Source organism: Cyclopterus lumpus, chromosome 17, assembly GCF_009769545.1.
Source record: "Cyclopterus lumpus isolate fCycLum1 chromosome 17, fCycLum1.pri, whole genome shotgun sequence".
NCBI classification, from domain to species: Eukaryota; Metazoa; Chordata; class Actinopteri; order Perciformes; family Cyclopteridae; genus Cyclopterus; species Cyclopterus lumpus.
Genome location: NC_046982.1, coordinates 11,721,495 through 11,793,583, shown reverse-complemented (window position 1 = coordinate 11,793,583; position 72,089 = coordinate 11,721,495). Strand labels below are relative to the sequence as shown.

Here is a 72,089-nt window from a genome sequence, read left to right as displayed (position 1 = left end):
TTTCTTTCTTGTGTTTGCGTTTCTTGTTGTGGATTCACATTCATTACTTAGTATGTCAACACGGCCTAAAAATCTTGCATACATGCAAATGTAGTTTGTCCATGCATTTATGTGAGTATTGGTATTTGTGCTCCACCCCACCTCCTGTCCCGGGCTCGGGCTGAGCTCCAGTACGACTTGGTGGAGGAAGAGCAGGAGGAAGAGGAGGAGGAGGGAGGGGTGTGAAGGCATTCGCCAGCCTGTTCCTTCATTACCAGGCTCCCTGAGACTCGCTCTGTGTGATTTAATCACATGGCCACTGGTGGATACTGTTGCTCTGATGTACCTGGACCTGCTAATAAGTTTGCCTTTCCTTCATCAAAAGGAAAACAGTCACACCTGTGAAGAGGATGTGCTCAACTGCACATTACGTATTAAAATATATGCACAAATGCAAATGAGGCGGCACCTAAACATTGTTTTTATTGGTGTATATTGGTGTATATTGGTTATTATCCTCCTATCTTACACTCAGACAGATGGAGGGATGAGCGTTAAAAAAGTAGGTGTGCAACTAAAGCTTAGGCTACTTGTATTACTGATTGATTAACCCTTTCTCAATTAATCAACAATGGCTCATAATGTTGAGTTCAAACTGAATATATTAATTTCACTGGCATAAAAAACAAATAAAAGCAGCAAAACCTGGTGCTAGAAAATATTTGGCAATTGTGCTTGAAAAAATAATTAATAAAAAAATAGCTGCCAAATATAAATAGCAAATATATACTGTAAATAAAATCTGATTCTGTCACAGCAAGGCTACAGTACGAATGCCTTTTGAGAATCCATCCCCTAACCTAACCAGAACGGACAGCATGTTCTTGCCACTTAACTGCACGCGGCCACATCACGCAGCATGTAAAGAAGACATTGCATATCAAGCTGTTTAATAAAAATGAAACCCCGTCTATCCACTGGTAAGAGCACAGAGCTCTATTTAAAGTGACTGATCGAGAGCCCAGAATCAAAGGGCCCTGTGGCACGAGCTGCTAGTGTGTCTGGGAATTGGCCCAAGTCTTAAAGAGCCAAGCTTCCCTCATCTTGACTGGGGGCAGACCCCCAAATAGGAAGAAGCTATTTCTGTTGGCAGCCAAGTGGTTCCTCTCTGGAAGCCTGACAGGTGAGGAGCCGTGGCTGCCAACTGTACCCCCCCTCAGGTGGGCACAAGGGGCAGGGCAGACCCTCATCATGGCTCCAGCATTGTGACACAGAGCAGATGATGCAAGTTGCAGAGGCCATTGAGCTCCCTGATGTCTGTAGGCAAAGATCTGCAGTCAAAGTGGGAATCACTTTCCACAGCAGTGATGCATGATAGACAGAAATACTTCATCTGCAAAATTGTGATGAGTTCATGTATAACAAAAAAAGCATTACATCATTAACTTTCAATGGTGGGTGCAAACTATTTGTCTCGTAATGCACTGCAGTATAGTTGTATATGTTACATTATACCTCAACTCTATTCAATACTTTACTTGAAAGCCACAAAAGGAGCCACAAAAGGCTTTATTCAATATTTTCTACATTTGCAGCAGGAAATACAATCACTGGAGTTCCCCTTCAAGTGACAAGGCAAATACATGTTGCTGACAAAACCTGTGTGCTTTGACTTCAGTAAGATTTTTAATTCAGGACTTTAACTTGTAATGGAGTATGTTTACATGTTTGTGTTACTGTTTGCCAAACCAGAGGATCTGAATACCTTTGGTTAAGTTCACCATAATGACAAGAAATCAATAGAACATTCAACTCATTGGTTGCTGAAGAGCTACTAACAACATCCAAATGAAGCCTTAAACAGATTTATCATTGATAATATTTGTATTACTGTATTTTGAGCTGTCCTTCATCATGCAGCATGTTCCCTTTAAATCAGACTCAAACCAATGTAACACTGCATCACCGTGTTGCTCCTTCTTGCTAAAACTGCTTAAACACAGATGGCGTGGTGTCATGTTGAGATATTTCCAGCAACATTACAATGGAGTTTAATAGAGTGGAGAAGTAGGTGAATGAAGAACTGAAGGTAAAGCATTGAAATAGGGGTCTGAAGCGATGACGGGAATAAGAACTGTCTGATATGGATTAACCGTTAAGTACAATCATGAAAGGTGTTAGGAATTTGATGAATTAACTTGTGACCTAACCTTGTGGGTTTACATGTAGATCAGACTGAAACAGGAAAACCCCACTTGCTGCGAAATCAGCATCGACAATTATGTAGAACAATTAATTTTGCCCTGTGTATGATGTGCGATCAATAATGCCCAAATGTGTCATAATATACGATAATTTGACCATTTTGTGGTGCTCACAATCAGCAGTTGGTTTCAACACATTCTCACTCCCAACTTGTCGACTACAGACAGACTCAGGGTCAGTGGCACAAACTATGACGATCCTTCTAGCTTCAGTGTTTTAAAAAAATAAACTTCATCTTCAAAGTAATGGCTGTTGACGTTAATTTGATTCACTAACAGCTTTCGTGACTATCCAGTGACTAACGAGTCACATGACTAGCGATTCAAATGAGTAAAACTTATTGTAAGTCCATCCATCCATTATCACCCGCTTATCCGGGGTCGGGTCGCGGTGGCAGCAGGTTCAGCAGGCCGACCCAGGCTTCCCTCTCACCCGCAGCACTTTCCAGCTCATTCTGGGGGATCCCGAGGCGTTCCAAGGCCAGCCGGGAGATATAATCCCTCCAGCGTGTCCTCGGTCTTCCCCGGGGCCTCCTACCAGTTGGACGTGCCCGGAAAACCTCTAATGGGAGGCGTCCAGGAGGCATCCTAACTAGATGCCCGAACCACCTCAGCTGACTCCTTTCGACACGAAGGAGCAGCGACTCGACTCCAAGCTCCCCCCTGATGTCCGAGCTCCTTACCCTATCTCTAAGGCTGAGCCCGGCCACCCTACGGAGGAAGCTCATTTCGGCCGCTTGTATCCGAGATCTCGTTCTTTCGGTCACGACCCAGAGTTCGTGACCATAGGTGAGGGTTGGAACGTAGATCGACCAGTAAATGGAGAGCTTTGCCTTCCGGCTCAGCTCCCTCTTCACTAAGACGGACCGGTACAGTGCCTGTTTTACTGCTGCAGCCGCACCGATCCGCCAATCGATCTCCCGCTCCACCTTACCCTCACTCGTGAACAAGACCCCGAGATACTTGAACTCCTTCGCTTGGGGTAGGCAGTTTGCCCCCACCTGGAGGGAGCAATCCGCCGGTTTCCGGCAGAGCACCATGGCCTCAGATTTGGAGGTGCTAACTCTCATCCCTGCCGCTTCGCACTCGGCTGCAAAACGCCCCAGTGAATGCTGGAGGTCACGGTCCGAGGAGGCAAACAGGACCACATCATCCGCAAACAGCAGAGAGGCGATCCCGAGACTCCTGAACCGGATCCTCTCCGCCCCCTGGCTGCGCCTAGATATCCTGTCCATGAAGGTCACGAACAGGACCGGTGATAAAGGGCAGCCCTGGCGGAGGCCAACACCCACCGGGAACGTGTCTGACTTACTACCGAGGAGACGAACACAGCTCCTACTGCAGGCGTACAGAGACCGGATGGCCCGTGCCAACGGGTCCGGCACCCTATACTCCCGCAGCACCCCCCACAAAAACCCCCGAGGGACCCGGTCGAAAGCCTTCTCCAGGTCCACAAAGCACATGTAAACTGGTTGGGCAAACTCCCAGGACCCCTCCAGTAATCTTGCGAGGGTAAAGAGCTGGTCCACTGTTCCACAACCGGGACGGAATCCGCACTGTTCGTCCTGAATCTGACGTTCGACAAGCGGTCGGAGCCTCCTCTCCAGCACCCTGGCATAAGCTTTTCCCGGGAGGCTGAGCAGTGTGATACCACGATAGTTCGAGCACACTCTCCGGTCCCCCTTCTTGAAGATGGGAACCACCACCCCGGTCTGCCAGTCCATGGGCACTGTTCACGACCCCCATGCGACACTGAAAAGGCGTGTCAACCAAGACAGCCCAACAATGTCCAGCGCTTTTAGCATCTCAGGGCGGATCTCATCCACCCCTGGCGCCTTGCCACCAAGGAGCTTTTTGACTACCTTAACGACCTCTGCCAGGGATATGGGTGAATCGACCCCAAAGTCTTCCGGTGCTGCCTCCTCTCCGGGGGACATGTTGGCCGGGTTTAGGAGTTCCTCAAAGTGCTCTTTCCACCGCCCGACGATGTCCCCAGTCCGGGTCAGCAGTTCCCCCCCCCCTGCTGAGAACAGCCTGGGGTAGACCCTGCTTTCCCTTCCTGAGCCGTCGGATGGTTTGCCAGAACTTCCTTGAGGCCAACCGAAAGTCCTTCTCCATGGCCTCCCCGAACTCCTCCCATGCCCGAGTTTTAGCCTTTGCGACCATCGTCGCTGCGGCCCTTTTGGCCCGCCGGTACCCGTCAGCTGCTTCAGGAGACCCCTGGGCCAGCCAGGCCCGAAAGGCCTCCTTCTTCAGTTTGACGGCTACCCTCACCCCCGGTGTCCACCACCGGGTTCTAGGGTTGCCGCCACGACAGGCACCGATGACCTTCCGGCCACAGCCCCGAGCAGCCGCGTCCACAATAGAGGCTTTGAACAAGGTCCACTCGGATTCCATGTCCCCAGCCTCCCTCGGGATTTGTGAGAAGTTCTTCCGGAGGTGGGAGTTGAAGACCTCCCGGACAGGATCCTCTGCCAGACGTTCCCAGTTCACCCTCACTACACGTTTGGGCTTGCCAGGTCTCTCTAGCCGAGTCCCCCGCCATCTGATCCAACTCACCACCAGGTGGTGATCAGTTGACAGCTCTGCTCCTCTCTTCACCCGAGTGTCCAAGACATACGGCCGCAGATCAGATGATACGATTACAAAGTCGATCATTGATCTCTGGCCTAAGGTGTTCTGGTACCAGGTACACTTATGAGCCACCTTATGTTCGAACATGGTGTTTGTTATGGACAAACTGTGGCTAGCACAGAAGTCCAACAACAAAACACCATTCGGGTTCAGATCGGGCAAGCCGTTCCTCCCAATCACGCCCCGCCAGGTTTCTCTGTCATTGCCCACGTGAGCGTTGAAGTCTCCCAGGAGAACTATGGAGTCGGAGTCAAACAACAGCACAAACAACAGTCAAACAACAGTTATTGTAAGTCACTTTGGATAAAACCGTCAGCTAAATGACATGTAATGTAATGTAATGTAATTAACAACCCCATTGAGTCATGTGACAAAATAACCTTGGCTTGTAGTTTCGCTCAGGACACAGTGGCCTCATGGAAGAAAGTCCAGTGTTTGTTTGACCCGTGAACGTCCCATTCCACCTACGTCAGGTGCTCCGACCATCCAAAGATGGCGTGGGTGGGTTTATGTTGGAGTTAGTTGAAAGCACAGTGCGTTGGTATCCAAAGTGTCGAGGGTATCAATATGACGAGTTGGGAGTGAGACCAGGGTTGAAACCCCCTCGACCAATCATAACTATGTCAGCTTGCTTAAAAAATAAAAATAAAAATAATCTGTGTAGATTTGCAGGTGTGCGGAACATTGTTTAAATAAGTGTTTTGTAAAATTACGCATTCAAACCTATTTGTTCTTGCAGTTATTACTGGCGAACGATCATTTTCCTCAAAATACAATTATTGTATGCGCCTGGTACGATAGTTTAATATTTCCCATCTGTGCTAACTAGCAGCACGTTCTGGTAAAGTCACTGTGGTCATTGTTCTGTCCTGGTTGCTCTTCATGACTCGTAGACACAACATGAAGCACTCAACTTCTTATTCCCCTTCAAATATGACTTTATAGACATTTACATACAAGTTTAACACTACAGCAAAAGTTTGAAAATATGGAAAAATACAACGCACAACATGTTAATTGATAAGTTTTAGAGGGGCCGCTAGATTGAGCCAATTGAACTGTTTCCCTCTGAATACTAGAGTCTTCATATTAAGCTAGCTAACCGTCTCCTGGGAGTAGCTTCCTAGTTATTGAGGAGCTATGAGAGTGGTATTGAGGCACTTCTGTATTTCATATAAAAGGGAAAGAGCATTCCAAACAATGCTGATATTTTAATTGTTCACTCTATCCCTGCCCCATGTACCACAACAATCAGCAAAGATTCAATGCAAAAATTCAATTCCAATTGAATTTGCAGTGCACACTAAAAACTTTCTTTCTGTGCACCACTGTGTTAGGAAAGAGAAGTGGTTTTAAACGCTGCGAGTTGACGGGGAGTTGAGGACAGTTGATGGGGGAAGAGGGAGAAAGACATCATATTAACACATGGAGTGTCGATTAGGTGAGAAAACGACTTTACGAACACGTCAATCTTCTTGGCTTCAAGCTTGGAAAAAAAAGCTACAAAAAAAAAAGGTTGGCAAGTCCATGGAATCACATGCATTACAAAAAACCTTTTAAAACTTAATTTCATACTAATGAGTACTTCAATCTCCCTCATGTCAGTGAATATGAATAATGTGTTTATGTTTATTCACATGATGACAGTTGCTGTAGGTCAGGCGCCACCTCCTCCGAGTTTATCATACATTTTATACAATACTTATATAAAACTAAAGATGTGACTTTTACTTAAATATGATGTCTGACACATTTTATTTATCTCATCACTTTCTGGGTATGGAAGTGTGGCTACCACAACAGATTGTAACCGCCACTTTGAACGTGTGCGAACAGATTGAGCTTTGAAAAAGAAACGAGAGCCTCCAGCAACATTTCACGTCTGCGTCCCATCTCTGTCTAAAAACGGGACTAACATCTTTACATTATACATCTTCAAAAACATATCCATTATTCATATCCCCATATTTTAATACTATTAGCACTTCTGTGCCACCCACCTAAATACCTATGTGTGTTTCTTATCAAAGGAGCAGTGACAATCAGAGTAACTTTGTTTGGTTGTAAAGAAAAGGGTCGGGATTCAGAAAGTATTGTGGACCATCACAGAAAAATGAAATGGGCTCTGTGAGGTCATTATATTATTGTACCCTATGAAATATGGGATCCAAATACAAATGGGCGCAGGAGAAACTTTGCTTTTACCTTCACACTGGAGTGTTTGTGTTGTTTGTGTAGACAACAAAGGCAAACGCACACAGAAACACACAGTGCTCCCACCTGTGTGGGTGGGAGGTGTGGCCACTCAGCAGCTGAGTGGGCCAGCATATGGAGTTTCTAATTGGGTAGAACAGCACAGCTGGAGGACACCAGTCCAGGACCTGGCCTCTGGTAATCAGTCCCACAATCCTCAGCTCTCCCCTGCACATCCACCCTGCTGCTGGTGGGTGGTTGTGGGTTGTTGAATGTGTTTCACGGCTGAAACCAAGATGAAGCTTGTCCAACAAGAGTGTGTTTTCCATTTTTCAACCAAGGTCGGATTTAAATTGTGACTGTGGCCAAAGACAGCCTGGACTTCCAATTCCAATACTTGATGACATTTAGGTCTTGTTTATTTTGAGTTTGAATGCACTAATTGCAAGTTGCTTTTGGACAAAATCATCTGCCAAATGACTGTGATGTAATGCCCACTGAATTTCCCTTTCTTCATAATTATACTGACTGATTTAGACCAAACATTGTCACTATGTACGACTCATTGATTATCACTAAACACACCTTAAAAATGTCTTTCTCCCAAACACTGATTTCTCGCTCATTGTGGAGCAAGCGATCACATGTTGGGGTAAAGTCATGTTTCCCTCATTAAAGTATGTGTACAGATATACTAATAGTGATGTACACATGTAATGTTCCCTGAGTTACTTGTGAAACAATGTGGTACTTGAAATTATCAAACGTCATTAAACTCCAATGAAGTCAAGTGTTTGGGATCAAATAAAGCCCCTTTAGTACATGGTTTATGCTTTTTTATGCAGTGTGTTTGTGGTAATTTTGTAGACTGTTAAAGTGAGCATGTCTGCTTGAAACTACAATATATATCCTACTAGTTTGCAACAGAAAGTATGTTCTGAGGGAATATTGTGCCACCCTAATTATGTTTTTTACAACTATGTCTTCCAGAAATGGTATGTGCTACAGCATATACATTTTCTATAAACATATAGGAGAAATGTTGTTTATAATGAATACTTCTTTGCTTCTCTTGTGTCATATAATAAATCACTCATAAAAATGATGCCTCAACATAATTCAGTGAGCAATTATGTCTGTATCAACAATGTTATCGGGTAAACATTGTTGTACCATAGACAGGGTTGATCAACAAAAGGAAATGTTTTTTAACCAACTCATCCGCCAAATTCCACAATGTTCTTATTGACCATATGGACAAAACATTCGCTGACTTTGCATTTTATTGGTTTTACAATATTTGCTCAAAGCAACCCAGTTTTTCATATCCACAATCCACAGACCACCTGGGACTCCCGTACAGTACAACAACCAAAGTCTTGCACTTGGTTCGGTCTCATGTGCTCGACTCTGAATTGTTTTGGTTTCGGGCTCAAGACAGACTGGTCAAGTTGTTTTTGGCTACTGATTCGGGATCAGTGGTACAGAACGTTGTCTGATTAACACAATGCATGACAGAAAAAGAAACCTCCACCTCTTCCTCATTGGATCTGTCGAAACCTGTAACTGTTCTCAGACTTAAATTCTTTGCAATGATTCATTTGAAATTATAAGATGGATCACTGTTGTTTAAAAATTATATTTCTGTACATCCTAACTCCTTGATCACTATATTAACATTGGAAAGACACTATTACCTATTATGGTCTCGAACAGGACTCGCTTTGCTCTGGACTCGGTCTTGAGTCGGACTCGACTGAACCTTGTCTTCGACTTGTCTTGGACTCAATAATATATTGATCTTAACTAAGGCCCTAACAACAACAATTACAAACTGGAACATAATCAAGGCAGCAGTCATGTTTTCTGGTATCATTGTCTGCTTTTTTGTGGTAACAACTTTGTTTTCTTTGTGTCTTCCTTGCCAGATCTCTCTTGAAAAAAGACTTGATACGCTTGAGGTAATTTGGGGGCATTCTATAACAAACCAAAACAATAAAACATCGGGGCAACATCAGATTTACAGTGAATCTGAAATGACTTAACAGCAGCAACCGAGGTATTCTTCTTGTTTATTAGCTGTCAACAAGTAACTGACGCACTTGTATTTAAGCACTTCCTTATTTAGCTGTAGTAATTTGTACATGCACCTCAATGCCAAATAAATAGTGAGAGTTGTTAGATCGTTGAGCAATGGAAAATTAACAAATAAAAGGCTCATTACAGAGTCAGTGTCAGGATTAAAAAAATACATGCTTTGCCTTCGGGGCTCATTTTCGAGCGTTCTTCTGCCTCACGGGGTTTCACTAAATAAATGATCTATAAATAGTAATGCAGTCAATTAGATTTTGGTCGGATTTACGTTGTATCACCACACCATTACTACATCCTCCTTCACCACTTCACCGGCTCGCACTCATCTACCAGGCACAAACTCTTTTTAACTGCTGACATCAATTGAAAAACGCTTGCGACTCAGCGTGCGATCAGTAGCGCCTTCATTTGCAGCTCTACACCACGCACCGCGCCTATAAAAGCTGATAATGTGATAATTAAAAGAGCTGACAGGCAAGAACTGTCAACGAGACACACTGATTTACCAACCTCTGCTATTTGCTTTACCTCTCAAATTACAATGCTTCCAACCTTGAAGTAAGACACGTATAACATCAATTGAAATAATTAACTAGGTTATGATTGTTGTGAGAAAAAAAGAAAAAGTGAAGGAGTCTCAGTACACGGCAGTTTTTAATAAAAACCATCCTAAAAATATCACAAGATCAGATTCAGACCTGAAACAAGGATTTCTAGCAGACAAAAGATCACTGCCATGTCTCTCTCTTTCCCTCTCAACCACACCATGATTTATTACCTGAAAAGACAAGAGAACTAATTAGTGGAGTAATTAATTAATATAAATTTGCATATTTGCATTTGCAATTAGTGCAGTCAACTGATTAGTCTGAGATGGGGAGTTTGACTCATCAGATGCTGGCGTGTGTGTTTCTGTGTGTGTGTGTGTGTATGTGTGTGTGTGTGTGTGTGTGTGTGTGTGTGTGTGTGTGTGTGTGTGTGTGTGTGTGTGCGTGCGCGCGCTGGACCAGAACGATCAGCAGACCAGCTGAGGCATTTTGGGGGGAAGGCTGTTATAAAGGGACTGTTTTTTTGTGTTTTTTGTTTTTTTAGGGTGTGCTCGTGTACAGTAGGTGTTTGTCCACGTGCACGCTCACACACACACTTCCCTGTATATCTGTGTGAACACATGTTTGGTGCTCTGTCTCACACACATTAGGGTTAAGTGAATGCACAGTCACCAGTGTGTGTACATGCTTTTGTTGTCACCCGCTACCTTCGTGTGGTCTCTCGTGCTCTGAACTCACACCAAGGTGTCGTCAACGCTGCGGCACTCTGCTGCCGGGCTCGTGCTGCTGGTCTGTATCTTATAATGTCCAATGCACGGAGACTGATAAGTCGCTCTAATTGATTCTCCTTGCAACAAGGTCATTCACAGGCATACACTTGTGTGTGTGTGTGTGTGTGTGTGTGTGTGTGTGTGTGTGTGTGTGTGTGTGTGTGTTACACATAACTGAGGAGTGCATATATCCATATCGAGTGCCAGCTGTGCCCCAGTGTGGATTTGGCAGTGTGCCACTGGGCCTTTTCCACGGGGTGTACTTAATGTCTACGGTCCTGAGGTACCAACACTGTGCACGCCCCCCTGGTATCACACCGTCCTCTGCATGTGAGGAGCCTGCTGGAATTTCTATGTAGAGAGCTTTAGGGATTAGTTGATTAGACGATCGATTAGAAATTGAAAATCAACTATTTTGCTGATGATTTTGTCAAGTGAAAATGGAAAACATTATATAAATAATATATTGTTTGCGGTAAGTCTAAAATAAAGATGTACCGTTTTTCTCTCTTCGTACTGTCGGTTGTACAAAACAAAACATTTGATGATGATGAACAAAGACTGTGGCGGGCATTTTTCATTATTTTTTAATTGTTTTAGATCAAACCATTAATTGAGAAAATGGTCTGCAGATGAATAAATAATTAAAAAGACATGTTATGTACTACCACATACAGTCAACTGTATTGTATGTATCCCAAATACAATTTAGCTGAGATTGGCTTTACTTCCTAATTGTTTGGGGTCCCACAACCCCAGCAGCTGTATAATACTAATAATTAATAAATAAATAAAGAATTCTCCTCTTAACACTTTTGTTCTATTGAACTAATTTAAACCCATCACAAATATGTTTTTGTTACTGCCTCTTGAACATCACAAAGAAGAGTTTTTTGATCTGAAGCATTTATCGCAGCAACATCATCAATTGTCTGTGCCTTAAAAAACAGTTACAAAATATCCCAGCTTTATGATGTGAAGGCGAGGTTGAAGGTGTGGTTATAGGTTTAAGCAAGAACACGACTTGGTTCGGGTGAAGATCCTGGTTTGGATTAGAACAAGTAAAGGTTAGAAAAACATTAGACAGCTGCAGGGCTTTGTCATTTAAACTTATGCAAATGCTGTTCATGGACATTTGCTGAAATTAGGATAATATGGTCTAATATGTAGAAACGCATTGAAGTGTAGACCCCTCCCTTTGCCACAAACTGGGCTGATGACAACCTATACGGGCAATGCTGCTGTGAAAGAACAAATGCATCCAATCATTTTGTTTGCAAATAAAAGTCATCAGTGGGCAGAGAAATGTGCAAAATGCTATCACGTATACAATATTGACTTTACTTGTGTGCGGGTCAGTTAAATCCAGGAGAGGTCTAACTTCCTGTTTGACCTCTTATGAATAAACTGTTACATATTTGCGATTTGGGAATAGTAGGTGCTGCATATAAAGTACGACAAGTCCATCCTTATTTTATAGATGTGATTTGAGACCCCAGAAGGAACTTGTATAAAATCATTTTATGAGCAAGAGGATCCCAAACAAAAGATTTGAGTTAACAGTCTATATCATTTAAATCATTTGATCTATCTATCTATCTATCTGTCTATCTGTCTATCTATCTATCTATCTATCTATCTATCTGTCTATATATCTATCTATATATCTGTCTATCTGTCTGTCTGTCTGTCTGTCTGTCTGTCTGTCTGTCTGTCTGTCTGTCTGTCTGTCTGTCTGTCTGTCTGTCTGTCTGTCTTTCTATCTATCTATCTCTCACCTGTTGAGGTGCCTGCAACATCGTACATCCCTCGTCTTTTTTCCCAGACAAAAATACATTAATTCATCTTTCTTACAAGGGGAAATGCAGATATTACTTGTTATCCCTCTCCGGTTTGTGTTTTTGACGGTAAACGCGGGCCTCCCGGTGCCCATTACCGGAGCTGCCAGATGATCGGTACGGAATGGAGGTCCCGTGGGACACTGAGCACGTGGTCTCGGCTGCCACAAGACGTCAGCGGCAGATGGCATGGGTACCCGCTGTTGGCATGAGTGTCATTCCTCAAAGAGAGAGGGAAGGGGAAGAGAGGGAGAGAGAGTGAGAGAGAGTGAGAGAAGAGGAACAGCTCAACACAGCAAGTCAGAGGAAGCAGACTGCGCAGGTTTCAGCTTTTTCCTTCAATTTGTGGTTTGCAACAGAAGAAGCTGCATCACAGATTCAGAGGAGATATTTGGGAACATGCAAGGTGCCCGCTGACCTGAGGTTAGTAGTTTGTCGTCTTTATTATTAGGCAATTGTACTTATTAATGTGTTGACTTTGAGAGTTTGTGTTGATTGATTGAAATGTGTGTTTTGTGCAACGCTTTTACGAAGAAAAAAACAAATAGGCTTGTATCACGTATCATCACCAAACATCATGTGATTAGGCTTAAAGCAAGGTGGCTTTTTCATACATGAAGTCCAAAGACAATGAAGTTGAGAGTCTTTGAAAAGGTAGCAAGCTGTGACATTGGCCTTGCTTGCCAATTTGCCCCTCTTCCTCTTGGGAGGACCCGTTCACAAGGTAATTAACTGACAACCTTCAAACGACGTCGCTGTAGTTCTCTGTCTTCATAGTTTATGTTTTGGCTTTGATTTGACAGGAAATATGTTGACACTGCCATTCGAGGAACCTCATTTGATGTGTGAGCCGCGGTTCGGTGCCAATTATCCCCGTGAAGGCGTACCTGAGAGTCTGGAGAAGGAGCAAAACCACGCCGCAGACAGTTCCAACTCAGACATGAGGGATGCCGAGGACGACATCTCCGACAGAGAGGAGGACGAACGGGAGGGCGACCAGGATGACGACATGCTTCCGAAAAAGCGGGGTCCGCGAAAAAAGAGGTCCGGAAAGCCGGAGTCGGACAGGTCCAAAGTGCGGCGCCATGAAGCGAACACCCGAGAGCGCAGCCGGATGCACGGCTTGAACGACGCGTTGGAGAGCCTGCGCAAAGTTGTGCCGTGCTACTCAAAAACTCAAAAACTGTCCAAGATTGAGACCCTTAGACTGGCTAAAAATTACATCTGGGCCCTGTCAGAGACTCTGAGCGCAGGGAAGAGACCGGACCTGCTCGCCTTCGTCCAGACTTTGTGTAAAGGATTATCTCAGCCCACCACCAACTTGGTGGCGGGTTGTTTGCAGCTCAACGCGAGGAATTTCCTCACAGACCACAACGGGGAGGTCATGTTCTCTGGCAGATCGCCCTACGATGCCATGTACTCGTACCCCGGCTCAGACGTGAACACGCCCCCCGGCCACAGCGGGAGCACTTTGGACAGCAGCGCCAAGCCGTTCAGACACTACAGCTACAACAGCGCGTACGAGCCCTACTACGAGAACCCGTCCCCAGAGGCCGGGAGTCCGCATTTCGACGGCCAGCTGAGCCCCCCGATGAACTTTAAAGGGATTTTCTCCCTAAAACACGACGATCCGCCAGACTACGGCAAAGGCAGCCACTATGGCATGCGCTACTGCAGTGCGCCAGGGCGCGCGGCTCTTGCGCACAACTCCATGTACCGAGTCTCCCCAGAGGGCCGTTTCCCTTACGATCTGCACGTCCGCAGCCAGTCCTTCCAGGCACAAGGGGAAGTTAATGGCTCTTTCCATAATTAATCAATCAGCTGGACAAAGTTCAAGTTTTAGAAGCGATGCAATTTCCCCCCGCAGATGTCGAGAGTGGAACGAAATGGACTCGAGACACACTGATGCACTGCAAAGAATGCCCGTTTTAACTCGTCATTTTGTGTTGAATGTTCAGTCTGGATTTAGTTTGAAACATGTTTAAAGTCTATAAACTACTTATGATGTTTTCACTTGTTCTCAGATCTGTGGAGGCAAAAAAGAAAAACACACAAGAACGCCTTTGTTTTGTGAAACAAATGCAATGATTTAAATCTGAATGATCTAAAGAGAAGATTAATGGTTTCACTGATAATGTTTCTAGTGGAAAACCACATATGAAAAGTACTTACATGTGCAGGTTTTGAATTGTTTACAGTTACAGTGTATTTGTTTGTTAATGGCTGCGCTGCAGATGTCGGTCATGACTTGGGTTATTTAAAAGTGATACAGTGACTAATAAATTACATTGTTCTGCTTATTTAATCAGGATCACAGCAGTCAGAGAAATTATTTTAGTGCAGAAATAAAATCAGCTACGGGGAAGAACAATCTAAAGACGTTTCGCCTCATCAGGGAAGTTTGCTGAGACATGATTGGAGTCCAGATATTCAGTCTGTTAGCAATAAAGGTCAATTGAGCTATGCAAGGCAGCCAAATGCAATCTTTGCTTATAAAAATGAAATATGTCTATTTCCACTCACAAGGCGTTTCTCATAATCTAATATCTAATTAAAATAATCACAATGACACTAAATTCATTATTTTTAAAAAGCCAGTTTGGAGACGTGCACGAGCTTAGGAGACCTGATGATGATGATGATGTCATCTGAACTGGTCATATAAATACAGAAAGTTGTGGGGGAAAAAAAAAAATACTAAACGCATTTGTATTTGGAGTAAATAGTGTGGTAACGAGGTGAATGTAAATTATTGTATTTATTTATTTAAGCTTATTTATTATAAGTCCGTCAATTTGAATGTGGATAATATATTATTAAATGATGTACAATTCAACAATGTTACCGTTTATGTGAATTTCCATACATTTAAAATTGGTTTGTTGCATTGTTGTGTATTTCACTGCCGCTGGAAGGGAAATCGTTTTGTGTGAGGTGAACGTGAATCCGAACAACATGCCTTAAAAAAGACACGATGACCATCAATATGCAACGAAATGACAGTTTTGGATAGTTTGATGTGAACTTTTTACACTTTCTTGTTCCTGCTGAAGAGCAGCTGTGATGCACTTCATGTATTTCTGCACAATGTTGGTGGTTGTACTCATAAATTCTGTTGATTTTGTAACTTTCCCCGGATGAATGATTTTTGGATGGTATTCTTTATATTTTATTTCTCTCTCTCTCTCTCTCTCTCTCTCTCTCTCTCCACACACGCACACTTATACACGTCCACGCGCATTCCTAAAAACTCGTTATGGATCGAAATATTCGTGAATAATGTTTTGTGATGTGTTTGTCGCAATAAAAGTAAGAGGCTGTCAGAGACTTATGTTTCAGCTTCTCGGCTCTCTGTGAAAATGATCGACAGTCGACGACGATTAAAACAATAATTGTTAAATTAATGAATCAAGATAAAAGCGCCCCGGGCGTAATTGTATTTATTTATTATCATTTGTTTAATTGTTTACATGTTAATAGTCTTGCGTAACCTATGAGTTTTGGCTGACAAATGAGGTTACGGCCTTTTGTAGCAACGATGCGAACTTTTATGTTTCAAACTGTAGAAAATACATTTTATAAATTATTTTCTTTAACGACACAAAGGTTTTAGCTTCACTTAAAGTGGGATTTTTAATCAATCAGTTAAAGTTGTATATATATATATATATATATATATATATATATATATATATATATATATATATATATATATATCTGTAAAACGTTACGCAGATCTAACGCAGAGTTTTGAAATGATTTATGTGAAAAAGACTTATATAATTTTATTTAATTTCAGTCGATCAGATGGCTGATGTGACAAATATGCCCACGAGGTATTGGATGTCAGCCAGAGATCCCAGTCTTCCCAGTCAGGAAAGACGTGGAACTGGTATTCCCTGAAGATGCATCACCTTCTGTTGAAGGTCCCACTCTCTAAATAGACAGAAATAAAAGTTTTTTTTTTTTTTAAATCCAGTTGATTTTACTTTCTTGCTCTTTATCTTAAATATATTTAGGATATTATAACGACGTATGATTCTAGACATCAAGATTAAAATGCATGTCTATCATTTATTAGTTAACTCGCGGCTTTACTAACCGTAAAATGGTGAATCCATAATCAGTGAAAGAAAGATCAAACAGATGTTAATGAAATTATGGGGGAAAGTAATTAATATGTGCTTATAACTATGTTGATAATCACTGCTGGATGGTTTATTCTTTCGTTGCTTGGATTGTGTTTGGCCTTCCCTTAAAAAAAATATTGATTTCCCCTTCATGTGTCGTCATCATTCAAACCAGTGAAAACAAGTGAATCCATAATAGTTGGTGCTCAAAGTTCCCCGCGGCCACAGAGGCGGATCCTTTAAACATTTTATTATCAGGCAGCAATTTTTATCCAAGTCCAACTCAAATTCATAAATTCTTATAAAACAACACAGGAGCAAAACGATGTTCATATAAAGCAATGCTTATAAATAAAGAAAACACAAGCTGTGACTTTGGAGTTCTGATAGTTGATATTGCCAATAATATAAAGTTAACAACAACAACAACAACAACAAAACCCAACGACTTAAGGACAAAAACAATCTTAACTTTCAACACAAGCCTGCATAAACAATGGCTGACTTTTTAAAATTGAGATAATGTGAATTGTTGGGACCAATAGTGAGAATGATGTAATCATATGGGGAAAGCATGATCACTGAGTTTGAGAAGTCCTGTGGGAGACTTTAGATACAAAAACATGTGACATTTGACACTTTGAAAAGATAAAGAATAATATTTTCAAAGTCCTGTCAAGCCAATTAAAAATAAACTTATGCACATGAAGAGAAGTGAACCATTTAATCAATTCTGTGAAAGTTTAACTGCAAATCATCACAAAATGAGGGAGAAATTCAGGGCCGTCATATATTGCTAATCTAATATTTTTTTTTCATAAACATGACATTAAGATAAAAGTTTTGCAAGTATTTAAACAAAGAGTTAAAAGAGCAACAACAAAATCAGGAAAAAAAACACATGCCCGAAGCTTCAGAATGAATCCATTTTAGAGATCACAAAACCAGAATACTAATGTGCATTTTTCTACCGCATAACTGGGTTGGGACTCGATTAAGAAATATACGCTGCTTTTGGTGAATAGTTTTTTCCTGCAGTCAAGACAAGAAATCTGCAAAAAATCACAAATTTCAACTCGTAGAAGAAAATAACAAACATTGCGTTTGTTTTGTTTCAAGAAAAGCTCCTGTTTTCCCGTCTTCATTCCCTCAGTCATCCTTCTCTCCCACTGTATCATCATAAAACTGGAGGACTGGGTTACTGAAGGTCCCTTGGGGGCCCTAAAAGCACCTCTTTAGGCCCCCATCCTTCATCACAGGCCTTATTTATCCCATGCACTGAAATTCAGTCAGTCTTACATGCTTTTTCTACCAGGCTGTGTGTGTGCGCACAGGCGAATATGAGTATGCATGTGTGTGTTTGTCAGAAGAGATCCAAATCCCTCTTGGGGCCTCACAGAGAGGCTGACGAGGGTGAGGAGGAAGAAGGGCGGGGGGTCCCCCACCCACAGGGTCAACGGGGCGGCGTGCAGCAGTTTAGGACGGGGTCAAACGTGTACACGTACCCCTACATTCATGCAGCTCATTAAGCTGTGTGGAGAGAGCGGGTGAGAGAGGGGGAGAAAGAAGTAGGGAGAGAGAGAGAGAGAGAGAGAGAACATATGGCCCGGCTCTGTGTGGGAGGTGAAGGACAGGAATGGGGGATGTATATCGTATAGAGGTGAATTTGCAATCTGAAATGTGGTATCGCAATTAGTGCAAAACAAACATTGCGTTTCTATTGGAATAAGTTGCAGAAGAACAGAAATCACCTCAGAAGTTGAGAAAAGTTTCATGCTTTCACCTGTAAAAAAAGCAAGAAACACAAATGCATCTTCATATGCATTTTATTTTGTAATATATTATGATAATGTATTATAATCAGGAGGCCTTTTCTTTCTGCAATGTCTGGAAATCTGAGCACCAGTCAAGAAAAAATGAAAATAATGTTCAACCGCCACGTCGGCAAGCATCCTCAAATTTTGTGCCATTCCCAAGCCCCAGATGGTGTGGGATGGGAAACGTTCCCCCATTAAATTCCTAATAATCATTTCTCCTGCGGAATCGGGGGTGGTGGCAGTGGGGATGGAGGAGGGTGGGGTGCGAGTGTGCGAGTGTGTGAGTTTGTGTGTGTCTGTGTGTGTGTGTGTGTGTGTGTGTGTGTGTGTGTGGCTGTGAAGTGAGGATTGGGTTGGTGGGTGAGGGGAGTAGAGGGATTTGGTGTTTTAATTAGACAGATTTAAGGAGCTGAACCCCCCTCTCAAAGTGTGTGTGTGTGTGTGTGTGTGTGCGTGTTTGTGTGTGTGTGTGTGTGTGTGTGTGTGTGTGTGTGTGTGTGTGGATAGGGACTCACTCGTATTAATTTATGCTTATATTGTGCGTGTGGGTGCATGTGTGAAAGAATTACACATATGAGTAAAGACTTGTGTTTGCGTGTGTGGGTGCGTGTGTGTTGCAGGTCACGGCAGGGCTGCTGCTGCAGCAGAGGAGACCTGACACTCCAGTACTGTGGGCCAGGATCTCATTAACGTGTCAGATTGGTGGATCAGTCTCTCTGGCAGCCGGCCCGGCCTCTCACAGGAAGTACTTTCTCTCTATCTGTGAACTTGGCACTGAGAGGTTAGAGAGGGTGGGAGGGAGGGAGATGAGGGGAATATATTGGCCTGAAGGAGAGGGGAGAGAAAGAGGCATTAATTATAATATTTGGTCAGATTGGATAAATATTGGGTGGAGGATTGTGGTTTAAGAGCTGCTTTTTTCCATCGGGGAAATTAATGAGTTACGAACAGCAGCACCGATTTCCGTGGAGTGGGAGAGTCAGACCGCTTCTGCACTTGCACTATTTTGGAGGTGGAGATATGCTAAGTATGTGACAGGAGCATCTGCCACGACATCACCTTTGTGCATTGTGCTCTTTGTCTAGGGGTACTCCGACTGGGTGGGTGGGTGAATGTGTGTGTGTGTGTATGAGAGAGTCTAGGGTGGGTTTTGGAGCAGGTGGGAAGCATACAGGGGTGTGATCCTCTGACACCCCAGCAACACCCTATTTCATGGCACATTGAGAGCAACACTGGTGAAGTGGTATCGATTCCCTCGACTGTAAATATGAGCATGTGGTCTGACTGCATTGTGGCGTGCGATAGATAAAATCTAAATATTCCACAAGTTTGAAGAACACACTGAACATGAATAACATGGTTTATCATTGAGTTAATATAGTTATCATACACTTTGACGGTTGAGAGCTCAGTAAGCGTTTTATGGTTTGACATTCCTGTCTCTGGTAGATTAGTAGATAACTACCATGTTAGTTATCATGGAATAATTGATGCTAGCTAAATTCCTCTGCATGGTAGCTCCCTACTTAGCTTTAGGGGACAATAAGTGCTCTATTGAAGAATTCAAGCAAATAGGTCTTAAAAGTTGTAAAAGACAAATTCAGGCCTATTTTCCTCGGCTGTTCGTGTGAGCGAGCAGACATCGAGCAATTGGGAGGCGGGTCGCTAGTGCGCTTTCTCCATGAGCTCGAGCCCCCGTGAAGAGCACCAGGCTTTAAACTTTATGCCAGTTTCACACAGTGGCCAAATGGAGGAATCAAAATGTCTGGTTGTGCCATGTGATGCCTTGGAACCCCAACATTTTTATTTTTAGGTAAATCAAGGTCCTAAAACAGGTCAAATGCACTAATAACCGAATCCAGAGTTAATCATCTTCCTCCGTTCGCAACACTGCTCATCCCGACTAGTACATGAGGCTAGACTAGAGGGTGACTTGTGCTTCGGTGTCAGACGCTGAGGGGCGGGACAAAGAGTCTGTATGTGGCGCCCTGAGAATGAGAAGGGGCGGAAATGAAGAGACCAGGCAGCCGGGAGGCGGGGTTAAAGGAAACGCTAGTGTGCTTGCTTTCTGGGCCCATTGATTCAGAAACAGTGCAGAAGAGCCAGGCAATTAAAAAGCCAAACTTATTTGGCTTCATGTGCCACTGAGCAACTTTCTTAGGAATGAACAGGGCCCCGCATCCAATGCTGTATTCAGCTCTCTTTACACATCCATGGGTACAACAACTGGCAGATGCTCTGTAGTGAAAAGAAAAACAAAGCAGAAGACTAAACGATTCTGAAGGACGACATGGTTGCGGGAGATGCGTCAACACTGGTTGTCTATTCTTTGGCGAGAATTTAATATTTGTCAACACTAATATGCAAGTATGATACCTCAGCCTCCGGGGCCAGAATGTATACCGTTGCTTGGCAACACTGTCAGCTTGGCGGCAAGCTGTATTCACATATAGAAAGTTGGTGATGGAATTTGAAAACTCTCGTTGAAACTGCTGCTGATTAAAAAAAATTATAGATAGATAGGCATTCATAAGTATTTAGACATTTTTATTTAAACTTACATGTCATGGGAGGGAACAGTTTAATTTTCCTTTTAAACACAAAACAATTCCACAAATTCGTAGAACATATTGAACATCAACAATTTGATTGATGTTGAACCTTAATGCTCTGTTTGAAGTCCTAGTTTTCTCCTCCTAAACAGCTCAAAAAGAGAACCTGATGTTGCTTTCTAACATTGACATAGATAGATAGATAGATAGATAGATAGATAGATAGATAGATAGATAGATAGATAGTTAGATATATAGATAGATAGATAGATAGATAGATAGATAGATAGATAGATAGATAGATAGATAGATAGATAGATAGATAGATAGATAGATAGATAGATAGATAGATAGATAGATAGATAGATGGATAGATATACAGATAGATAGATAGATAGATGGATGGATGGATAGATAGATAGATAGATAGATAGATAGATAGATAGATAGATAGATAGATAGATAGATAGATAGATAGATAGATAGATAGATAGATAGATAGATAGTTAGATAGATAGATAGATAGATAGATAGATAGATAGATAGATAGTTAGATATATAGCTAGATAGATTGATAGATTGATAGATAGATGGATAGATAGTTAGATAGATAGATAGTTAGACATCTATATAGATAGATAGATAGTTAGATATATAGATAGATAGATAGATAGATTGATAGATTGATAGATATATAGATAGATAGTTATATATATATATTGATAGATTGATAGATTGATGGATAGATAGTTAGATATATAGATAGATAGTTATATATATATATATATATATATATATATATATATATATATATATATATATAGATATATTGATAGATTGATAGATATATAGATAGATAGATAGATAGATATATAGATAGATAGATAGCTAGTTAGATAGATAGATTGATAGATTGATAGATTGATGGATAGATAGTTAGATATATAGATAGATAGATTGATAGATTGATAGATATATAGATAGATAGTTATATATATATATATATATATATATATATATATATATATATATATATATATTGATAGATTGATAGATATATAGATAGATAGATAGATAGATAGATAGATAGATAGATAGATAGATAGATAGATAGATAGATAGTTAGATAGATAGATAGATTGATAGATTGATTGATAGATAGATAGATATATAGATAGATAGTTAGATATATAGATAGATAGATATATTGATAGATTGATAGATATATAGATAGATGGATAGATAGATAGTTAGATAGATAGATTGATAGATTGATAGATAGATAGATATATAGATAGATAGATAGTTAGATATATAGATAGATAGATATATTGATAGATTGATAGATACCTTTCTCAAGCTCCACTGACACTAATGTTCTACCACCATCAGCCACATTCCCATTTGGAAATGAGAAATCACCAACATTAAACATGTAAGAACAAGTAGGAACTTTCTCGGCTCATCTAGACTAATTATATAGCACTTTGTGAGGAGTCATTAGGTACATAATTAACTATCTATTAGTATGGAGAAAGAATCCATTCATAATATCTATACTAAAAGGACTCACTGCTCTTTCTTAACTCATAACGTATTGTTTCATAATCACTCCTCCTTATGATTAATAAGAATCTTGATCGACCATCTAATATCACTCAATTCAGATGAAGGCAGTGCTGTACTTTCACTGTATGCATTGAATGAAAAGTTTATTAAAAAGAACTCATATTGAAGTAGTTCTCTTCTCTGAGCCGGATTTGTTACACAGGCATCAGCACAATCTAATTACATTTGTATTATTTTTGTGGTTTCTTTTTACAGAAGAGAGTACTTCTTTACAGGTTTACAATGTCAGACATGCAGATTTACATTTGTGTGGAGGTTACGGATGTAACAAATGTCCAAGCCTTGGCAGAAGAGTCATCTGATCCAAGTATGATCTCTCTGCTGTAGAATATCTTTGCGTCTCTTTTTAGTATTCTAGTCCATTCTGCGCCATCACCAATCTGTCCCATACTGCCTTTCAAGCATTTCCTGTGGGACTCATGCTGTGTTCGCAAGGCCTCTCTCCCCCTCACACAGACACACACACACACACACACACACACACACACACACACACACATGCACATACTGTGCTGACTGCAGAGGGAAGTGAGCTGTCTGCGGAGGGTTGGATTCTTGGTGCCTGTCCAAAAATGTGTCACTCGGGACACGCATGGCCTGCTGGAGGCAGGAATTCTGTCGCTAATGGGCCCCGCAGCCGTCGGCACCACCTGGGGATATGGGAGATGGGATGGATGGAGGGATGGAGGGAGAGAGGGAGGGAGGGAGTGCAGCACAATGCGTTCCTAACAAACAGGAGGATGGGGTGTATGTGTGATAAAGAAATTGAGTGAGTTATCTATCCATCTATCTATCTATCTATCTATCTATCTATCTATCTATCTATCTATCTATCTATCTATCTATCTATCTATCTATCTATTTATACATCCATCTATCCATCTATCTATCTATCGAGTTATCTCTCTCGCTATATTTCTCTCTTTCTCTCTCACTCTATCTATCCATCTATCTATCTATCGAGTTATCTCTCTCGCTATATTTCTCTCTTTCTCTCTCACTCTATCTATCTATCTATCTATCTATCGAGTTATCTCTCTCGCTATATTTCTCTCTTTTTCTCTCACTCTATCTATCTATCTATCCATCCATCTATCCATTTATCTATCTAGCAATGTATCCATGAAATGAAACACTTAATTGTTCACTAAGCTGCAAAAGCAGCTTGTATGTATTTTTTTATTCTTAAATCTGCCGCAAGAAAAAGAGGAGAGTCCCTATTTTCTATCCAATATAAACCAAGTTGTTTGCGTTCAATATGTTCTTTGAACTTGTGGAATTAATGTATTTAGAAGGAAAAGTCAAAATTTTTCCCTGCCATGAAAGACAGCTTATAAAAAAAATGTGAAGGCATAAACAGGCAGGGCAGGTGTTGACGATGCAAATGAAACGGATGACAGATGGTGAGCTTCGCGATTGCTCACTGTGCAGATAATGGATGGAGGTAATCAAATTCCTCTGAGGCTTTGGGACTTTCTTCAGAACTTTCTCATCAATTGCACCATCAAACAGTACCGTCGTCAAATCCCCCCCCCCCCCTTCCCCCATCCCACCTCCACCTCAAAAGAAGGAATACATACAAGACTTTATTTGTTGATAGACTTGGGCAAGTTGTGCAGCTAATGTTGAAAATGCACTTTTCTGTCATGATCGTGTTGTGGCAAATCCAGGTGTTGTTCTATCATCATACATGTCTCTATAACAGGGCTGTGTGTGTGTGTGTGTGTGTGTGTGTCTACGTGTGTGTCTACTTGTGCGTCTACGTGTGAGGCTTAGAAGGGGATCAGACGACACGTTATAAAATGTACCGCAGCTATTATAGAAAAGCAACAACCACACCAGCAGGCCAACAAAGCGAGTCTGCAGGGGAGAGTCTGCTGTTTCCAACCGTGCAAACCCTCCTTTCATGTTCTGTCATCGACGCTTTCATAGATTTATTCACTCGAGTCGGGAGAGTTGTTGTTACTTCAAAAAGGAGGATCATGAAAACGAGCATCTGATGTGTATTTTTCATATTTCGCACCGGAGGGAAACGGGCTGTAGTCCCCATCAGTGCACTGACAGCCGTTAGACTTTCATAGGGCTCAGTGTGGAGGTCAGTTTAATGGTCCATTTGTGTTTTGTAGTCGTCTTGCTTCAGTGGAAGCTTCCAAACAAAGAGGGTCAGACGATGCAATAAATGGCATCTTTTTATGAGTAAAACATGTCATTAAAAATGAAATATGTCTATAAACTATACTTATTCTCCAAAGAATCTATCAAAACATTTCTGGAGAAATTGATTCGCAAACTTGGCTTGGCTGTTATCAGCATGGAAGGCAAACAATGTTGTATCAGACAAGACTTGAAAATGCCAATTCTGTATCAGAAAAGCATTTTCCTGTCACAACACTCAAGAGCTGCAACAATTCTCCTTCACACTTCCAGCTATGATAACAGCTTCAAGTGTCAAACATATGTCTGCAGAAAAAGCGTAGGAGAAAGTATCACAGAGGCAAAGGGAAGCAAGTATGCTGAATATCACAAGATTCTATGTGTCAGGTGATGCGTTTTTTTTTATGCCTGTTTTTCTTCATGAATAAATGTGATAATTGCTCTTGCAAAATCACAGGCCAGCGCACCATATTGATTATGGCAAAGGTGCTAAAGCATACGCCTTGCATTTCTTTTCATGTTGGTGTGATAATACTGTTTAACTGGCAGTCTGGGTTTCTTTCTAACCTTGTTCATTGGCACCGAAATTGAATGGAAACTCCATAATGAGAATGAGAAACATATTGTTCTAGAAATATCCAGCACCAGCTTCCGTAAAATAACTTTTCCTGTTGATCTGTGCCCAACCAGATCAAGGGGCACACAGAGCCAAGTGAGTGTAATTAACTTTTTACCGAACTCATTTGGATGATCTCTCCCTCAGTTACCTTAGCGTGTGTGAAATTCCCAATTAACTATATCCCGGCAAGAAAAAACATTCAACGCCATGTGAAATTTCTTAATGAATTCCTTTGTCTCTGACTGGCACAGATGAGGCATGAGAAAGGCACATGTACGGCGAGCGTATTAGTTAGGCGAGCCCATGTGATGGTGCCCGTTCACGGCTGACGGAGCGTTGGTATCCTCGGGCATGGCTGCCAAGCTGCCAGTCTGTGCCGTCACACCTTGCTGCCTTTAAAGATTGCCCTGCAGAGACGGGGAGGGGGTACGGAGGGCCTCACGTTTTTAACAACGCACAGTCTGGCAACCCAGGAGGGTTTACGACTCAGGATCGGTGCCAAGAACTGCCCACCAGAGAGAAGGGGGTGAGGGGAGAGGGGGGGGGGAGGATGCAAGGAGATATGGGTGTGGAGCACACGCGGTCACATTAACGCAAGGTATGTGTGCATGAATAGGCAGCTGGGTCCAATAGTGGGGTGGATATCCAACAAAACAGTATCGCAAATCAATTCATCAAGCTTTCTCTGTGACATGTTAAGGGAAAGAGAAAAGTGTCATACAATGTACCCTGAGAAGCATGCACACACACACACACACACACACACACACACACTGCCTTTTCTCAGTAATCCACACAAATGGCAATGGATGGCAGAATGTAAATGAGCTGGTTATTACACAGCAACGTTCATCAAGCTGAGCTGGAAAGACTTCAATGGCCCTGATGAATATGCATGCAAATTTGTTAATTAAGTTAATTATTCTGCTGAAAATTCATTTGTCTTCCCAAGGACATTTCTGCGATGATTTTAACATGTTTCCACCATTAGTCATGCACGGTGCTATTGAAAATCACTTCTGCTCACCTTTTGGAAAGTTGCGGCCAAAGAAGGGGAAACCGAACACCTCCAGATGAGGAGGAGGCGGGATGAAGCAGGTAGAGGACAACATATCAGGGGCGTGGAGTGTGGTCGGAGGTAGACGGCAGCTGGTGCAGCCCGAGGATAAGGAAGGGTAAGCCAAAAAGCATGGTCTGTAGGATATTAGCTCAGTGGGTAGAGCACTGAAGAGCCAGTGCCAGGTCTGGAAGTCCACTGCTCATCGGGACCATGCAAGCAAAAAATGTTTTCATTCATAGCACTGAAACGCATTTTGGACAGAAACGCTTATGCTCTGTTTTGGGACGTTTCCTGATTTAAGGTTATTTTAGGCTGTGGACAGAAATGTAAATGCAGTAATACTCTTTGACATACCGCTTGAAAGCTAAAGGAATGAATACATAAATGTCATGGGAATACAGCTGTTTCATAATGTTAATAGCCTAAGCTGTTACTGTACACATACATTTAAGATATATTCCCTGACATAATGTTCTTTTCTGTTCTGTTATGTTGGGTTGTGTTTTGTTATGTTTGGAGGATTGATTTGTTAATCCTAATTTGTATCCTAATATGTTATAAAGGCTTCAGCGGTTGAAACAGAGGTGATCGTATGTTAGCAGTTACACGAGTTGGACATGAAGCTTAGACTGCAAGCATGCACACAACTCGTTCATGTGTCATCTATTTTCATCAGTTTCAGGATTCAACTGGTGTTATTGTGTTAAATGTTCCACAATATTCTCACAATTTCTGTTAAAGTTCTTATTTTTATTATTATTATTATCTTGCTTATCAACATTTATATTTGTTTTCATTCATTTGTCTTTTATTGAAATTGTCTTAAAGGTTTATGTTGATTTGATATATCATTCTATCCACAACTAAATCCAGGTTGTCTTAAAAAAAAATATATATATATATACCTTTTTTATTTTGTTGTGTATTTTATCATGTCTAGGTAAGTAAAATTGACCCTTCATAATGGTTCTCAATGACTGACAGCAACTTCTAAATGTTATGTAATTCCTTGACCAACGTGAACATTAACATAACATCTGATGTGAGGGTAAAACATATTAAATGAAGTAAAACACAGGGGAATACAGCTTTTCCCTCGTATTTGAGGCCCGATGTATAATTGTTTGCAACATAAATTACAGGTTTATTCCCATGTCATGTTTCTAGTGTATTGACATGTAGTCTCAAGGGCCCTGTCCTCGTCAACAATCCTTCTCCAGTCGTTGTCCACAATGCCACAAAGTAGCAAAAAAAGATCCATGAAATACTACTAAACAAGAGAATGTTTCAAAGTGAGAGATTCATAAAATAAAAAGAAAAAAAAGAAAACCAAAAAAGAAGTGAAGATACGAAAACAGCCAGATGGGAAAATTTTAGCAAGAAACATCAGGACGCACTGTTTGATACATCAAATGGCCAGTCTTACAAGAGGCAGCTAAGCCTTTGCAGTAGGTTTAGTCTGAATATCCAGATGTTTGATTTGTTAATTAAGTCTCCGTCGTAGTTAATCACGGTGTTTTTTCTATCTGACAACAGCAGGTAAGTAGAGGAGAGTGACCCTAAAATATAGAGATATGATGGTGTGGGAAATGCCGAGACAGGCTGCATTTGTTCTTTGTGGGGAATGTTTGTATTTGAAAACACATGCAGCCAAAAAGAGTTGTAACAAAAAAGGAAACTGCCTTCAAAGCAGTGCAGCTCTTTAGGGCTCACTAGTGGTGATCTTTTTGTCCGTCTATAAGTCTTAATTATTTGTGGCTGTAGATTGTTATCATCAATGCTGTCCAGTAATTATGAAACAAACAGCCAATACCCATGTCCCCTCTAGTGGAGACATGTAGCATTGCATTGGCAAAATAAGGCCAAGATGTAGAATGAGAGGTATAGGTTATTATTAATTATTTTTAATCTTTTAAGGATCTACTACAAAACATGTCACCCTCGTGGATTCATAATTGAGAAAAGTAAAGATGTGTTTGTTCAGAGTTAAACAGTAAATCTAATCTTTTTTTCAAACATTTTATTCCCATGACAAATTCAATCAGGATGAGGTGCATTAGCGAAATGTCATACATGCCAGTGTACGTCGTACGAGGATTAAGTCATCCATATGTGTTCACTGAAACAGTTGTTTGTAATGCTGACACACTTAATCGATCTCCACGCAATTTCCTGACAGTCCAGATTAACAGGCAATAAGACTTTATTAGCAAAATGCACAAAATACACAGACATTTTCACAATTTCAAGGCATCAATTAAATTCACATATGGTTGGAGTAATTATCGTTACAGATAACTGGAATTAAAGGGGAGATATCAATGTGAAAAAAAGGAGGGTGAGGTGCCCTGGAGAAATGAAGAGCAGGGAGTGTACGCTAGGGCTAGGGAGTGCTAGTCGAAGAGACTATAAGAAAACAACAACAGCTGTTTAGCTTGTGGCTAAAAACAGGATGGAACAACAACATCATTTGCTAAGAAAATGATCCGGGAAAAAGAGATTGTACTGACTCGAAGATATGAAATAGGATGCTTTAGATTGCCTCTGCTATTTTATCACCATCTGGTGTGTTTTTCTTCTGTGTTGCTCTAGTTTTTCTTCTCTCTGTGGTTTTTGATGTTATTAATTCTCATAATAAACTTCCTGCATATTTTATTTGCATAATAGAATCAGAAATCAGAAGAAACAAACTCCAGCTGACACGGTAAGACGGGATGTATCGGAGGTTTGATCACGTCTCAGAAAAAGAAAACTCTCATAAACTGTTGTAACATGAGGAACCTTTATGGAAGATTGTGGGAAGGCTGTTCCCCAAAATGCATCAAATGGTTGCAATGCAGGTTTGAATTGTCTCTACTCAGACAACACTTATTTGTCACATATTTTAACTGCATTAAGGCTAAATGCAGGATATTATTAGTGACTTGTACGCACAACTTTATTATAACCACAGTATCCAATTTATTTCGCACACTTCCATATAATATGATCATATTCGGCACAAAACCCTCTCCCGATGCCTGCCAGAGAATGTGTGAGCACACCAGTGACTGCTCTGCCCTTGACTTGTATCCATCCATCCAAGCGTGCTGGATGGTTTAGTTAATTAAGCTTAATCTACCCCCTGAGACAGATATGAGTGCTGTTACAGTGGCCCACTGAGATGTCCCTATACACTCTTTTCCGGACCCCCCGTGGAGCCATCAGGCCCACGCTACTCAACCATGTTCAAGTACACTGACAGAGCTCTAGAGAAACGCATTACATACAATAGAGTTAAAAGATTTGGACCACAGAAGAGGAACAACAAAAAGATTTGTGAAATAATATAGAGTTAAATTACTTAAACTGTTGGAATTTATGGCACACATAATTTTAAAGAAACACAACCAAAAGCACATGGCCTGTTGAGTCAGACATACTTGACTGACTAGGATTTTAATCACAAATATGCAGTTATATTTTATTGAACCTGCTGCGGAGGGCTAATTTGTTTATTCTGTGTCACATAAGGTCACTCCAGAGGGAAACATTTCCGTATAACATTGGCCGGGCCAATGTGTAAAAAAAGAGAAGTAGAAGGAATAAATGACTCTGAATTGCTTTATTTGCAGGTAAAGTGGGCGCACAAGGAACATTGTCTGGTTAATTGATGCTTGCACATAATGAAGACAGACACTGAACAGGTGTGGACAGAAATATAGCATCTGATATGCTGGTAATAGTGTTTGACAAAAACAATGTCCTGGGAATCAATTTATTTCACCTTTTGAGACCTAATCTTTTTTCTTTGGTTACAAAAACCCATACAGTATATTTACATAAATCAATTAGGAACAGTAAGCAACTTGTGTGTAATAGTGCAATATTCAAAATGCAGGCTTGATTTACCAACAAATATTATCTAATCGAAAACAGATATAAATGCTTTATACATGTTTGTCTGTGCTTTAAAATAGCTCAAATCATAATTTGATTTAGTTAAAGATATCTCATTGTATAAGTATTCATGATATCAGTTACATGGCATTACAAGTGAAATTGTTTGCCCTGTGTGATCAACAATCATCACATTGACATCAAAGCATGAAATTAAAATGAACAATAAGCAAATCACATTTATTGTTTTGCCATCTTGTGGGTTGTTCGTTAAGTGCAGTAAAATCATCTAATGTGATCTTAAGTGTGGATTTGAATACAATTGAAAACGTATGCTACAGTTATTTTGATATATGGAGTTTTGCCGGTATTGTCATCGTCATTTAAAATAAAGTTAATTAAGTAGTAGTAAGTCCACTTTAGTACAAACATTTCTCAAAATGCTTAATTTTTTAAGTCTCAGAACTTTCGGATCCAGCCACTCCGCTTCCTCTTTAATATAAGCCAATATTGCAACAATCACAAAATATCTCTGTGCTTTTGGTTTCGTCTCTCAGTAATTGCCAGTTTGTTTTTCTCTAAACTCAACTTCCCCGCATGATTCATCAGTATTTTTTTCAGTTTTGCCTGCTCTCCGTAACTGTTACTCTGTAAGTTTGCTAAATTCCTTCCCCAAATACTGACTTGTCCAACCACAACTTAGCAACTGTTTCCAGGCAAGGCCTGTATGTCAAGCTTTGGATTGTATTTAGTTTGGAAGCTGTCTTTTTCTTGTTTACTAAAAAGCAAATACACAAGAGGAAAGCTGTACGGGTGGATTAAATCCTCGGTTTGGCTGCATACGCTAGCTTGTCCTGCTAAAAAGCTCGATCGGCTACCTACAGTGGGAAGCTACCCAGTGTTATATCCGAGACCAAGCCACAGCACACGATTATCTATCGACATTTGTTTGTGGGTTTACACTTTGAAGCTTGAAGCTCTAGTGAGGGACAATGACAATGAAGCCTTTGTCACACAAGTTAACTTAATCCTGATTCAAGCTATCCGTATGTCGCAGTACACCAGGGTCCATGGCGATGGAGCAGCGGCCGGGAGTATAAAGAAACTCAGCGTTCATTGGAAGTCTTGATGGCGAGGACAGACACAAATGAACATTGGTGTATCTTTTTGTTGTTGTTGTCGAGCGCTGACAGAAGAAGGGCAGACATTGATGTAGCGTAACTGTAGTTGGACTAGACTCACAGGTCAGTCAATACATTATATTACTTTGGACATGGTATTGTTGCTAAAACTGGGTTGAGAGTTAAAAAAAAAGTCAAACCTGTAGCAGAGCCAATTTAAAGTCTTTAGGGTGGTCCTTCGTATAAAGTGCTGCAGAAATGAGTCCTAAACCAGGAGATGAGTTGGCATGTTTGTTTACTTCTAAAAGCATATTTACATACACACTGACATGCTTGCCAGGAAACTGTTTTTTTATTGTATTTGTTTTACAAATATCATAATTTACTTGGCATATTTCTGAAATATTTACATATCTCCTCATATTTGTAAGGAAATATGCAGTCATAGATGACATTAAATAAATACAATCTATATTACATAAAAGCACTTAAAGGTGTTTCAAACGTGAACGTCTATTCAGAGTGTAGTTCCAATATAACAGCAGAGTTTTGTGCCACAAAAGCTACATTCTGAATAACAGAAGGGCTCTGGCCAATGCCTCTCTCCCCGTGCTTACTCTCGGCCTTCTCACAGCATAAACAATTCTTAAGATGTCTTCGCAACTTTTGTGAGTGCATATACAGCAGAGGGTTCATACAGCAGTGAGAATAAGCAAGTATACGGCAAACAGAAAATGCAATCTCCAAGCGTCCGCTCGCATTGCAGTCTTTGGGTTTATGCAGAGTCTCGATGAAAAGCAAAATATTGTAAGGTCCCCAGCAGATGAAGAAGGCTGCGACAATACATAAGACCACCACCACAGTCCTGTACCTTTTTCTGTTTGAAGACTGCAACACTGTCTTGAGGATGGCAGAATAGCAGAAAACAATGATGGCTAGTGGGAGGAAGAAGAGCAGGGACATTTGGAGATAATAGCCTAGATTGACATCATCGCCATCAGAGGAATCCACACAAATGGAAATATCATCCCAGAGTTCCACCTTCATGTTGATAGCATCTCTCAAGGATGCAGCACTGCTGATGACCCAGGCAGCTACAGAGGCTACTATAGCAAACCTTTGCCTCTTTACAGAGTCGCTCGGCCAGTTGTGCAGCACCACTATTATGAAACAATCCACAGCCATGGCAGTCAGGAGAATGACGCTACTGTACAAACCAACGATGTATGCCGCAGTCATCAGTTTGCAGGTAAACTCACTAAAGACCCAGTGGTGCAGGTAAGAGACGGCCCAGAATGGGAGCGCGGCAGTGAAGATCAAATCAGCGCAGGCCAGGTTCAGGACGAATAGATTCGTGACATTTTTCAGGTTATCATAGATGACGAGAACAAGTAGGAGAAGACAGTTGCCTGTGACACTGAAGATGAAGATCAAAAAGAAGAAGGCACCACTGATGGTGTCAAAGTCAAATATCTCATCACAAAGAAACACCACATCAGTGCTGTTGTCCACCGTGGAGTTGGACACCATTGTAGGATTTCTGTGAAACATGGCACAAAACAAAATTAATTCAAAATATAATTCAGACAAAGCAGATGATTTCAAAAATCAAATCCCCATATTCAAGTGAATTATTCCTTATATTCATAAATACATATTTTAATATGGATAACAATTAAGTATTAAGTTTAAAAAATATGGCATTTAGGCAACTTACCCTGAACAATGATGGTTATGTACTGACTTGCACTGTTAAGGGAAGTCTGTCATATATAACAGAAAACTCAAGGTTCCTCTTTTTGTTTCACATTTAGTCAGAGATTCTGCAATTTAAGAGCAAGAATAGAGTTTGGATTCACGCTAAATTGCTGACAGAGGTGCTGCTTTTAATACCTAGAAAGAGCAGGGAGGGTTATTCTAAACAGAGACACTCCGACACTTAATTTATTTAATTAATTTTATTGTAGAGCATAGATGTCGATGTAAATATGTAGCAAGAACAAATGATGATGACATTATTCCGTGAAAATAACAACTAACACATTCCAAATGATCAAAAGCAAAATCATCTCTTGAAAGGAAAATATTTTCCTTTTCACTTGCATGACTCCTCCAAAAGGTTGAAGGGGAAAATATAGAATCATTTATCTAAATAATTGATATGAAAACACAAAAGTAAAATGAATTTAATCAAAGTGAATCACATAGTTATATTTAATGCAATGTATTATCAATTCATCAGCTGATAATCACCTATGATACAGGCATAGAAAGATACAAGGATCATTTTCACTTTAATAACAGTTTGATTGGAAACTACAAGGCGAATATCCAATGCAATTGTGGATGAAATACTATACAGTATATATCACTTTCGTCTCATAGATCACATTTCTTCCTCATACTGATGTCTGAACAACTGAAGCTCTTCACTATGTCGGCATGTTTTTATGCCTTCATGATTGACTGATTTCATATTTACTTTGATTAATGAGCAGGTGTACAGCTGTACCTAATAAAGAGGCTTTAGAATTGATGTCAGCTATTAAGGAACTTATTGTAGTTTGACAACTATGTAGGGTAGGCCTATTGAGTGGATACTAATAATATAACTATGTTATACTTTTAGTTAAATGCAATGTCTCATTTGGAATTTATTTCATCCATTTTTCTGAAAAAGAAAGAAAAATGACGACACCACTTGCTATTTAAAGTTTAAACCTTTCTGACTTTAACAAAGTTAAACAACAATTACTTTGTGGGCATAAACAAAACTACATGTTCAATGAAAATGTACCAGCAGGCGGATTGAACCACATGTCATGTTGCTAGTAAGCCAGTATTTTGAGTTATTTGTGTAATTACAAATGTCAATATGATTGTTTGTGAAGTATGGTTGGTTTTTATATTTTGGTTGTCTGATGTAAAAGTCGGACATGGTTTGCCTATGTGTGAGTTTCTGTCTCCTATTATTTTTGTCGAATAACAACATTAATAATCTCTGTGCTTTTATTTTGTGTTTCCTTTTCGTGTTTTTACAGATTTTGCACGACACTTCATTCTTAGAACTATTTCTGGTTTCATTTTAGCTCCCTGTATCAACTACATCGAAAACTCTTCACCACTTGTTAGCGATGTGATAGTGAGTCGGCTTTGCCTATCGCGGATGCCGCTCTTCCTGTGACCCCAGCCTTTCAGCATTTTCATCAAGTGGTTTTTGAATTTGACCCCCACAAACACATAAAACACAGGGTTGAGGCAGCAGTGTGAGAAGGCAAGAAGTCGGCTAATGTAAAAGGCGTAATCCAGTGGTTGTGATGCATCACACATTATAGCCAAAGCCCTTGAGTCGACAGTTGTTTGGGGCCATATATACAACGACTTTAGGAATATCACGATATTGTAAGGTGCCCAGCCCACAAAGAAAACAACCGTGATGGTAAAAATTAGCTTTAAAGTTTTGTTCTTTCTTCTTTGTGCAGTCGGACGCAGCAACCTGCACATGATCTGAGAATAGCAAAAAATGAACACCACTGAAGTCAATATGAAAAGAACATTTTGCTTGTAGATGCCCCATAAGGTCCAGTAAGAATCTGCATACACACATTGATTCTGGTCCACTTTAGTGAAAAGGAAGGCTGGACTGGCGGCGAGTGCACTCACAGCCCAAACGATCACACACGCTACGACACTGCAGGAGCCCGTGCTGGACACGATGTCAGACAGAGGATTCATGACGGCGACATAACGGTGAGCAGTCATCAGCATGAGGAGGATGCTACTGCTATAGAAACCCACGTAGAAGACGAAGATGACCATTTTGCATGTATGTTCCCCTAAAGTCCATCCATGCACATGATTGTAGGCCCAGAAGGGCAGACCTGCGGTGAAGAAGAGATCCGATACAGCCAGGTTCATGATGAACGCGTTGGTGAGGGATTTGAGATTCTCATACTTGGTCAGAATCACAATGACCAGGACGTTGCCAAACACACTGAGGATGATCACGACGGAGAAGAGCACTGGAGTGAAGATCGCCCCAAACTCTATGACACTTGTTTTGTTGCACATTTCATTGACATAGTCGTTATCATCGAAGTAATAATTTTCTGTGGTTGCGTTGAAGGTTGAGTCAGTTGTTGCCATATTTCCACAGCAAGAAGAGAAAGTCTAAATTTAAAAAGGCTTTGTTAGAGCGGTAAATCCAATTCAACAGACTTAATGATACAGTAGTGTGTGTGATGATTACATTGGAAACATTTCTTAGATTTATGTCACCATTTCATTAGGTAACATGTCAATACATTGTTGTAACATTATCTTGATACTTGACGCCATTTTGTCTGGAGCATGTGGTTATTATATCTCAGAATGTCACTTTCCCCAAATTACAAAAAAATCTGATTTTCTTACATATGTTTGGGGTTATTCAGCCATGTAGATATTTGGGGTTTTATATGCTTGGACACTAAAATATTCATCCAAAATGTCTTCATGTAACACTATTGTGTGATGCTTACAACTTAAAAAAAATTACAAAAATAATAATAATTACAAAAATAAAAAGATTATATATACCGGTATTTATATAGGCACTGGAAAATTGTTAAATCATATTTCATGATGATAATAGCACTTATTTGTTAAGATTGGTGCGTAGCACCTCTGTCAGTGTTGGCAACACAGTCCCTCAACTGTTATTACATGTTGTTTGTTAAGCATAAATACATGACATCATCTTTATTCAGCTGAGCCATGCTCCCTTTAAACCAGCAAGATATATATTTTGGTTTCATATTTTGATTTCCTCACATCCTTGGGCTGAGCCTAAGATGATGTCACTGATTGTACTGATTTTCAGCTTGATGTGACCAATAGTCAGTGGTGTTGTGTAACAAAGGAAAATACAAATCAACAAAGATTGCAAACAATATGTTGATACACTCATTCTTATAATGTGTGCCCTATTTATTTCAATATAAAGTTGTATTTGTATTAGAATTATCGTTGCCCAGATTGTTCTTGTTTTTTTTGCATTAAGGTTGCTTCTAAAATGATCTTATGATCTAAAGCTATAGCAAATCCATAACTGTCTGCATCGCAACCACTAAAGGCAAGTAAGAAGTTCATTATGTTTCAAAGATTGCGTTAGAGCTACATTCTTAAATGAATGAGATACAGCATTCATACTTTAATTTCTATCTTTTGTATTACACTTACAGGTTGAAATGAAAAGATACAAATATATTTCAGTAACATTTTCTTTTTTACAAAATACAGAATCACTATAACTATAACAAATAAATGAGAAATGTGAAAACTTACAGGCTACCTGCAACCACCAGAGTCCTTCATGCAAGTGTCATTGAAACTGGGAATTGTTCCTTAAGTATCAACCACTAAGGTGAACAGAAATCAAGCTTCATTTTCAGATCACCCACACAAATGACATCTGTGAAAAGACTTGTTCCCTTTATTTTTTATTATTTTTATTTAATTTAAAAAACAAACAAATTCCATGTTGCATGACTGTTACATTTAAGTAAAGCACTCTAAATTCTCAGTTTCTTACAACTTTGTCCCAAGAGTACAATCAAGTATCAAGGAGGCATTGACTTTAGTTTGAGAGTCTCCTTTACACTTTTACAAATTGTCCCAAAAAGGTGAAAAATGCCAAAGATGACATCCTCATTGCTTTTTTTGTCTGACCAGCAGTCCTCTGGTTTGGGCCTCCTGGAGAATCTTAGACATTTAGGAGAAATAAAGAAATAATAATAATAATTCGGTTAATATTTTTGCTCTATTGGTTGTTGGATGTTTTTGTATTCAATATTATTTACAAAATAACACAAATAATATATAAAACATAATCATTTAATAACAATAATATACAAATTAAGACTTTAAATAAAGGTTTTGATTGTAGGTTATTACATAAATAAATATGTTTTGCATATCATACAATGTATCGTGATGTTTATTTACAACAAAGATATCTTGTTAAAATTCCGGTCTCAGTGTGTAATCATCGTAATGTTGGATAAACAAAGGATGTCAGGTATGTTATAGTTCTTGAACTGTTTATGAGGCACTGTAGTAGTCAACATACTACGGGCACGACACGTCTCAGCTTCTTTCTGTTTATTTACCATTTGTCTCTCAACCAAACTAGGACAGATTTCAGCAGCAGCAGCTGGCCATTGATCCGCTAGGCCTGTCAATCATCCACAGTCCCCGCCCCTCAACTGGTAGCAAGTTTCTGCTGTATCGCCTCCAAATAGGACACTCTGGACAGTTTTACACATCAAGTACGTTTATTATTTAACTGTTTATTTAATATTGAAGTGTGTCGCTCTACTTACAACCAAACTGTAATGCTTTGTAAGAGAAATGTACATAAAAAAACGACTGGGAAATGAAGAGCTGGGAACAGGTGCACGGAGGATAGCGCTCGCCAGCTTTGATACATCTAACTTATGTTTATGTCTCCGTTTATGGCGTTTTGAAGCCGTTTGAAATTGATTCAAGTTAATGTTGCTGGTGTGTTGTGCCGACCGGAGATAACAATGGTGTCCGCGGTGCCTGACGAGGGTACTGTCGCTGCCAACAGTGACATGCTTCAATGTTTCGTTGTGATGCAAATGTTGTACCTCTTCCGACTGTAGGCAAATGTTTGCTAACTTCCCTGAGCTAATGTCTTGGGGGATCAGAAGTGTCTCCTTTGTCTCGGACTTTTTGGTTTGAGAAGAATACAATTATAGTGTGAATGGAAACATACTTTAATAGAAGTGAAACTAGTTTAGGATGCACTGTGTTTATGATTACCTCCGTGTCGTAGCAGCTGGGGCACATTTGTACAGTGTCATGACGTAATTACTTTGGGCTCCGGTATATCCTTGACAACTCGTGGATATGATGAACAGTGTTTATATCATGAGGACATCTCTGTCATTTTTAATCTTACATGCAGATTTCCTGACTGAACTCCCCTTACCCCACCATGGCCTCCTCCTCATCAGTTGGAGATAATCAACTGCAGAGGATAATCAGAGATCTGCATGGTTAGTTCACACTTACAATACACACCATCCATTACAGTCTCTTACATATTAGATTCTGCAGAAAGTATCTGGCTCCCAGAATAATTTAACAATTTAGATCGATGATATATTTTCATCTGGAAAAGTCTTGTGCATGTCGATCTGTGTCTGACAGACATTTTGCTAAAATGATTATGGGAGCATAAAGCTGCAGATTCTACAATTGTTTGCCTTCTGTGCGAACACAAGGACACAATTTGATAATAGTGTATATGCGCATGTGTTAACGATGCTGTTCCTGTCTGGTTTAGATGCAGTGTTTGAGTTGAGTAAAGAACACAACGAGTGTGGTGAACCCGTAACCGATGACAGCGCCAACCTGCACAAGTTCTTCTATAAACTAGAATACTTGCTACAGGTATGAAGTCCTACACCATAAACATTTTGTTTAGAGGTTATCAGGATGATCTGGTTTGTCTTTTTGAAATGATCATGTATTTTTAGTTTTAAATCTGTTGAGACACTCATGGGTTTAACTATTCAGGCTTCAACAAACTTTAAAAATGGGTTGAGTTGTCTACATATCAAACATATCAATGTGCAAAACCTCCTATCTGCAAAATGATCCAGGAAAAGTGGGGAAAAACCTCCTATCTGTACTTCTTTTTGTATTTGGTATTATTTAATATATATTGGGTATCCTTAACAAATAGCATTCTGCAAGAAAACATAAAGTTTCTTTTGTATTCTCAAAAAAGTGAATTTTTCAGGAGGTTTTGCTTTTCAGACATCGATGTGTGTGACAAGGGGTTGTGACTAAGGATTGTTTTTTAATCTTAGAAATTTGCTTTTAACCTTTTAAAATAAAGCACTGAAGAGTGTTTTTTTTTTTAAAGCTAGGAGTATTTCACAACAAAAACATTTCAAAAGAGAAATATTGTATATTTCAAATGTGTGTCAAAGAATATCCTGAAATTATCTTGTGACCCATTGAATTCATCTAGTGAGACTTTGGAGGTGTCCCGACCCTCAGATTGGGAACCACAGCTCTAAAAAGACAAATGTGTAATGTTGAGGAGGTTCATAGGAATCGTATTAATTAAGATTTTTACCATTACCATTAAATATTTACACACAGTCGTGCCAGCAAAAACCTTTTGTACAATCCACACTGCTGAAGACATTATATAGTATATATGTAACATTAATTATGCAATAATGAGATAATGTTTCTTTCTTAGTTTGACCAGAAAGAGAAGACAACCTTTCTTGGTCAGAGGAAAGACTACTGGGATTATTTCTGCGACTGCCTGATTAAGATCAAGGGAGCTAATGATGGCATCCGTTTTGTTAAATCCATCGCTGAGGTAATCCTCCTCTGTAACACACACACACACACACACACACACAGTCATCCTTGGTGCCTCAGCATGTCGTGCGACACATGGGGACAAACAAATGCACATCACCATGTAACTAATCCTCAGGTGAATCAGCTACAGTTAAGACTCAGTGCTGCAAATTCACTTGCTGCCTCACACCCTGTTCCTCACATTCTACCCTGGGAAAGCACAGTGGTGAGCTTCATACTGAAATAACTAGTTTATTATTCCTTATAGTACTATATTTAATTAGTTGCTTGTTTTTTTATCTGATATTGAGTTGTTGTGCTTAAAAAGCTTCAAAGAGAGAAGTTGTGTTCTGTAGATGTTGCCCTTTAGAGGTACTATCATACACAGGTCATGTTTTTATCTCTAATATTATTGCAACTTACAATTATTTTCATTATTAGTGAATATGCTTACAATTTACTTAATTATTAGTTTAGCCTATAAGAAGAACAAATGCTCATCACAATTTCCTAAAGCCCAAATTGAGAGTTTTGTCTGACCAACAGTCCAAGAAGCATATTATGTGAGCATATTACTTTTACTTTTCTTTCACTCTTCTTGTTTCTTGTTGGTCAGTCTCTGATGTAAATTAGTCTCCAGCTGGTGTCCTTCTGGTGGGTCTGTTGTCTTACTTCAATCCCTCCATCTGCTAATGTATTGGAGAGTCTGCATGTAGTGACAGACACTGTACATTGTGGGTCTATGCAGCGATGACCTGAACACTTAGACATCCTTAAATGTTCTTTGCCAGGACACATTTTAACTTGAGCTGAAATATGATGCAGTCAGTGAGAAGATCATCAGAAAACTGAACAACAATTCCCCCCTCAAATATCTTTGGATTTTGGAATGTTGGGGGAAAAAGTATTTTTACATTTAAACATGATATAGACCAAGTAGTTATCGACTAAGAGAGAAATAATGGGCAGACTAATCAATAATGAAAAAAATAATTAATTCCTAGTCTTTTAATATCCTGCAAGTGTAATTGTTGAAACATTCAAGTAGAGATTATTCAGAAAGTAGGAGCCACGTAATGTGACGTAGTTGGACCTATATGAAGCTGACTTCACTGGACTATAAAGAACACTGACTACGAGGCCAGTGCACATTGCAGAGAGGTAATGTGTGTGTGTGTGTCTGTGTGTGTGTGTGTGTGTGTGTGTGTGTGTGTGTGTGTATGTGTGTGTGTGTGTGTATGTGTGTCCTCAGTTGAAGACCTCACTGGGGAGAGGAAGGGCCTTCATCCGCTACTCACTCGTTCACCAGCGTCTTGCTGACACACTGCAACAATGTTTTGTAAACCAGAAGGTCACAAGGTCAGAGAGAATACACTCTTTCTATACAAAACCATGTTTTATCTATCTATCTATCTATCTATCTAAATAGATCGATCTAGATAGATAAATAGATAGATAGATAGACATAACTTTTTTCCTTCGACCTGCCAATACATTTGTACGTTATGGCGCCATGATGTCCTGTATAGGAAGTGCAACTCTCCCTTCCTGATTAATGTATTATTTCTGTTTTCACAGAAAAACCCACCTAACCATAGACACCGACAGTCACGTCTCACTTCCTCAACTGTCATCAAACCAAATGTCAATTTAGTTTCTGCTTTATTTAACCAGGATAGTCTTTTGTGATTTACTTTGCTATTTCGAGAGAGCGTTGGGCAAAAGGTGATTAAAGTTCCTGAAACCTGAAACACTTAATTACATTATTTCTAGTGCCATGTTTATGTTTAGAAAAATGCATGTGCTTATTTGCTTTCTTGCTAAGTTAGATGAGAAGCTTAATACCTACCACTCTCATGTTTGAAAATATGAAGCTATAGCTGCTTAGCTTAGCTTAGCATAAAGACTGGAATCAGGGGAAACGGCTAGCCGGGATCTGTCTGTACAGACATGAGAGTGATGTCAATCTTCTAATCTAACTCTCAGCAAGAAAGCAGATAAACACATTTCCCATAATGTCCCTAAACTAACCCATGAATTATTCATTGTTATGCCTTTATCGCTTCCCTTTTATATGTGATTATATATCTAAATATACCTTGCGTTGAATGTCCTGGAACACTCTCTTCACAGTTAATAGTTAACAATCTGAATTCTTAAATAGTCTAAATCTATTCCACTCTTTGGCCGAGAACCAGAATAATTTCTTCTCTTCTCCAGTTAACGTGCACTCATAACCTCCTCCAGGTTAACCTTTTTTTTGCCTTGATGAACTATGCTGGAGTTTGGTCCACTAGCTTTAGCTAATCTTTCAACATTCTTCACTTTCGTCACGCAAAACCAATTATGAAATTGACTGTGTAGTTGAATTAAATCTTAATTGCACCCGAATGCAAATTAATGAAGATGAACCACAATATAACTCTTGAGTAAGATTTTTTACATTTGAGAATCATGATTAAAGGGTTAAATGAATTGTTTCCAACCCCCACAAAGGTATTTCATCAATCACAGGTTTATTACCTTTTTATTTTTCCTGCTTTTATTTACGCTGCATGTGATCAGTGAATCTTATTTTATTTGGTCTCATTATAAATAGCACAGTATAACCTTACAACGCATTAACCTAACCAACAGTATATAACATTGTTAGGTCTCAAATTAAAAAAAAGTGTGTGTGTTCACTGTGTCCTCAGTATTGTGTTTTTATGTTTTTCTTTTTATTCTTCCCACACAGCGAATGGTACTATGCCCGGAGTCCCTTCCTTAAGTCTCATGTCACTGCGGACATAATCAACCATCTTTATGAGCTCAACCAGATACAATTTGACGTGGCAGCCAGAGGTTACGACCTTGATGCAGATTGGCCAATCTTTGCAAGGTAACAAATGCTGACAATTGTCTGTTTGCACTTTCACAATAGCCCATTTCCTTTTGAAGAAAAACACAAACTTGATTCTGGATATTATTTTGAATGAAAAAAACTATTTCATAAAGTATTAAGAAATAAAAGCTTCTAATTCTTCCGTCTCTGGGTTGTAAATTCATTGTAAATTGATCAGACAGACAGACTTTTAATGATTTGAAATAACACCCCAGTTTAGTGCAGTTAATGTAGAATTGTGGTGAAGCAATATTGAGTATTTCACAACTTGAAGTAACACTTAATTATCTGATCACTCTGCGTGTGTGTGTGTGTGTGTGTGTGTGTGTGTGTGTGTGTGTGTGTGTGTGTGTGTGTGTGTGTGTGTGTGTGTGTGTGTGTGTGTGTGTGTGTGTGTGTGTGTGTGTGTGTGTGTGTGTGTGTGTGTGTGTGTGTGTGTGTGTGTGTGTGTGTGTGTGTGTGTGTGTGTGTGTGTGTGTGTGTGTGCGCGCGTGCGCGCGTGCGAGGGCCTGTGAGCGCTCGTCACTGTTCCTCATGTCAACACCTTTGTCAAAACCTTTCACTTCCTTGTAATCAATTTGCAGTCACTTTTTTTTAAGGCCTAATTTGTGTTGTCGTTGTGCATCGCATTATTGGGATTTCTGGTTAAATCTTACAATGTAATGCAGTGCAGCAACACCTAGAACAATGCAAACTATGGTCCGTAAGATTACCTGAGAAAGGGTTGAATCAACCCCTGTCCCACACATTATGAACAAGAATAAAGATAATAAAATTCACAAATACAGTACTTCTTTTGAGGGCTAATATATTGTATGGTGTACAGTACTTGAGAGCAAATACAGTACTTGTTCCGATTGCTATTTACCGTGAGTTGCCTGAATTTACACCCCCCCCCAAACCCAGTTCACATTAATCTGACTGGATGGAAAGGGTTTCATCACTCTACCAGAGGAGAAATACTAGCGTTCATTACATACATGCATATGGAGATTTATTTAACAAATAAAGTATTATAGGTTTCTCACAAATAAACAAAATGTGACACACACTTTGAAAAAGTATACATTTTAACAGTCATTAAGTCAGATTTGTTTTGCAATTCTTTCAAGGAAATTCTCCACATGAAACCTCACCCTGTTACGTTTTCAGTTTTTTTTCTTGAAGATTATTAGCATGTACTTAGTATTTGTACTGTGTAAGGGCATTGTTTTTGATTAACCTTCTGTATAAGGAATATCAAATTACATTGTCCATTCTAGGATATTTCTTTGGAAAATATGAAGAAATTAGGGGCCCCATAAAATATAGTGTTACTATAGAGCCACATAAATACTTTTATTTTAGTCAACTTAAGTTCCCTTTTTTATGTATTTAAAAAAAAAATGTTTTTATCATTTGGATGTCATGTTTATCTTACTCTTTGTCTTCACAAGGTGTTAAAGATCTTTGGTATCTCATTATGTCAAAGGCGAACTTTAGGTACCGCCTCACCAGCTTTTGGGTGGAGGCCTCCCAGTCGCTGCTCCAGCATCAACAGTCTCGTTAGCAGCTACTCACACTCACAGGTACTTAAATACATAGTAAACATAAACAATACATAAACACACATATTTATGTAAATGGTATTTTGAACTTTAAAGTGATCTTGCTCCATTCTCTGACCAGGTGCAGGAGTTTGTCCCAATCTCAGACCTGAGTCACAGTCTCCTTGGTGAACTGGAGGAACTGGGGGAACCCTCTCCTTGCAGTATTGCAGAGAACCTGCGCATTGAGCTCGACCAGTCCGAGCTGAAACAGCAGGAGCTTCTGGTACAAGTTCAGGAGTTAGGGAAAGAGGCTTCTGAGCTGAAAGGTGTGGTTAAGGACCTTGAAGGCCAGCTATCAGCAGCTCAGAAGTCCTCTGCATCTACAGCAGCCCAAAGTAACCAATTAACGGATGATCAGGAGAGAGCAAATCACCTTCAAACCAGTCGAGAAGCATTGATCAGTGAACTTAAAGACAGACTCGCAGCTGCTGAGAACAAAAATATGGAGCTTTTCTCTAAGTTGGACGAGACTCTTAAAGAAAAGGGACAACAAACCTCTAGCTACTGTGACTCAGCCTGGAAAATCCAGGAACTCCTTGATAAACTCAAGGCAGTGGAGGAGGAAAGAGTGGAGATGAGGAGGGAGGCTGAGGACAGGGCCAGGCACTCTGAGTGTCTTTCCCGGGAACTAAAACTCAGGGAAGAAGAGTTGAGGAACAGTGAGGCACAGCTGGCTGAAGTAAGATCCGGAGCCCATGACGAACGTGAGGCGGCGCTCACCCGGTTGGAGGAGCTCCAAAGTGCAGTTGGTCGAATTCAGGGGGCGCTGAGTTTGAAAGAGAAAGAGACAGGGAACTTGAGAGCCCAGCTTCAGGATCTACAAGCATCACTGGAGTGCAGAGAACGAAAGGCGGAGGACCTGAGGAAAAGACTGCACGAGGAGAGGGACGAGATCGAGCGGAGATGTAGCAGGAGTCGTAGCCAGAAGCAGGAACTTGAGAGCCAGCTCCTGGATGTAAGAACAGTTCTAAAACACAGAGTGAAAGAGCTCACCTGTAGTTCAGAGAAAATCAAGCATTTTGAAGAGCAGTTGGAGAAGCTAAATGTTGAGAAACAAAGCCTGAGCGCTCGACTTGCTGATAAGGAAGTTGCTTCCTCTGAGATCCATGAGGAGTACAAAACCAAATGCAGCAATCTTGTGGAAATAGTTAAGAAGAGCGAGGGGAGCATTACAGAGCTGACTGAGAGCAGGACCGCCTTGTTAGACCAGCTAGCTTCTTTCAGGGCTTCTGAGAAGCACTTAAAGGGCCGAGTTGAGGCTGCAAAGATGTGCGTGGACGATAGGGAGAAGAAGCTTCTCGATGAAAACCTGCATTTGGAAGAGATTTCCCAGAAGGCGCTCGTCCAAAAGGAAGTATGTGATGCTCAAATAAAGAAGCTAGAGCATGAGAACAAGGAGCTTCTTGAGGTCCACTCCTCGGTGAAGAAACGGTTGGCCACAACTCAACAGGAACTGGACTCACTTACTGCCAAAGCTGCACAGTTGGACAAGAGCCTCCTTGTGTCCCAAAGAAGCCAAGCAGAGTTGCTTGAAAAACTCCAGGAAACTGAGACTCAACTGAGAGACCAGACTGTTGAATGTGGGCATCTGCAAGCCAGAGCAGAGGAGCTGGAGAGCAGGACTGTGGAGCTTCATGCTGAAAAAGGAGCTGCAGAAAGCAATGAAAAAATGCAGAAACTTCATGATGAACATCAGAAATCCTCAGTGGAAACCAAAGAGGCCCCTTTCAGGCTCGGTATAGCTGAGGCTCAACTGGAGCTCAACCTAAGGGAGGTGCACCAGCTCCAGGAAGAGGTGGTGAAGCTCAGGGCTCAGCTTCTAGCGGGAACTGAGGAGCGGATGAAGGTTCAGGCACTTCAGGAGGTGACTGAGTCCTCCAGAGATGACCTCCGTGTCTTAGCAGAACAACTCAAAGCCCAGGTAGAGGAGCTAAACCGCCGGCATGTGGAGGAGATTCTCCGTTCCCGGGAGCGAGAAGAGGCTCTTCTCCGGGAGCGTGATGGTGAGGCTCAGGCTCGAGCAGGTCTTGCTGCAGAGGTGACGTCCTCCAGAGAGGAGCTCAATAAACTAAAGATGCGTTATGAGGCCCTGTGTCTGGAGAACAGTGAATCCAGGGAGGCGCTCCATAGAGCCAACACAGAAACAGCTGAACTCGGTGTGCATGTGTGCATGCTGACTGCTGAGAACGAAGAGGCTCGTCTGCGCTGGGAGGGCTTGTCAACAAGGCTGCAAGAGTTGGACAAGGAGGCGGCTCGGGAGGCAGAGAGGCTGAATACCTACACGGAGCAGCTGAAACGGGAGAACCAACGACTCCTCGATCAGCTCCATAGCGAAGACGGGTTGGTGGCAACCGAGCAGGAGCTGCAGGAAAAGCTCAGCAAGACCAAAGAGGAGGCTGAAGCTCTGCTGGAGACGAGCAAAGAGGAGATGCAGGCAATCCGATTCCAGCTCAGCAGCCAAGCCATGAGTCACAGCAGCCAGCTCCAGGTCAGCCACACACAGTTCAGCTAAAGAATTGAAGCGTACTTTAATGTGTATAAAAATGTGTAAAAAAAAATTTGAATCAGACTTCGAGAAACCTGATTTCTCTGCTTTGTATCAGATGGTTTCTCATTGGCTCTTTACACGAAAAGATTTCGTGATACATTTTCATAATTTGAATTATTCCATCTGAATTAATACTGAAACTGATAGTTGCATAAAGTAGCCTCTAGACATTTTAAAATAATTATTCATAATAATTAATAACAATAATTCCAATCCTGAACATAAAACATCTTGACCATAAAATTAAAACACATTTGTGTTGTTAAGAAAAGTTTCACTGATAGAAAAAGTCAACTTGCTGTCTTGCTGCATGTAAACAGGGATTTACAATACCCAGGTGACAACAGTCCACCTAGAGCCCTCCGATTGTCTGCATACTCTGGTTAATAATGTACATTTAACCAGCTTGATTGACTTATGTTAATGGTAATATAATTTGTATTCTCATCCAGACTGTGAATCAAGAGTTACAGGATGTGAAAATAAAGTTGACGACTGAGCGGGAGAAAGTGGTCGAACTGGAGAACAAATTCAAACAGCTCGAGGTGAGAGGATACATTCCTGATGTGTCAAAAAGTTTGGTTCATCATTAGCAGGTTAATCTGGCCCCCGTCTAATCACTGAAGCACTCCAAGTATGTTTTAAATTCTGGTAGTAAGAGTGGTTGTCATCAAGGTAATCACTAACCATGGCCTGCTCTGCAGACCACACTGCAACACAAAGCCTCAGACAAAATGCATGTATGTGCAGCTCTGTTTGTTTAGGATTGATATTCGAAAAAACTAATTCCTGTTACATTGTGTATATCGACAATTGAAGTAATCATAACATTATGGTCACAGGCATGATTCGCAAAGAACCAGAAATAATGTCTTGCTTTGCTGTACTGATTGCAGGCTGAGAATCAGAGATATTGCCAACAGATTGAGGAGAAAAACATCCAGATGGCCGATTCTGAAAATCTCATCCAGCAGAAAGAAGACGAGATAATCCATCTGAAAGGGAATTTATCAAGGTGAGATACTGTATTCATAAGCACACATTTTGTACTGAATTGGAGCTCTGTGAAATTTTTTTTTAATCTTGTGTATTTGGATCAGTATGTTTATTTTCCATTTAGTATGCCTCATCTAGGAATTTGTCTTATTTGTTCTTTATTGTTTTTAAAACTTGGGTCTAAAGATAACAACTGCATGGACACACTCACAGTCACCAGAGATTCCCCATGTCTTTTTGGAAATATCAATGAATGAATCGTGTGTTTGTATGAATGCAGGTCTGAGGATGGTCTAACAGCGGCTCAGCAGACCTGTCATGAGATGAGTGAAAACCTACGGAGAGTCACACAGGACAAACAGAGCGTCGATCTTAAGACGAGTGCTGAACTCGATGATCTTTACCGCACCAAAATCAATTTGGAAGAAAGGCTTGTAGAACTTATCAGGTATGAACATACAGATTGACTCTGATCTGCCATGGCATACCATGTTTATTTCTTCTTCTGATTATGTCTTTTTTTTCCTTTTTATTAGTGAGGTTGATTTTATTTAAATATGCACAATGCATGGTTGAGACATCATGCCTAGATTTGTTGCATAATGTCTTTTGCTTTGGGTTATCAAATGGCCACAAACAAACCATCTAGATTGTGTATTCTGTGCATTTCCACATATGCTTGACGGTGCTCTCTGCAGGGAGAAAGATGCATTATGGCAGAAGTCCGATGCCCTGGAGTTTGAGCAGAAACTGCGGGATGAGGAGACGGAGAGGGACGTCAACTACTGTCTGGGCTGTCACAGTCAGTTCAGCTGGTGGCTCCGCAAGCACAACTGCAGGTCAGATGGTCCTCTGTATAATAAATAAAGATACATTACTCTATAATATATATTTCACCAGGTAAATCAATTAAACTAAACCACTACTTTTAAACCATGCATGTCAATTAGTGGCAATTGCTTGACAAAAATAGCAGTTATTCATTTTTCTGATGCATATGTCTGCGTATTACATAAATACTTTTTGTATTCATTCATCTCTCTTTTAAAAGAATAAAGGAAACTCAGTAGAAATGTATTTTCAATCATGAGCTTTACTTTCTTACATCCTAAATCCTCTCTCCACTATCATAATATAATTTTCAAAATGAGAAGCAGTTTTTTGTACTCAATCATAACATGCCTATTCCCAGACTGTGTGGGCGTCCCTTCTGCTACTACTGCTGCAGTAACACAGTGAGCACCCAGCAGGGCGGCCACAGAGAGCGCTGCTGCAGCGACTGTTACAACCAGCACAGTGCAGTAATTGAGCGCCACCCACAGGAGGAAGTGACTCACAGCACACCAGGATCACCTTTCAGTCGTTTGCTGCAGGCTGGGAGAGCTGTGACGATTGGTTCAGGTAATACAAGACACACACACACGCATGCACACACACACACACACGCACACACAGTAGTGTGTGTCGTATCTTTCAAGCAACAGTGATGTTGAAGATTGATGATGAAGGAACCTCCGCGGACACTGTTCTTTCTGGTATAATAGAGTTTATTACAGGCAGGAATCACATGTCGGAACGAGAGTCTAGATCGCTCGGAGAAACTTCTCAGCCAATTTGAAGATCTGACTGGATCATGCAAGGCAGCTAAGTTATATAGGCTGAAAACTGGGGACCGACACACAGGGGCCCCTCACTAAAGACATACGTTTCAGACATAAGAACGAGCACCATATATCAAAACTTGAGATAACATACCGTCACGCAGAGGCCTCTAACCTAAATACATATTTTCCAGACACAAGAATGTGTACCATATAGCAAAACTTGAGATAACATACTGTGATGCAGAGGCCTCTAATCTAAACACACATGTTCCAGACACAAGAACGAGTACCGAGTACTAGGTACGGACCGATCCTCCAACAGGTCAACGGGCATTCTTTCGAGGGGGACACGGTAATTTGGAAGCAAGCTTCTAAGGAAGCTGAGAATATACCACATGTGTCAAATGCTAAGGGAAATGCACAGTTTAAATGTGGGGACAGCATACACAGTGCAGTAAGAATAGAGTAAACCGTGCAATAAATATTAGAACAAATGTTTATTTTCTAGGAGCAGATGGAGGTGACAAGCCAAATGATGGTGTTTTTGACATCATCACAGAGGACGAGGTGAGCGGCGTCTATGACAGTGATTCCCTCTCTTTTGCCACCGCCTGCTCTCCTGGACACGGACAGCAGAGGGCAGCACAACTGTAAGTATCTCACATGCATTCACTCTCCGGGGGAATTGAGAGTGTGGTGCAGGGAGTCAGTGAACCAAGACATGAGATATTTATGCCAATCACAGAAACCAATTAACAACACACCACCTTCAAAACAAACTGTTCAGTCTGTTCCACATTTAGTTCTGTCGTAGTAAAAAACATTTTTTTATTGTTTAAAGTAATGGAAATAAATTCTGGAGCATGATCTCGAAATATTTATGAAAATTAACACAACTCATGTCAATTTCACATGTCCCTTTTAAGCATTAATATTTTTCTACATACATTGCTTAACATTGTTTTCCCTGTAACACATGCACAAATTTTCATTTTGGCATTTCCTGTACAGCCCTACTATGTATGTACTTACTTTACGGCCTACTTAATGTGTCGAGGGGTACACAGAAAGTAACATAACTAGTTAGTGAAAAACCTTTGCAAAAATGTAGACACAATGAAAAGAGAAAGCAGCTGGAACATTTATTGATCAAATAATGATTAACCAAATGAACCAACGGAAATGGAAGCAGGGACGTCAGGGTCTCTAAGGCCAAAATAATAAACAAAACCTCCACACGAACTAGATAATAAGGAGTTCAACTCCGACAGAAACCAACAGAAAAACATCACTGAGCTCCTTAACTGACCACAAAACAGGAGAAAACAGGAATGACAAAGTACTGTAAATGGCAACGTTGGCCTCCTCAAAGCCGGTTACCAAACACCTCCCCACCAACTAGCCAGCCAAGGACGAGGATAACTACATAGTTCCTGTACCAGGGAACAACCCAAACGGAGCTGTAGCAGAAGCCAATAAACGGCTTGAAAGCCAAGACAAAAAGGGGCACTGGATCTCGGGGTTGTTATTCAGCTCCACTGACGGACTGATGACTCAGTTGTGGACGCTCCAGGCACTGAAAGGGGGCGTGGCAGAGCGGAAACACAGAGACGGCTCTCTTCCAAAAAGAGGCCAGAGTAAAGTCAGTGGGCGTAACAAATGCTATGTGTTGTGTGACACCTTTGTATTGTCTAGAGAGTATTTCTATCCTGATTCACTTTAATTGATTATGTCTGTATTATACCTTTTTAATTACAGTGGATTTGATGAGATCTTTTGACACTGAAATTCTCCACAGATTGATACAAATGTATGTTTACATTATGTAAGTGTAGAATATCCATCACTCTTTGTAGAAACAGCAGTGCAGGAGACCTCACATCAGAGGATACTGAGGAATTCGGTGCTGCAGTCCAGGATGCAGAGATCTGCCTGCTAAAGTCTGGGGACCTCACGTGAGTTTCATATGCAGTGAAAGTTACACGGGTAAAATCCTGACTTGTGTTTTCAAATGCACGCGATCACAAGTTCAGACTTTCAGAGGGAGTTTCGATTGTATTTTTCCAGTGAAAACCGTGCACTAAATCTCAAAATGGGAAGTGAAACTTGAAGCGGATTCATGTGTGGCATGGACAACTTCCCTAAACTGTACTTGGTACATGTTGTGGGACTTCTATTTAACTTAATCAGAGGAGTATGGAGGCAGCTTCAAAGCCTTGTGTCAACAGGTACCTGCCTATGTGAAGTGCCAGTTAGCAAAGCGCTAAATCCCAACCCCCAAACTACAATAGATTGTTTAAGTGGAACTCAATTGATCTTACACATCAAAGTCTGTTATGAGTCTTGAGAAAAGTTCCATGAAGCCTATTGTGGCTCTGGAGCTGCTGCACAGATATACAAACACTACATGTGAACTTTTTTGGATACTGTTTTATTCCCTGTGCTGTAGGCTCTCCGTCCTCTTCACAGTGGATGACATCTCAGGGTTTGGGGACAGCTCCCGAGAGCTCTTCGTCAAGTCCAGCTGTTACAGCACTATCCCCATCTCCATGAGTAGTCCTGGTCCTACGGTCTCCTGGACGTTTACCTCTGAACCGAAGAGCATCTACTTCAGTGTGGTCTACAGGGAGAGTACAGAGACTCCCCTGGAGCAGGCCAAGGTGAGACACCAGGATTTGAATGGAGGGAACAAGGGCAGATACACTTCTACAAAGTCAACCAAACTACAGCAAAATGCAGTATTTGTGGGATGAATTAAGGATTTAAGGTAACTAAAATATGTAGTACATTTCAATTCAACTTAGTTTATTTTGTATAGCCCAATATCACAAATTTCAAATTTGCCTCAGAGGGCTTTACAATCTGTACACATACGACATCCCTGTCCCAGGACCTCACATCGGATCAGGAAAAACTCCCCAAAAATAACCTTTCACAGGGAAAAAAGGTAAGAAACCTTCAGGAGAGCAACAGGAGGATCCCTCTCCCTGGATGGACAGAAGCAATATATGTCATGTGTACAGAATGAACAGCATTACAAAGTTACATAAACACATTACATGAATATGACAATGGCCGGCTCACCAGGCAGGAGGCATCAGACACAGCCAGGTCCAATGGACCCTACGAGACGTGGAGTCACAAAGACTCCTGGGAGGAAGCAGAGTTCTGTAGTTATATAGGTCTTAATTCCCTCTTTAATATCTAGTTTCTATTGCTGTGAAAACATCTTCAGACCAAACTATATTTTACTAGATTACATTTAACTGATCTTTGTCCAATATGTATTTTCACTGAATAGAGCTTGAGCACACTAAAGGAAACCCCTGTATGTTATACAACGGTTTGGGTTATCAAACAACGTTAACACGGATATGTTGATCACAATGTAGCGTTAGTAAAAACATGAGTAAAGGCTGATAAAGACCGTTTTACATGGTAAAATGGTGGTTAAACTGTATAATCAATCCGCAGTACACATGACTCCCTCAGTATTGTCGATATCCAAAATGCTCCCACACTGCCACACTTTTTGACTGCCCCTGCTGATCGCCCCGCCCCCCCTCCTCTCTACCTCCTTCTGTTTCATGGATTGGAGGTCCATTCATACATTGTCATATTCATGGAATGTGTTTATGTAACTTTGTAATGCTGTTCATTCTGTACACATGACATATATTGCATCTGTGGGAGAGGGATCCTCCTCTGTTGCTCTCCTGAAGGTTTCTTCCCTTTTTTCCCTGTGAAAGGTTATTTTTTGGGAAGTTTTTCCTGATCCGATGTGAGGTCCTGGGACAGGGATGTCGTATGTGTACAGATTGTAAAGCCCTCTGAGGCAAATTTCTCATTTGTGATATTGGGCTATACAAAATAAACTGTATTGAATTGAATATAAGGCTGGAATGTGGGTTACCGCAGATATTTTTACAACTTTTACAACAAACCAGCACACACACAAGGTAGATTTCCTGAGCGCTCACAAAGTCTTCCTGTTGACCCTAATGTCAAACAAGATTTCTATCCGTTGCTCTCCACAGGTCCTGATCCCGCTGACTCGCTGCAACTCCCACAGAGAGACAATCCAGGGGGAACTGAAAGTCCGAAACGCTGGAGAATACACGCTTGTCTTTGACAACTCTTTCTCCAGGTCAGTCACTGTGTGCTCCACGGGAGAACTTTGTGTATTTGTAAGATATTCCGTTAACTCATTAGCACAAACCGCTATATCTGCACAGACCTCTACTAGACTAGAAGGGATGGAGCAAACTTTTTAAAAAAAACATTCCGCTGTCTTTCCTGTTCATCAGGTTCATCTCAAAGAAAGTGCTGTATCATCTGAGCCTAGACAAGCCTGTCGTCTACGATGGAACTGACCTCCTCTGAAGGAGACAGGAAGCAGAAGCAGGTGTGAAGCTGGCTGTTGACAGGCAGGCTGTTTAAGCCCATGCACATAGTTTCAAGGCAACTGGGTCAGAGTCCACTGATGTGCACCGACCTCAATGCCTTTTAGGAAAAGTAAAACAATGTTACACTATTGAATGTGAGCATGCACTACCTTTTATTAAAGCCGGACATTGTAGCTGATTATTTAACATTAAGGGTTCACAAACCTCCCTTCCGAGATGATTTGTGGATTGTTGCATATTTGAATGTGAAGAACTTGTTTGCCTGTGCACATCCAGGTTTCTCAGCACCGACAGATGTCGCTCCTGTGGGCAACATTTGTCGAATCAAGTAAAGCTGCATTTTCATTCGTCAGCATGAGGTGCAATTGCTTGATACATCATTGTTTGTTTCCATTATTTGCCTCGTCTCATAAAGTCAGACTACTGTCTTTTAAAATGGGACTAATGTGCTCCCTGCAGTGGCAAAACTACAAAAGAACCAGACTGAAATATCTGTTTTTAATCATCTAGGGAATTGAATCTTATTGTTTAATATGTGACAAATAATGTGACATTGATTAACAAATATATATATATAAAGATGCATTATTGCCATGAATGATATCCTGCTTATTGATTGCAACATTATGGCCTAATACACCTTGAGTTATTTAACAGAGAACTACCCAACCTGGTATTTTCAACAATGAAAATATCACACATGAATAAGACATTGAAAAAGTGAACAAATTGAACTCTAAACGTAACTGTTCTTTGTACTTGCTTAAATTCTCCATCAGCACATTCGTAAGTATTTCATGTCACCAAATCTTTAAATCGGGGTCTTGATATTGTGTTGTTGCAGAATTATTGGTGGAGAAACTGTAACCGGTTTCAAAGTTAATGCTCATTCAGTCGGTACGGTGTCTTCAAGATTGTTGCCTTCTCAGCTGGTGAAATTGCAAGAAATGATGTTTGTTCTTTGTGTTGCGATCATGATGAAGCAGAATAGGAAGAAGCGGGACTTCTGCGAAAGCTGCAATAACGCCACATCGTTCGGCTTTAATTGTCTTCAGGAAATGGGCTTTAATTCAGTGCAGTTTGTAATGATTGCAGTTGAAGATTTCTATGCATGCAAACACGAATGTGCATATTTCCCAGATTTAACCCTCAAGGGGGAACAACAGGAGCACAAAATGTAGATGTCAGTGTTTTAAATATTTAGTTTTTACTTGAATCGTTTTGACCAACGGTGAAGATTTTGTAATAAACTTAGTGAAGAGAGAAGCTGACGTGACATTTTCTCATGACATACATACAGCCTTTAGATGATAACACGTTTATTTTGGAAATAAATGTAAAAATACCATTTTATTTTCAGTGTGCTTTTCTAGAGAAAAGAGGTATGTTCTTTTCTACAGTTGTTTACTGTGGCTCTGTGATGTTCTGCAGCGTGTCAAACAGAAATGTGTTTATTTCTCAATTGTGTCTTCACTCATCATTTGATGATAATGACTTGAATATACAGAAACATTGCTTTCCTATTCAACAATTATTGATACAAAGAAAAATGTCTTCCAGTATTCGAAAACCATTTTGTAAATTGTATTTTCAACATGACACTAGGAAGAAGATTAGGAAAATGGCAAATGACACTTTAACATATCCGAGAGGTATATTGCCATAAATTCTTGGGGTCAATATTTGTCTATTTGATTGTTGTTGAATGGGTGTTTCTATTAAAAGGCATTGCAACATGACTGCTGCAATGCACTTTTAAAAGGGCTTTTTGTCTGTCTGTATCCCATGAGCCTTTGTGCCAGTTATCGAATGTGTTTCCTTTCTTTTCTTTTCATTTGTATCTAGTGAGAGTGTGATTGTAGATGTTTACTGCTGGATTTGACGTTCACTCTCCGGCTTAACCTCTAAATGATAGCTGAGAAATGTTTAACTAAAATATAATTTACATACTAAAGAATTATAATAGAATGGATTTTAAGATTGTGGACAAATAAATAAGGATTGTGTGATAACCAACTGAATGAGTTCATTTACTGCATCTGCTAAATATGAGTTATTGTAGTGTGAGTGATTCTTTTGCAGCACCAGGCAACAGAGAAGAACACAATACTGGATGGGTTGCCATGAAATGTGCTCCAGTCATTTCTGCTTCAGCAAATTGAATACATGTTTTTTTATCTTCACATGAGCAACTCTCGGCAAAGCTATTTAATCTATAGAGCACAATTCAGACACAAGGATATTCAAAGTGCTCTCCAGAATTCTCCAGAATTCATATGAGACTTAAAAGTCAAAAAATAAACAAGCAGGAGAATAATCTCAATAATTGTACAGTTGTCTTGATTGAACGCTCGCAAGCTGTTCACATTGGGGATATTTCCCATCTCGACCATTCATAATCATGTATATTACGTGATCACAGCATACAGCTAGCATACGAATTGTATAAAGTATATACTAATTATTTGTACCAACAGGAAATGAGGCAATACGCAACTTTGGGAGGTTACCGCAAATTAAAGCTGTTGGCAGTTTGTTTCAATTTTTAGCAGCTGTGATGAGCTTGTCTATTTGCTTTGTGCACTGCATTGTGGGACGACAGGCTCCATCAACAGCACACTATTAAATCACGTTTGTAAGAGTACAGAATGTCCTTCTTTTTTTATCGCAATTTTTCCAATGTGAACACACTCAAAACCTGCTTTGATATAGTATGTAGTATTTGGGAAAGAGCTAATAATTCTAATAGGGATTATTTCAGGGATCGCATTGTGTGTGTGCATGTGTACACATGCTTGCTTTTACGTACACGCCTCCTTTCCTGCTTATGTTTTTCTGAGCATTCATGAGTGTATCGTGCATGTGTATGCACAAGGTATTGTTCTAGCAAGGTGTCCCTTGGCAAAGGCCATTCTGTTTCTCAAGGTTAATGATCTCGTTCTAAATCATGTCACATCCTCCTCTTCCGCCTCTCCCTCCCCCTCTCCCTCCTCCTCCTCCTCCTCCTCGACTATTCTCTCCTGCATTGCTCTCCTGCTTGCTGCCTTCACTAACTCGGTCACTGTGTGTGCGTGTGTGTGTGTGTGTGTGTGTGTTTGTTTAATGCTAATGCAGCACAGAATGCACACACATACAGATAATCAATCCACAGTAGGGGACATTCTCACATAAGTATGCAGTGGTAAATGTATTCTTATACACGCATATAATATGCACATTTCTTATACGGCCATCTCCATCTTGAGCAATATAATTCCCCGCTCACCCACAGTAATAAATATGATGAAGAACATGACCGCTCCCCTCCTCACCTCCAGATACTGTGTTATACTGGAATTTGCAGTACTTCTGAAAGCTTTGTGATTAAACGTGTGTTAAAAAAAAAAACAGAAACACTTTTATTATCATATTGTTGCAGCTCGTCAAAGTCTCCCACTGTTCAAACACAGGATGAAAGACATTTTGCAACATTTTTGACAAAGTGTCAGCCACTTTGCATTTGTCTGTTACCTGAAATGTGTCATAAATCTTTTGTCCCGAGTGCTCTTCACAGTTTAACCCCTCGAGCAGATAAAATGCCCGTCAGTGGATGAAGAAGACATCATGAAATAATTACACCACCTAACAGACCATCTAGAAGAGTAGGTTCCCTTTTTAGACTCCCATAAACCATAACGAACAAAGATAACAACTCTTTCATGTCCTCAGCCATATCCCAGTGCCTTCATTTAATGATTTTATATTTCTATCCTCATAACACATTCCTGAGTTGTTTTAACTTGTGTACTGTGTTTTCTTTAAGAGAACTGTGTGGTTAAATCTCGTAATAGGGAACACAGACTGAGGCAACGAGAATCTTAGAGCACAAATCCTGAATCTTGTCGGTGGGGTCCATCTTTGACTATCAAGGTCAAATAGATCTTGATGGAATAATAACAGTATCAGGATGGAATCATGTGCATAAAAGAATCTGCAGTACTCTCACCTCTAGGATGGCCTAATCCCCGGAGTACCAGTTGGATTTAAATAAATGTTTTTCAGATATATGCACAGAGATAGTATCGCACATGAATATTACATAACTCATAACTCCTTTCACACATGGCAGAGGATTTGAAGGGATGAAATCTAGAGTCTGTTATGATTGAGAATACTAAAATTTGGTAAAGAAAATACATAAATAAATCTGCTGTAACCTCTTCAGAAGTAAAAAAAAAACATGTGCACAAGATATGTCCGCCAATATCAATACATTTGGGATATAAAAAAGTATACAAATCAGTAGCGGTTTGAATGATGAAGAAATAATGACGATCATCAAGCTGTCTGAACAACACAACATATGACACTTCTCCACCGACAAGGAAAGCAGCCAGTGGATGAAAGCAAATCTGACATGTCTTTGTGTGAATATGAGGGAAAAGTAGCCATTATCGACATTAATGTAGTGTAACAGGGGGAATTGATATCTCTTAGTTTATTTTCTCTTGGCTTGCATGCAATTTCACAGAAGCCACACACATGTAAACATTGGATCACCTCTACTGCAATGAGCTCGGTGCCACATGCTATATGCTATATGCTATATGCTGCGTATTTTACTGAATGAAATTGACATTGGCAAAGGGATTGGCAAATCCCCTAAAACCATAATTCTGACCAGCAGATGCTTTTACTTAGTAGAAATACAACAATTTAGAAGTACTCAGTTAACTGAAACACATCTGGAAGATGTTTCTGTTCCACTGCTGTTGTTTCACCTGGCCTTTTGATTTAGTAGTTTTATAAACAGCGACCAGTGATAACTAAAATCATGTATTAAAACAACAATTAATCTTGTGTTTGTTTAGCATTTATGAATATAATGAACACACATCCTTGAACAAAATAGTGTTTAGTATAGCGAAATTAGATGCAAACCTGATGCTGATTTGCTGCTGAAACAAGAGCAGGTAAAAAAAAGGTTGACATAACAGGGGCCACTTTGAGGCCCTCGTCATGTCGGTTTGTGTTGTGCATAATCCCAGATTCAACACATAATTTACTGTTTACCAATAACATAGCAGCTTTCTGGGGTCCTACAGTGTTGGTGCCCCTGAGGCAGTTGCACACTTTGCCTACAGCCCAATGTTACAAGTTATGTTATGTAATGTAATTGTATTTCACCAGGTTAGAGGAAACAAAGACTGAGCAGGCATGTAGCAAGCAACGGAAATCATAGCAGACTCTCTTTTCTGAATATGAATCTCTGCCTTCAGCATTTTTTCCTTCGGTATCTTCTTCCATCTCACTTCAAACAGTTTAGCTGGGTTCCTACCTCTGTGATTTATCACCTCCATTTCTTAGATTTCGTTAATTGTGTCCTTCCATTTCTTAGTCGTTGTGCTTGTGGTTTCAGCCTGCTTATTCCTGTTTAAGTGCTGCTACTCTAAAACTTCTAAATAGATGCATATCAATCTGTTAAGAGACTGGATGTGCTGTTCTGCCAAGTAATAATTGCTCAGTGCCAAAAAGGAGTGAGCGCTGAAAAATGGTAACTCTGGCTTTACTTATTTCAGTCCAATATTGCTGCAAAACCAGACAGGGAAACACAATGTGTCTTCTACTCTTCTGCTCTCCTCAACATCTGCATTTCTGGCAGTAAAACAAACAATATGAATGAACTGGAATATAATAATACAATAATAGAGAAAGGGGAGCGTTGTAGTGTGGATATCTTACATAACTGTGGCAGCTTATGTCCGCCACTAAAATCATAATGGACAAAGTACATTTTAGTGACATGTCGAGACATACAATCGATAAAGAGAAGAACAAAAACAGCCGCAATGGACATCAAGAATAAATGATCTGATTTAGTAAGAAAAAATCTAAGTAAATTGTGAACTCTAAACAACTAAACTGTCCACATCCCTCCATTATAAGCAGAGGATGACCCAAACAAGATAATGTGATTAGATGTAGTTCTGTGTGATTAAATATATATTCTACTGTTGGCTTTAGCCTCCCAGAATCACAGCAGATGAAGTCTCCGGCAGCACGCTCTCCACAGTAACACTCCCGGTTGGAGAGCGCTCATCCTATTTAAGCTTTCCCCTCAGACACCTTAACATAATCTGTACCTGCGTGACACAGCATTATCATAACTGAATAAAGATGGGTCAGAGTGAGTTGGCAGCCTCTCTGTCTGCCGAGGCCACAGCAGCACTGATATGAACTTGCCACCGTGTCACCACGAATGTGTGTGAGTGAAGCCGCACGGGCACGTGGGTGTGTGTTGGTGAGTGTACCTCCATCTGTCTGTGTGTGTATGCGTATGCGTGTGTGTGTGTGTGTGTGTGTGTGTGTTTCCTCTCTTAACAATTTTTCCCCTCAGGCTTTGCAGCCCCCCTGTCGCGGTGCTGGCAGGTTGTGTTGGGCCCTCTTAGGCGGTTTGCTCCTGTCGAACATAGTTCCAGCCTGACGATTCCAGCTCCTGCTGCACCGGGACCCTTCATCACAACATGAGAGACTTTCCCAACACAGCAGCAGATCATGTTTCCTCCACTGGATCTCCTCCTGATTCCCTTCTTCTTTTTGCCCCATGCTTGTTTGGGATACAGTACAACAAAACCTGAGCTTTTTTCTTCTTCTTTCTTACATCCAACCAACATTAAGCTCAGCTGTGATTACGGAGGACAGAAGTAGAATAATCATTCAGAACTGTTGCTGTGATAACAATAGCCAGTTTGGGATAAAGGAAACATGTTGTGAGCACAGCCGACATCTTGTTACACATCCAGCAGGTACGGAAAAACATCGGCTGTCATTTATAATCATGTTTTTGCCCACCTAAATGCTCCACTGTGTTCACCTAGTTGCACAATGTTCTCCAGTTGATTGGAGTGTTATTCAGATCACCTGTTGATGTAGGTTGTGGGACTGGCTCCTAATTAAGAATTGAGAGCAGCTGGGTGCATGTCCCCTTTTGGCCAATCAGGGTCTGAAGCCGCTTGTCCTTAGCGCATAAGAGAGGTGGGGAACGGCACGGGTTACGTCTCAGTTACGCATGAAGGTCATCTAGTTATAAGTATTAATTTTAGACTGTTTCATAACAGGTGAAAAGGTCCTCACAGTAACTTTAATGTGAACGTATTTAGTTGCTTGCCGCGGCTGATGAGAGATCCAGTGAGTCAGAGCTGGTGACCTCATCTCTCTGCATTTCTCCTGCAGTGGTCACTGACTAAAGTCTAAAAAGACAAAAAAAATCATTACTGCAGTATGTTCAGAACCGTGTGACTAGCTCTGACTACATCTGCATTGGCTTTTCCTTTCCGCATGTTACAGAGGAACTAGTGATGACTTTATCCTGCCTGCCTGCTCTTGGATTTGATCAATCCTGGAGATTTAGTTTCTGTAGTTATGAGCCTGCAGCCTCTCAGCTAGCTTTGCTAGTTGTTATGATGAATGTGGAAGAGTTAGAAGGCTCAGGAAATAGATCCCGCAGGGCGATCCTCAAATGAAACAGATTCATGATGAGAAACAGCAGGGATTCATTTATTTAATGTATGCATATATGTGTCTTTTATGTACAGTATTTGTATGAGTGATGTATGAGCAGAGGAGCCATATTCATTCCTTTTCTCCATTGATTCACCCACAAATCTCCCACCATCTTAAGCGCAGAGGGGAGGAGGAGAAGAGGGGGCATAGTTGTTGATTACAGCCTTTCTTCTATCTAGAGGTAGATGGTGAAATGGTAGCCTGATGGCCACTGTTTCCATGGCAACTCTGTTAGAGCAACCTCCGCCCACAACATCTCAAAAGATCAGAGATGTTATTTTTAAAGTAACATAAGACGAGGTGGTGTCTAAAGCTTGAGGGGAGAAACAAATCATGAATTCTCTTACCAAACAAAAACCGAAAACATACAGCAGTGCACACTTTTGGTGAATGCAGTGCAGTGGCCACGGCAACTGTGTCTCTGTGTGAGACTTATATTGGAGCGAGGTCACTGCACAGCCAGCAGTGGAGAAACATTTAACATCTGCAGCTAAATTATTCTGAGAGAACAAGAAAGCAAGTTTTACTTTTCTAAATTTGAATGTTTGAACTGCTTTGGCGGAGATGTCACAGCATAAAAAGCATAAATATATTTCCACTGTTTTAATAACTCTTTTGCAGCCTTTTCTTGACAGCGCTTCATTTGAACAATGTCAAATATTCTACAACACTTTGCACTTGGCGACCTCAAGAGGCACAAAGTGACAGTATTTTTGAAGTTTTAACTTGTTAGCTCTGAATTTTCTGAGGAATGGGTAAGGCAGGTAAGGTTTTAATAAATCAGTTTCACTACATATTTACCCATAGGGGAAATTTTAAAATATGTAAATAACTAAATAAATAATTTAATTAGTTTCTTGATTCGTTTATGAACTCAAGGACTTCTTCTATCATGGCAAGAAATCCAGATTGAAAGTTGAAAAGTATTTGTTGTAGTATGTTATGTCTTTGATAATAGTTGATGATAGAGAGATGATGAGAAATGTGAGGAGAGAATGAAGCAGGAAATGAACTTCCCCAACCCGCGACGCTGCAGTACACGGTCAGCATCCCAACTCTTAGGAACCTCCAGAAATGAATAAAACATGTATACAAAATGTTTTGTTACTTGAAATAATGTTTGCCTTTTATTAGTTTGAACCTGAGAAGACTTGACTCTGTTTGCGTGAGACGTTAAGATGTTGCCACTAACATACTCCAAAATGCTCTACTCACACAAACTCCTATGTGTGCCTCTCATGCTGGGATGTCTTGATGTCTTGTGCCACATACAGTGAGGCAAAGCAGGACTTGGATGAGACAGTAAGGGTCCTTCTCTGTGTCTCTGGCTGCTTCCTCTTGGTGATCGCTTTCAGATTGGTGCACGCCACAATTCCAATGTAGCGCTGCGGGCTCCTCAGTGGACACACTTGCCAGTATGCGTTTCCATGGAGACGCAGCTTGTTCTCGCACCCCTGCAGCCTGTGTCATTGACTTCAATTAGTGCAGAAGGCCGTCTTGCCTAAGCACATACTTACACAGAGAGCCGGGCTCAAAGGGTTGGAGAAAATTGTCTGAGGGGATGTGAGGGCGCGGGATATGTCGGAGAGGACTTCAGGGCTTCAGAGAGGCTTTATGCTGTAATGGTATTCATTTCAATAGTGGACATAGACAAAACAAAATGAGTGACATTTCAATTTAATTCTTCCGGTCTGCAGTAAGAAAGACTGCGTATCAACAATATTAAAAACTCTCCACGAAAATCACTTTTCCCTTCAATCTCTATTTACAATATAAACAGTGAGTAGATTAATTTCACTACAACTGATAATCACATGCTGCCAAATGAAGATTATTATTACTTTTTAAAATTGTGCCCTGGTAGGAACATTCAATTCAGCTGGTACAGCGGCTCTCATCCACCACATGGCTCTAGATGTCATGCCATTTTAATTTCATTATGTGTCTGATTGACTGATCTCATAATGTTTATCTTGCATGTCTTTTGATCTGCTTTCATCAAAATAACCTAACCGTTGCTTCATATATTAAACAATATATGTATATATATATGTATGTCAATACATATATGATAACCAAGAATGTAAGTTTCATTTTAAATAACTATCTGACTAACAAGTTTATCAGACAGACAGATGATCCAACTTGAATCTTTAAGTGTACTTGTTCTTATGGGTTTATTGCATCATTGCAAACTAGAGCATATTCATCTGCACATCTCCGAGTATGGATATTCATCAGTTACAGAAGTATAGCTCTTGGCATTACAGACACTTAAACTCCAACTAGAGTAGGGAACACATAAGTCAAATTGTTTTTTTGTTCTGGGAAATACTGTAGCTTCAGGGGGACTCAATCACAAACCTTATCTCTTCTTATTCACTAACATATTGTGTTATTTTGCTTTGTGATGTTTTTCCTTTTTACTTATGGCACAAATATACTCAAATGTAATCATCCATCTCCTGGTTGAAACATGTTTCCTTTACTTCGCATATTTTAGCCATGTATGATTGCTTTCATGTTTGATGTTGTTTTTTTGCACATAAGAGGCTTTAATAAATCTTTTACATTTACATACTAACATTAATAGATCAGTTTTTACAGGTATTTGTTGGAATGTTTCAAGGCAATCCATCCAACAGTTGTCAAGATATTTCACTTAAAACCAAAGATTTCAACCTAGCACCAAAGTCATCTTGGAAACATATAAATCAATGCAAAATGTTCTGTCAATATATCTAGTAAATGTTGCATGGAATAAGTAAATATGACTTGCTGGTGGAGCTAAATTAAATGTTAATGACCAAAGTCAGTCTCTGGAGACAATGCGTGTCTTTTTCAAATAGCATGGTAATCCAATAGTTATTGAAATATTTCACACTGGACCAAAGTGGACCAACAGCTAGTGATGCTGCTCCGAGATCCGGGCACCAGCCTGGACGTCATTCTGAAGCTTCAAGACGATTGTTGGCTTCCTTTCCCAGTAGGCGACTTCAATTTCCATGTAGACAGACTGAAAGCATTACTGGCAAAGTGGTGGGATGTGCCTTTAAAGTGATTCAACCTTGACTCTCCCAACTCATTATGAGCACACTCCCAGGCTGCATCTGTAATTACCGTGAACAGGTGCATCACTCAGCTGCATCGCTATGGAGTTAGAGATTTAATTTAGAGATGCTGCCCAGGATATTAACCCCGCTAATTACAACGCCGCGCTCCACGTTGAACCGCTGGGAGCAAACGTTGTGGACCTCAGGGCTCGGAAAAGCATACAATTACTTTCCCTTTGATTCTGTGGGGAGTACAGGTGTAGAGGACGTGGTGTTTACACAGAGCGAGGCCTCCTTTGTCAGCGTGTTGTGTGCAAATTGTGTGATGGACAGAGACAATGGCTTTCATTAATTAAACCAATTATGGAGTTCAAGCAGACGATTTAAATTGTCACCACTACTTGCTGGACATTCGTCGTCCCCAGAGGATGTATCCTGAGCATCGTGATGAGCTTCACATTAATGGATATTGGAGGATTTGCCATGAAATTTAGTGCACAAATTCATATCCCCCTCTGGATGAAAAACTTATGGAAAATATTATCACTTCTGGGAACCCCTTATCTTGTCAGTGCCAGCATCAAGTGCCAGCATCAAGTCAAAAATATATGTATTTTATGGCCAAATCTGTATCAACCTCATCTGTAGCCGACTTTCATTTTGTTTTGTGCTGACCGCTTTGTCCAGTAGCGCCTCACAGAGCAGCGGGCCTGGCTGGAGGCTCTTTAGTCTTTTCTAAACATGGTTGATGCACAAAGAGTTGGCTGAAAATTAAAATGAGCAAGTTACTTAATTCATATATTTCATAAAACTGCATTTATTATTGGACAGGTCTGTCCATAGATTAATGTGACCCAAACTGTATTAAATCTTTGGACTTGAACCGAAAGTTGAAAGAGCTCTGTATTTATGTATTTATATAAAACACAACAACAATGACATTGAAATGGAGATACAAGTGCAATGTTGCAGATTGCAAGCATGCTTGAATAAATATGGAAAGATTATCACATGATACTTTGTGTACATGAAGGAGGTGGAATGTGTATGCGTGTGTACATAGAACAGTATTTCATGTGCATCTGCGTCAGAATATTTTTCATTGGAAAAACATAGTAGGGTGATACTGTAGCTAGCCTGTGATCTTTTATTCAGCCATTCATCCTCTCTTCTTCACTCCTCGCCTCCGCACACTAGGGAGCTCAGCATCTGACGGCGTTCACTGAAAACCAGCTGGAGTGACAACAAGCGTAGAGGAGAAAAGAAGAGGCGGTAGAAAAGAAAGAGGAGAGGAAGTGTGTGTGTGTGTGTGTGTGTGTGTGTGTGCGTGCGTGCGTGTGTGTGTGTGTGTGTGTGTGTGTGTGTGTGTGTGTGTGTGTGTGTGTGTGTGTGTGTGTGTGTGTGTGTGAGAGAGGGACAGGAGGGCAGTGCAGGGGCACAATGTGCTGACAGCAGCCCGGCCCTCGGAGCACAGCAGATGGCTCCGACTGGGCTGGCGGTGGAGATCAAATCCTCACCTCTCGAATGTAACAAGCTTTCAATAAAATGAACTTCAAGGTTTCAGTTAACTTTGCCCTACTTTATTTTTGACCCCATTATGAACAATGTCGATGCGATGCTTGCTGATATTTAGCAGGGTTAATGTTTACCACGTTTATCATTTTAGTGTGCCGGGTATAACAAACATTCGCTCATTAGCAGTGAACACAGGCTGGATGTCCCTAGTTTGATCATTACAGTTGAGCAAAAAAACATTTTGACCTAAAAAATGTTTGAATCGAAAGAGTTATTAGGAATGAAAAAAAATGTGCACCAAAGCCCCCAAGTGCCGGACTTTGAAGAAATGTTTGGCTAAACGGTGGAATTATAATTTATGGGTCCGTCACTGGATACCATGGGCCCCCAAAAAATACTTATTCCCATAGACTGGCTGTAATTTAGCCAAACATATTTTTTTAGGTAATTCAACTTACAAGCACAAACCCTTGAATAGTCCTTATTTAGATCATTACATCCCAAAAGAATCCAGAGTTATTTTCCTTCTTTCGTTCATGAATGAGATGGAGGACTAGGTTGGATCGAGGGCTGGGAGGCGGGGTTAAAGGAAACGCTGGTGCGCTTGCTCGATTGGCCCTCTTGATCCGGAAGATCAGTGTGTGTGTGCTTGCATGTCTCTTTAACTGTCTCACTCACACACACACACACACACACACACACACACACACACACACACACACACACACACAGACAGACACATCCAGGTGAGAGAGGGAGCTATAGTTTGACAGTTTGAAAGTGACTCACCAATTTTAACTCACCAGCTATCTCATTATACCTGGACATGACATCGAGAGTGAGGTGGTTTTTAAAAGTCCAAACTTTATTTTACTTTGCAACATATTTTCTTTATAGAAATATAGCAGAGATCTATAATAATTACAAAAATAACACTTACGGTAGCATTCAGAGTTTTTGGTGGTTAATTGGTAATCTGGTTACATTAATAACACATATTGGCAGCAACTCAGCGATAAACAGAAGAAGTACTTGCACTAAAATATATTTTTATGGTGATTTGCAAAACATGTCTATCAACATTAGTCTGTCATAGCTCGAGTCCATAAGTATGATGCAGTCCAATCAAAAGCAGCTCTGTTGTGGACTGAGAACATGACACCCACGCCACTTCTCTGGCACACTCCTTTAAACCTCCAGCAAAGCTGAAACCAACTGTCAGCCCCAGACTGTCCTCTCAACTCGCACTTCTCTGTCTTGTGTTTGCTTTGCATGCGTTTGCTTTGCATGCGTCTCTTCTCCTCTTCCTTTCATTCCCAGAACCTTCTGCAGCCGTCGTACCGTCCCTGAACTTCACAGCCAGCTTGCAGCAGGTTCAAGCTTTGCAAGTTTCATTTTGTACTTTGTGTCACATTACATCTGTGTCAGTGAAATGCTGAAGGACAGTCACCTCAGATATTTATGTCCCTTTTCTGATGCTCTAACACACACACACACACACACACACATGCACAGAGCTCCAAGTTGCCATGGCAATGTGGTGAGAGTTATGATTGAATGGCTGAGAGTAGAAGTGTAGATGTGTTTTGAGTGCCACAGTGTGCTGCATAGCCATTGATTTCTCCTTTCACGGCACAGACCTGCTGCAGTCATTATCATTTATGTTGAACAGAGCTAAAGTAATTGCAGCCAATAAAATGTAAGCAACGTGTGTTGCGTCATTCAGAGGGAGATGCCAGTGATTTCATGAGTATTATTTTGTCTCTCTACACCTTCAAACGAGGCAATGGTCCTTTTGTTCCTTTTTCATGAACAATTTGCATTGGAAAGACATCTACAATGTATGTATATTTGCCTGAAAAATGTTTTAAAGTAAGTGTGAGTGTTTGTGTAAAAAAAAGAATGTGCATTGTGCAGTACCAGAAATCCCACACTGTCAACTAAGTGGTCCCTGATGAGTCGTGATGTGATTTAGCGCTCTGTCCGTTTCGATGCAGCTGTGTTGCCTGGCCGGGGTGGTTAAAGCTATGGCTCCTGTGAATACAGTATAGCCGTGTTGTGACTACTGCAACTGTCCGTCTCAATCTGCCTCAGCAGTATTCAATCAGAGGGTTATATGTTAACTATCTAAATGCATTAATACAGCTGGTCTGGCCATTATCTCTTTGAAATGAGAAATGAGTTCAATCGATTTTAATTGCTCCCATGTTTTAACTTAAGGTTGATCATCTTCATTTCCTGTTTCAAATGCTGGGTATTAAAAAAAGGCCAGTGGCTAGTGTTTGTCACCTTGAGGGAATTAAACCAACTTCTAAACAGTGCGAAACAGTTCAACTCATGGCTTCAAAACAGCAGTCACCAATCAATGAATGACGTCACCGAGAAAACTTTGATTTGTTGTTTGTGGCTCTGAGGTGGATAATTGGACATAACTGTGGTCTCTTCTGAATTTTCACTGTCTGAATATCTGAGCAAAAGTGAAAGCAAGAGAACTGATCAGCAGTCTGAAACCAGGCTCACAGAGAAGTCAGTTTATATTCTGAAATCTGTTTTGTTTGATTGTTTAATGGACAAAATAAGTTTCTCACACCTGCAAACTATTACAATAAATTGTGGATTGTGAAGAGACATGTGAGCTACAAAAAAATCGATGAAAAAAAAAAGTATTATTCAATTGACAAAACATGTATTAATGGTGTTCAAAAGTCTCACTTACATAGACGTCCATTCACACACATGTTGTATCATCTTTTTAATTGTGTTGTATAACGACTGCAGAAAGGGTACCTGAGATAATTAGTACATAGCACACAATTTATATGTAGTATGAAATCAAGAGACAACAACATTATCAATTGAGAAAAATGTTTATTAAAGATAATATTCACTGGTAACATGGAAGGAGCGAAATGGAAAAGTAAAAAATACAAACAGACCGGAACAGATGTTAAAGAAAACAAGCTTTTGAATTGTTTTTTCAACCTCTTTAAACAATTGCATGTATTATTCATGGATGACCGCCTTTAGTTGTGCACTGCTGTATTGTTTGTGACACTCAATCTCTCCGTCTAACTAACTGCAGTCATCAATGCACGCCTTCATTCCACAAGTATTCATCAAAGTGCTGTGTTTTACTCACACACAGAGAGAAGCTGCAGGGCTGCACAAAGCCCACATGCACAGTGTTTATTCCTAAATATTGGCACATTTACTAAAGATCAGGCCACAACACAGTTACACACTGAGTTACAGAACAGCAATGGCAAAAGTCCTTTTGATGTTTGTCCTTGTGGGGAAATAACAGAGGTGAGAAGGCATGTGTTGTTTGTTTCCAGGCCTGTAACAGACATATTATGTAAATATCTAGAAAACCTTTGTCTGACATGTCACCAATTCATTCACAAAACCACATTCATAAAAACTACATTTAGCAAATCATACAAAACCTACCCCCATTATATGAAAGTAATTCAGGAGAGATTCTCTTTATTCTCAAGGAATTATTAACATAAGCAAGAAATAGAGAAATTGATGTCAGTAGAAAAAGGCTTGTTTTGTATATTGTATGTGCACTTAGCTGATCTCATTGCAAAGAGATATTGTGACCTAATAATATGTTCCCACATGTCCTGTGACTGAAATAGAAGCATCACAGTGTGAGCACCACATGGGGTCATTAGACCCAAGTTTAAGATTTAATAATGTACATGTATACATGTGAAATATATAGGGAACCACTGAGAATTTAAATAAGGTGACACACACACTCACACACACACACACACACACTCACACACACACACACACACACACACACACACACACACACACACACACACACAGCCGGGCTTGAACTCTTTCTGAAATGCAGTATCTGGGACATACCAATTCAATTCAATTCAGTTTATTTTATATAGCCCAGAATCACAAATTACAAACCACACATACCCACATCAGTACATGAATAATGATAACAGACTCACTTTATGGTTAATGCGTAAGTATTTTCTCTGATCGTACATATATGCACAGATACACAAGAAACATGACAATAACTGTATCCAGCGAGCTGCAAAAATATTAATTTACAGGTGAAAGACCGGTCACCATATGACTTAGTTTAGACTATATGGCTGGTTTGCAAGGATTCATTTTTAAGCCTGATTAATGATATTTCATTTAATCTGTTTTATTTTACATTTTTATGCTAAATGTGTATGTATAGTTGACCAGCTGAGGTTTGAACATATTGAGGATCCAGATTAAATTAACTAAATAATGTGAATAATGTGTGTGTCCTTCAAGAGTGTGTGTGTGTGTGTGTCGTAAAGGTATTTTAAGACGTATCCTTTCTGTGTTTTCATTACCCAATGTGCGCATGTGATTCTGCACAAATCTATGAAACAGCATTCAAGTAATTTGAATAGATTTACATTTTAAATGTTTCTTTTCTTTTCCCTTTGTTTGTTTGTATTTATTATCCTTCATATTTGTAGTCCACGCATGACATAAAAGTAAAGTACCCTGGAGTGGGAACCTGTGGCTGGGATGCACATATGTTTTGCATTTGGGCTAATTACTTGCATGTCTATATATACACAGACTGCGCTTGTGTTCCATTTCCCTTGTGTGCATTAAGATGGTCCATTGCATGAAATTATATAGTATTGAGATTGTTGTGTCCAAAATATTGTTTGGTTCAGTCAAAAAAAGCCTTTTTTTAGACAAGTAGGAAGTGGACACTGAACCCTTTAATACCCACGTATTAAAATAAAAAGGTTTGTATTTTCTATATGATTGGTCATAAAAGTCACCTACAGCTTTGGATGTGATCATTGAACAATAAAGTAATAATTCTTACACGTAGAGTGACTTTTTTAAAGAGATTTCTCTGCAAAGGGATAGTCTCGTAAACACCCTGTTGTTAAACCAAATAGTCTGGTTTAAATAGCCAAACCAATAGTGTGATGGATTTGTGAGACATCTCTTTGTAAAGTAAAGATCTCTGGATGCTTAATTGCACACGCAGGATGACATCAAATATACATATAAATAGCTTAGATCTTTTCACACATACACTGTAAATAATGATGTAACTGTTGTCTTGTTTGTTGAGACAAAAATAAATATAGACCATTTTACCAGCAGCAACTGCACATTAAAAAGATTCCGACAAATGCTAAATGTGTGTGCATTCATCTCTTTGCAGGCCTATACAATAAATATGTGCATATTTGTTATTGATCTAGAATTGATTGGTAAGATTGTTAATCCAACACATAATCCAACATTTCACATGCATTTAACATTCAAACCATTTAGTGTAAATTATAAGATTGAGATATAGCTTGATTAAAGCAACTTCCACATCAATGTGAACAAATAAATGCAATCATTTAATTAAAGTTTTAAAAAGGTCCACAGCTTCCTAATTTCTCAGACACCAGTATACGTGATGGTTATTGTAAATAAAGATGTCATAAGTGATATTAATAAGAAATGCAGTAGGCATTTTGTTGTTGTTTTTCATGTTAAGGAAATGTAAATAGTAATGTAAAAGCGTTAGTTTCACTTGTCACCGTCCATGTGATCTTTCTGTTACAGCCGTGTGGCTGCTGACTAGACCTCAGTACTTTAAAGTGTGTGTTTGCTACAGAAAAAACACACTTGCTGTAATAAGCTGTGAGATTCTTGGCAAACTTAAGCTAATTTATTTTCCTCACACCTTAAGATACGACCGTACACAGTATCTCTCAAGCTGGATTCCCTTCCTTTTACTTGAATTATTGTTTGCCTCCAAAGCCGCAGAGATTAAGGGTCAGTGAGTAGATCGAAACTGAAATTATTTGTCATGTTGGAATATGCTCCCTTTTTGTTTATTTTACTGCACATGTGCATGTGTAAGCTTCTCTTCCTAAAACTTGATGTCCTCTTGAGGGTGCGAGTCAGTGCAAGACAACAACTCCTGCTTTGATTTCTGTTTCTATGCATTTCTCTTTTCCTGCCGGACATAAATAGAAAAGATTGACACCTCAGTTCTGCACACAACCAACACGTACTGCATAGGCCTACTCTCTTCATGGTCTCCATGACAACAAAGACTATTTGTTCCTTGATTTCTCCGATGCTGCGGGAGCCACATCCATACTGTGTGTGATTGACAGCTGAATACTTTTATTATCAAAGACATGGATTGTTATTGAAGACAGACATGCAGGTGACAAGCGTTGTGGATGCAATTCTGAATACATTGTTTAAAATTATATTCTCAATTTATACT

At 40.2% G+C, this 72,089-nt stretch overlaps 4 protein-coding genes across 4 annotated transcripts; 2 read left to right on the top strand and 2 right to left on the bottom strand.

Moving 5' to 3' along the window:
- Window positions 1-12,544: 12,544 nt before the first annotated feature.
- Window positions 12,545-15,650, top strand: neurod6b (neuronal differentiation 6b). The gene is made up of 2 exons (XM_034556081.1): window positions 12,545-12,743; window positions 13,124-15,650. Exon 2 carries the CDS (start codon window positions 13,129-13,131, stop codon window positions 14,131-14,133), a length of 1,005 nt encoding a protein of 334 aa, XP_034411972.1. The 5' UTR covers window positions 12,545-12,743; window positions 13,124-13,128; the 3' UTR covers window positions 14,134-15,650.
- A 15,909-nt stretch (window positions 15,651-31,559) lies between these two features.
- Window positions 31,560-33,033, bottom strand: xcr1b.2 (chemokine (C motif) receptor 1b, duplicate 2). The gene is made up of 2 exons (XM_034556040.1): window positions 32,999-33,033; window positions 31,560-32,821 (listed from the first exon to the last, which is right to left on the bottom strand). The coding sequence occupies exon 2, from the start codon at window positions 32,809-32,811 to the stop codon at window positions 31,795-31,797; it is 1,017 nt and encodes a 338-aa protein (XP_034411931.1). The 5' UTR covers window positions 32,812-32,821; window positions 32,999-33,033; the 3' UTR covers window positions 31,560-31,794.
- Window positions 33,034-34,383: 1,350 nt separating this feature from the next.
- LOC117746804 (chemokine XC receptor 1-like) lies at window positions 34,384-36,628 on the bottom strand. The gene is made up of 2 exons (XM_034556114.1): window positions 36,607-36,628; window positions 34,384-35,451 (listed from the first exon to the last, which is right to left on the bottom strand). The coding sequence occupies exon 2, from the start codon at window positions 35,425-35,427 to the stop codon at window positions 34,384-34,386; it is 1,044 nt and encodes a 347-aa protein (XP_034412005.1). The 5' UTR covers window positions 35,428-35,451; window positions 36,607-36,628.
- Window positions 36,629-37,515: 887 nt separating this feature from the next.
- Window positions 37,516-54,965, top strand: LOC117746465 (FYVE and coiled-coil domain-containing protein 1-like). Its single transcript, XM_034555606.1, has 18 exons — window positions 37,516-37,589; window positions 38,252-38,342; window positions 38,633-38,739; window positions 39,563-39,688; window positions 40,925-41,031; window positions 42,410-42,553; window positions 44,028-44,124; window positions 44,225-46,633; window positions 47,146-47,238; window positions 47,590-47,708; window positions 47,970-48,137; window positions 48,388-48,528; window positions 48,882-49,090; window positions 49,802-49,943; window positions 51,150-51,248; window positions 51,743-51,953; window positions 53,331-53,440; window positions 53,601-54,965. The coding sequence occupies exons 2-18, from the start codon at window positions 38,282-38,284 to the stop codon at window positions 53,674-53,676; spliced, it is 4,419 nt and encodes a 1,472-aa protein (XP_034411497.1). The 5' UTR covers window positions 37,516-37,589; window positions 38,252-38,281; the 3' UTR covers window positions 53,677-54,965.
- Window positions 54,966-72,089: the final 17,124 nt, after the last annotated feature.

Excerpts from the sequence above, each read along its gene's own strand:
- neurod6b (XM_034556081.1), top strand. The coding sequence starts at position 13,129 with ATGTTGACACTGCCATTCGAGGAACCTCATTTGATGTGTGAGCCGCGG.
- xcr1b.2 (XM_034556040.1), bottom strand. The coding sequence starts at position 32,811 with ATGGTGTCCAACTCCACGGTGGACAACAGCACTGATGTGGTGTTTCTT.
- LOC117746804 (XM_034556114.1), bottom strand. The coding sequence starts at position 35,427 with ATGGCAACAACTGACTCAACCTTCAACGCAACCACAGAAAATTATTAC.
- LOC117746465 (XM_034555606.1), top strand. The coding sequence starts at position 38,282 with ATGGCCTCCTCCTCATCAGTTGGAGATAATCAACTGCAGAGGATAATC. Across the intron at positions 47,239-47,589 it reads ACAAATTCAAACAGCTCGAG|GCTGAGAATCAGAGATATTG; the intron begins GTGAGAGGATAC and ends TACTGATTGCAG. Across the intron at positions 53,441-53,600 it reads TTTGACAACTCTTTCTCCAG|GTTCATCTCAAAGAAAGTGC; the intron begins GTCAGTCACTGT and ends CCTGTTCATCAG.